Source organism: Castor canadensis, chromosome 2 (assembly GCF_047511655.1).
Source record: "Castor canadensis chromosome 2, mCasCan1.hap1v2, whole genome shotgun sequence".
Lineage (NCBI taxonomy): Eukaryota > Metazoa > Chordata > Mammalia > Rodentia > Castoridae > Castor > Castor canadensis.
In genome coordinates this window covers 6,735,602-6,807,690 of record NC_133387.1, presented here as the reverse complement: position 1 = coordinate 6,807,690, position 72,089 = coordinate 6,735,602, and the positions used below count along the sequence as shown (strand labels likewise).

At 39.1% G+C, this 72,089-nt stretch overlaps 2 protein-coding genes and 1 non-coding gene across 5 annotated transcripts; all 3 read left to right on the top strand.

The window, feature by feature from the left end:
• Positions 1–36,629: 36,629 nt before the first annotated feature.
• On the top strand, positions 36,630–44,701 carry LOC109696805 (GTPase IMAP family member 7). Its single transcript, XM_074060835.1, has 3 exons — positions 36,630–36,672; positions 36,865–36,961; positions 43,662–44,701. The coding sequence occupies exon 3, from the start codon at positions 43,683–43,685 to the stop codon at positions 44,559–44,561; it is 879 nt and encodes a 292-aa protein (XP_073916936.1). The 5' UTR covers positions 36,630–36,672; positions 36,865–36,961; positions 43,662–43,682; the 3' UTR covers positions 44,562–44,701.
• Positions 36,632–66,092, top strand: LOC109698796 (GTPase IMAP family member 4). 3 transcript variants are annotated; one of them, XM_074060826.1, is made up of 4 exons: positions 36,632–36,672; positions 36,865–36,961; positions 62,428–62,498; positions 64,339–66,092. In XM_074060826.1, exons 3-4 carry the CDS (start codon positions 62,441–62,443, stop codon positions 65,262–65,264), a joined length of 984 nt encoding a protein of 327 aa, XP_073916927.1. In that variant the 5' UTR covers positions 36,632–36,672; positions 36,865–36,961; positions 62,428–62,440; the 3' UTR covers positions 65,265–66,092. The 3 variants fall into 3 exon arrangements, with proteins under 3 accessions (XP_073916927.1, XP_020038785.1, XP_073916932.1); XM_074060831.1 differs by lacking the exons at positions 36,632–36,672; positions 36,865–36,961 and adding exons at positions 59,437–59,505; positions 59,981–60,140; XM_020183196.2 differs by lacking the exons at positions 36,632–36,672; positions 36,865–36,961 and adding an exon at positions 59,251–59,505.
• LOC141420941 (U2 spliceosomal RNA) lies at positions 60,412–60,601 on the top strand. Its single transcript, XR_012445664.1, has one exon. It is a non-coding gene; the product is annotated as a U2 spliceosomal RNA (small nuclear RNA).
• Positions 66,093–72,089: the final 5,997 nt, after the last annotated feature.

Sequence of the window (72,089 nt, the reverse complement as noted above, 5' to 3'; positions counted from 1 at the left end):
TATTCATTCTTGTATGGAGAGTATATCTACCAGGCTCAAGTTCTTAGTTTCCCTGCCTCTCCCATGCATGACCTCCCTTACTGGGACCAGTGCTTCATAACATTGCTGCATTGTATGAGGTCTACATGCCACATATGAGGGAGAACATGCAGCTTTTGGCCTTCTGAGCCTGGCTAACTTCACTTAAGATGTTCTCCAATTCCATCCATTTGCAGATGAATGACAAAATTTCATTCTCTTTGTGGCTGAGTAAAATTCCATTGTGTATAAATACCACATTTTCTTAATCCATTTGTCAGTAGTGGGGCATCTTGGCTGTTTCCATAGCTTGTCTATTGTGAATAGCGCTGCAATACACATGGGTGTGCAGGTGTCATTGTAGGCTAACTCACAATGCTTCAGGGATATCCCTAGGAGTGGTAATGCTGGATCATATGGCAGATCTATTTTTACTTTTTTAAGGAGCCTCCATGATGTTTTCCATAGTGGCTATACTAGCTTACATTCCCACCAGCAGTGTATGAGGGTTTCTTTTTCCCCACATCCTCGCCAACATTTGTTGTTTGTGTTCTTGATAGCAGCTATGCTAATAGGAATAAAGTAGAATCTTAATGTGGTTTTGTTTTGCATTTCCTTTATGGCCAAGGATGGTGAGCATTTTTTCATGTGTTTTTTTAGCCATTTGGACTTCTTTCCTTGAAAAAGATCTGTTCAGTTCATTTGCCCATTTCTTCATTGGGTCATTGAATTTTGGGGAGTGTAGTTTTTTGAGCTCCCTATGTATTCTGGTTGCCAGTCCTTTGTCTGAGGTAAAAAATAAATTTTTTTTCTCCCATTCTGTGGGTGGCCTCTGAAATTTAGAGACCATTTCTTTTGTTGTGCAGAAGCTTTCTAATTTCATGTAGTCCCATTTATCCATCATTTCTCTTAGCTGCTGAGCCTCTTGTGTTCTACTGAGGAAGTCTTTGCCTATGCCTATTGCCTCCAGTGTACTCCCTACTCTTTACTGTACTAGCTTCAAGTTTTCAGGTCTGATATTTAGGCCTGTAATTCACTTTTAGTTGATACTTGCACAGGCTGATAAACATGGATCTAGTTTCAGTTTTCTGCAGGCAGATATCCAGTTTTCCCAGCAACATTTGTTGAATAGGCTTTTTTCTCCATCGTACGTTTTTGGCACCTTTGTCAAAAATTAGGAGGGCATAGCTCTGTGAATTGACATTCGGGTCTTCTCTTCTGTTCTACTATTCATAAATGCTTTTGTGCCAGTACCATGCTGTTTTTATTGCTATGGCTCTGTAGTATAGTTTGAATTCAAGTATCATGATACCTCCAGCATTGCTTGTTTTGCTCAGTATTGCCTTGGCTATTCAGTCTTTTGTGCTTCCAGATGTACTTCAGGATTGATTTTTCAATCTCTGTGATGTGATTTTGAGGGGAATTGCATTGAACATATAGATTGCTTTTGGTAATATAGTCATTTTTATTATGTTGAGTCTACCAATCCATGAGCATGGGAGATCTTTCCATGTTCTGTAGTCTTCTTTGATTTCTTTCCTCAATGTTTTGTAGCTTTCCTTATAGAAGACACTCACATCCTTTGTTAAGTTTATCCCTAGCTATTTGATTTTTTTGAGACTATTGTAAATGGAATTGTTTCCCTATATTCTTTCTCAATCTGTTCATTTTTGGTGTAGAAAGGCTACTGATTTTTGTAAATTGATTTTCTACCCTGTTACTTTGCTGAAGCTGTTTATGGTGTCTAGCAGTTTTTTGGTGTATAAGATCATGTTGTCTGTGAATAGGGATAGTTTGACTTCTTCCTTTTGTTTCATCTTCCTACCTTATTGTTTTTGTTAGGAATTCCAAGACTATGTTGAATAGGGAATATGTCTCATTCCCGACTTCGGTTTTCAGTTTTCCCCCATTAAGTATGATGTTGGCTATATAGGTTGTCATATAGAGCCTTTATTATGTTGAGGTACATTCCTTCTATTCTTGGATTCATCAGAACTTTTATCATGAAATGGTGTAGAATTTTATCAAAGGCTTTTCCTGCATCTACTGAGATGATCAAGTGGTTTTTTTCTTTGCTTTGGTTAATGTGTTGTGTTACATTTATTGATTTGTGTATGTTGAACCACCCCTGCATCCCCAGGATGAAGCTGACTTGGTCATGATGAATGATATTTCTGATATGCTATTGTCTTTGGTTTTCCATTATTTTATTGAGGATTTTTGCATCAATGTTCATTAAGGAGATTGACCTATAGCTCTCCCTTTTGGATATGTCCTTGTCTGGTTTGGGGATAAGTATAGTACTGGCTTCATGAAATGAGTTATGCAGTGGTCCTTCCCTTTCTATTTCATGGAAAAGTTTAAGGAGTGTTGGTATTAGTTCTTCTTTAAAACTGTGGTAGAATTCAGCAGAGAATCTGTCAGGTCCTGGACTTTTATTTTTTGGGAGACTCTTTATTGCTGTTTTAATTTTATTACATGTTATATATCTGTTTAGGTAGTTAATATCCTCTTGGTTCAGTTTTGGATGGTCATATTACCTAGAAATTTGTTCATTTCTTCTAGATTTTCCAATTTATTGGAATATAGGTTCTCAAAATAGTCCCTGATGATTCCCTGGATTTCCTTGGTATTTGTTGTTATCTTCCCTTTTTTGTTTCTGTTTTTATTAATTTGGGGCTTTTCCCTCTTCATTTTAGTCAGGTTTGCCAGGGGTTTGTAAATCTTGTTTATTTTTTCAAAGAACCAGCTTTTTGTTTCATTAATTCTTTGTATGGTTTAAGTCTCTATATCATTGATTTCAGCCCTTATTTTTATTATTCCTCTCTTGCTTGTTTTTGGGTTCAGCTTGTTCTTTTTCTAGGAGTTTGAGATGCACCAATAAGTAGCTTCTTTGAGATCTTTCTGTGTTTTTAATATAGGCACTCATGGCTATAAACTTTCCTCTTAGAACTGTCTTTGCTGTGTCCCATAAGTTCTGATAGGTTGTGTTTTCATTTTCATTAAATTCCAGGAACTTTTTGACTTCCTCCCTTATTTTTTCTATGTCCCGCTGATCATTGAGCAATTGTTGTTCAGCCTCCAATTATTTGCATATGTTCTGCTGCTTCTTTTGTTTTTGAGTTCTGATTTTATTGCATTGTGATCACATAGTATGCAGGGGATTATTTCAATTTTCTTATATTTGTTGAGACTTGCTTTATGCCCAAAGATATGGTGAATTTTGGAGAAAGTTCCATGGGCTATTGAGAAGATGTATATTGTGCTGTTGTAGGATGGAATACTCTGTAGCCATCTGTCAGTTCCATTAGGTCTGGTGTCATTTAGTTCTAGGATTTCTTGTCTGGATGACCTATCTATTAGTGATAGAGGAGTATTAAAATCTCCCACTACTACTGTGAGGAGTCTATCTGTGATTTTAAGTCCTTTAGAGATGTTTAACAAAGTTGGGTTAAACCCACTGACATTGGGTGCATATAAGTTAATAATTGTTATTTCCACTTGATGTATTACTCATTTTATTAGTATGAAGTGACCTTCTTTATCTATTCTGACTAATTTAAGTTTGAAGTTCACATTATCTGATATAAATATTACTACTCCTGCCTGTTTTGGGGGGCCATTAGCTTGATAAATGTTCTTCCAACCTTTCACCCTAAGACAGTGTTTGCTTCTGTCAATGAGGTAGGTTTCTTATAAATAACAGATTTTCAGGTCTTCCTTTTTAATCTAGTTTGCCAAATGGTGTCTTTCGATGGGGAAGTTGAGTCCATTAACATTCAGTGTTAATATTGAAAGGTATGTGGTGATTCCTGGCATTTAGTTGTGTGATTTTTTTGTTTATTTTTGTTGCTTAGGGATTTGAGTGTGTGTAGCTGATTCAATGTTACTCTCTGAGTACTTGTCTCTTCTTCTCATGAGGTTTAATACTGTCCATCCTTTTGTGGTTATGTTTGTTTTCATCTTCTGTAGTGGTGGTTTGGTGGTCATATATTGTTTTAGTTTCTGTTTATCATGGAAGACTTTTATTCTTCCATCAATTTTGAAAGATAGTTTTTCTGGGAAGAGAATCCTAGGACTGAAATTGTTTTCTTTCAGTGATTGAAATACCTCACTCCATGCCCTTCTTGCTTTTAAGGTTTATGTTGAGAAATCAGCTGTTATTTTGATGGGGTTATCTTTATATGTTATTTGTTTTTTCTCTCTTAGCCTTCAATATTCTCTCTTTGTTCTTTGTGCTAATTGTTTTAATAATAGTATGCTGCAGAGAGGTTCTGTTTGGTCATGTCTGTTTGGTGTTTTGAATCACTAAACAGTGAAATCTCCCCAAACTAGTTTCTAGCTATTTTTTTTTCTGTTTATTTTATTTTATTTTTTATTTCCTTTACTCATATTCTAGCTATTTCTTTTGCAAATGCTTCATAGATCTTGTGGCATCCAGCTTGAATATGGAGATACTGAGGGTTATGGAAGCCTCGGCTGAAACAGAAGAACAAGTTTATGTTCATATTCTCCCGGATTCATCTGAGGTCTTGTGCATCACCTCCAGTGCAGTATTTCAAGTCAGTACAGGACATTTGCACCTGACCCTCCTTTCACACAATCAGAGCCTGTTGTTCTTAGGTCTAACCTTTGCCTGGCCACCCCTGCTTCTGAGAAGAAGCACGATCGTGTTACAGGCACCAAATTAACACCACCTGCTCATTCTTTCTAGTAAAGCCCAAATACTTCCTCAGCTCTTCTCTTATACATCCTCATTTCAAATTTCCCATTATGGATTGTCTGAGTCCATTTTGTGTTGTGTAACAGAATATATAACCTAGGTAACCTGTAAAGGAAAAAAGGTTTATTTTGACTGAAAGTCCAAAACTGGGTGGCCATGCCTAGTGGTCTCTGGTGAGGGCCACTTGGCGGCATTACAGCACAGTGGATGGTGTGATGTTGGGAGCAAGTATAAGAGGAAGAGAAAAATCACATGGTGAGACAGGAAGACAGAATGAGGAGGGACCAGTCCTGCTGATTTATAACAACCCACTCTCATGGAAACGAATCCACTCCTACCAGATAGGATCCACTCCTCCATCCCTCTTCACCCTCATTCCATTCCATCAGCCATGAGGCCCTCACCAAGCTGTGCAGGTGTTGGAGCTATGTACTTGAACTTCCAAAAGTGTGAGGCAATAAACCTCTTTTTCTTTAAAAATTATCCATCTCCAGGTATTTTTGTTACAGTAATATAAATCAGACTAAGCCAGTATCCAAAAAATTAAAGAGGGAAAATTAGAGAATCTATCAATTTCTAAATCTCCATAACTACAGAGTAATCTTGCTAGAGAACTATGATGCCTGACTAACAGATTACTGCCAATAAATGTGGAGTGAAATGATGCATGTTACCAGTGGCACTAACAGCACATGCACGATTTCTGCCTTGAGTTTTTCCTAAATTGAGCCTTTGTACTATATATAAGGGATTATTAGTTCATTACACCAGCTTAATAACTTCTTAATTTGTTGGTGTTTGTGATGGGAGGCAGTCAGGGTGGGTGTGGGGTGGATGGTAGGCAATGAGCTGGAAAGAAGTTTGGCTGTTCAGTTAGCTATCACTGTACACCAAGCTGCTCAAATTTTAGTGCTGGAAAGCAACAAGGCCAGGGGTGGTGATGCAATGGGCATCTGAGGAGCCATTATTATGTTGCCTAAGTCACACAGGAGGCAAGTTGCTGCTGGCTGTCAGAGGGAAACTCAGCCAGAGTGGTGGGCCAGGGACTTCAGGTTCTGTGGCATGACAAATACATTGAGTCTCTAGTCTTTGTTCACAGTTCCTGGCACAGAGCTCCTAAAATCTTTGGAATTTCCTGAGTGGTGACTTTTATTATTTATAATGAGCCTGTTTCAATCATACATGAGTTTATGCTAACAAAATAATCTCATTAAGGTGGGAACCCTGGATACCTCATGGTGTGGTTGGTCACCAGTGATTAGAAGGTTGGAACTTTCAGCCTCACCTACTAATCTCTGGGAGGAAACTGAGGCTGCAGATTTTATGTGCATAAAACTCTTGGGACAAGATTTCATGAATTTCTGAGTTAGTGAATGCACTAAGGTACTAGGGAGGCCATGCATGGAAGGTCAGCCCCAAACACATCTTGCCCTTTCCACCTAATCCACTCAGTATTCTTGCTATTGTACCTAGTGTAATAAACCAGTGAACCTAGATGAAGAGTTTCCCTGAATTCTTTGAGTGAGTCTACAAGTTATAGAATCCAATTGAAAGTCATCATAACAACCCTCAATTTATAGCCAGTTAGTAAAAATTACAATTGCACTTGACATCTGAAGTGGGAGCAGACTTGTGGGACTGAGCCCTTTAAGCTGTGGGATCTGACACAAACTTCAGGTCAGTAGTGTAAGAATTGGACTGACTTGTACAATCTGCGGTGGGGAAAACCCCATACATCTGGTGTCAGGGTGGCCTGGGTGGGTGTGGAGAGACACTGTTTCTCCAGGTCTTCCCATGCTGGCCTCTCCATGGGCAACTTGAGCGTTCCTATAATATGGTGGCCAGGTTCCTAGGGCTAGCGTCCCAGGAGAGCAAGAGACAGGCATGACATTTTTCTAAGCTAAGCTTGAAGTCACATGAATGACTTTAAGCATCCTCTATTTTCGAGATAGTCATAACAGTCCATCCAATTTCAAAGCAAGGGCCACAGACACTATCACTTGATGGAAGCAGGGGTAAGGTCAGATTTTTAGAAAGATATAAGATACTGAAACAGTTTGAATAGCTAAATGTTAATCAATTTTATTTCTGTTTTAAAATCAACTCTTGGTTTCATTGACCTTTTCCCCCTAGTCTATAATTTATTTCTGCTCTGATCCTTTTGTTTTCCTCCTTTTGTTAACTTTGGGCTTACTTTGTTCTTTTGTAATTCTTTTAGGTATAAATTAAGTTATTTAAAATCTTTCTTTTTTTCTTAATATGGTATTTATACACAATGGAATTTTATGCAGCCATGAAGAAGTACAAAGTGTTATCATTCGCTGGTAAATGGATGGAATTGGGGAACATCATTCTGAGTGAGGTTAGCCTGGCCCAAAAGACCAAAAATCATATGTTCTCCCTCATATGTGGACATTAGATCAAGGGCAAACACAACAAGGGGATTGGACTTTGATCACATGATAAAAGTGAGAGCACATGAGGGAGGGGTGAGGATAGGTAAGACACCTAAAAACTAGATAGCACTTGTTGCCCTTAACACAGAGAAACTAAAGCAGATACCTTAAAGCAACTGAGGCCAATAGGAGAAGGGGACCAGGAACTAGAGAAAAGTTTAGATAAAAAAGAATTAACCTAGAAGGTAACACACATGCACAGGAAATTAATGTGAGTCAATTCCCTGTATAGCTATCCTTATCTCAACTAGCAAAAACCCTTGGTCCTTCCTATTATTGCTTATACTCTCTCTACAACAAAATTAGAGATTAGGGCAAAATAGTTTCTGCCGGGTATCAAGGGGGTGGGGGGAGAGGGAGGGGGTGGAGTGGGTGGTAAGGGAGGGGGTGGGGGCAGGGGGGAGAAATGACCCAAGCATTGTATCATAGGAATAATAAATAAATAAATAAATAAAATCTTTTTTTCTTGATGTAGGTGTTCATTGTGTTATGTAGGTGTTACATTTTGTTGTATTCCAGGAGTTTTAGAATGTCATGTTTCCAATTTCATTTGCCTCGAGATATTTTCAGATTTCCCTTTTGACTTATTTGGACTATTGATGATTTAATTTCCAAATATTTGTGAATTTTCCAATTTTTCTCATGGTAATGATTTTAGTTTTGTGCCAATGTGATTGGAAGAGATATTGGATATGATTTCAATTTTCTTAAATGTTCTATAGCTTAGCACATGATCTATCATGGAGATTATTCCATATGCACTTGAAAAAAAGTGTCTTCTGCTTTTTCAGGAAGGAAAGTTCTGTACACATTTGCCCCACCCATTTGGTCTACAGTGTTGTTTAAGCACATTGTTTTTCCTTATTGCTTTTCTGTGTGAATAGCTGTCCCTTACTGGATGTTGGGGATGGAAATCCTCTTCCCTTGTTAGACTTCTATCTATATCTCCCTTTAATTATGATAAGAGTTGCTTTGCATATTTAGGTGCTAGGAAGTTGTTCTGATAACTTGATAATTATATCTACTTAATTATTATATTCTCTTAATGAATTGACATCTTAGCATTGCATAATGATCTTATCTCTTACAACAACTTTTGACTTAAAATCTATTTTGTCTGATATAATTATCACTACCCCTACTCTCCTTTGTTTTCCATTTGTATGAAGTATCTTTTTCATCTCCTTCACTTTTCAGCTTGAGTGTGTTGTTAAGGTTGAATAAGTCTTTCCTCAGCAGCTTATCATTTGATTTTGTCCCCCCCCAATTCTGACACTCCATGTCTTTCAACTGGACATTGAATACATTGACATTAAATGCCATTATTAATAGGTAAGGACCCATTGTTATGGTCTGAATATGAATTGTTCCCCCCAAAAGTCTCATGAATTGAAGGCTGGGTTTCTAGCTGTGGTGCTACTTTAGGAAGTTGTAGAAACATTAAGACCTACTTCTCCCAAGTCCTTGGGGGTGTATGTTATCCCAGACCTCTCTTTCTCAGCTTTCTTTCTGTCATGAGTTTAGTAGCTTCTACCATATGTTCCCACCATCATGATTTTCTGACTTACCAAGCACCCAGAATCAATGAAACCAAGAACTATGGAATGAAACCTCTAGCACTTACACTGACATGGATATTGCTATCTGTGTTTACCCAGGTTTACAGTGAGATTGTGCAAAATAATGGAAAAATTACCCAAGTCATTTCAGAGCTCATCGGTGCTGACTATGCATCATAAGCCCAGATGCTGGGACCTTGGGGGGAGAATGATTTCTAAAGAAGAGCCACAACTGCCCAGTGATGCCTCAAATTGGAGGCTGTGCTCCTCATATGTCACCATCACGCTCCCTGGCTTCCCCAGGTATGTTTATTGGAGCCTACCAAAGCTGCACATGGGGAACCAAGGAGCATGGTGGTGTGTTCTGTACCCTGTAGGGTGTGGGAGCAAGGCCTTCCAAATACGTGGGGCAGACAAATATTTGAACATAGTACATCTGCCAGTAAAAGTCCAAAGGTCAGGACCTCCATGCAAGTGGGCTTGAGGGGGCAGAACATAAAATCAGAGATTATTCTTGAGCCTTAAGGTTTTGGACTTGCTTAAGAACAGTTGTTCTCTTTGACTTTCCTGTTTTCCCCTTTTGGAATGGCAATGTCCATTGATTTTGGATGCACATAACCTATTGGACTCCACAGGTTCACAACTGGGAAGCAATCTGTCTCGTAATTGATTTTAACTTCTTACCCAAATCTGACTTAAATGCTAATTAGATGAGACTTTGGACTTAGATTTTAAAATTGGTGTTGGAACAAGTTAAGACTTTGGGGACCATTGGAGTGGAAGGCATGTATATTTTATGTGTTTAGACATGAATTTGGGGTGCTGGGGGATATCTAAGGTTTAAATATTTATGTTTTTCTAAATTTAATGTGTTAAAATTCTCCCTTCCAAGGAGATGGCATTAAAAGTTTGCACCTTGAGGGAAGATTAGGTCATGGGACCAGAGTCCTCATGAATGAGATTATGTCCCTTACAAGAGTCCCAAGAAATACAACTTGTTCCTTCTGCCATGTGACACTAGAGTGGAAAGATGGCTACCTGTGAAAAAAGCAGGACCTCACTAGACCTGAATCTTCCATACCCTGATCTTGGACTTCACAACATCTACAAGTGTGACAAGTAACTTTATGTTGTTTATAAGCTGCACAGTTTATAGAGTATTGTACTAAGACAATAGTAAAAGGAAATGAAATAGGTAGGTGATATCTGCCCTTCTATACTCATTTCAGCATTATTCACAACAGACAAGATATTGAAACTGTGCAAGTATACATGGATAATGAATGGTTAAAAGAAATATGTGGAGAGAGAGAGAGAGAGAGAGAGAGTGTGTAGGCATGTGTATATAATGGGATATTATTCAGCCTTAAAAAGGAAATCCTGGCCAGGCATATTGCTTCACAACTATAATCCCAGCTAATTGAGAAGCAGAGATTGGGAGGATTATGGATTGAGACCAGCCCAGAGAAAAAAGTTAGAAAGACCCCATCTCAATAAGCAAGCTGGGTATGGTGACACACACCTGTCATCCCAGCTATTTGAGAGGCTGATAGGAAGATAGCAGTCCTGGCCAGGCTGACCCAGGCAAAAAAACCCCACAAGATTGTACCCGAAAAATAGCTTAAAAAGGACTGTGGGTATGGATCAAGTGGTAGAGTACCTGCCTAGCAAGTGCAAGGTCCTGAGTTCAAACCCCAGTGTCACACACACACAAAAGGAAATCCTGCTGGATGAACCAAGAGAACATTCTGGTAAGTGAATTAGGCTGAGCACTGAAAGACAACTACTATGTGATCTTACTTGCACATGGAATTTAAAAAACTCAAACTCATAGAAACAAAGAGTAGAATGGTAATTTCCAGGGAGTCAGGGTTTGGGGCAAACAGAGAGGTGTCAATTATGCAGGAATAATCTGCATATCTGAGATATGCTATACGAATGGTGACTGCAGTCAGTGATACTGCATTGCATTTTTTTAAATCTGCAAATGAAATAAAACTTAAATTGCTCTTATTGTACCAAAAAAAGAAATACAATAATGTGAGATGATGAGAACATTGGCTGTGTTTATTTAATCATTTCACAGTGGACACATATAGCAAAACATCATGCTGGCCATTTAAAACACATCATTTTTATTTCTCAATTAGACCTAAACAAACCAGGTAATGGGAAGATATTTTTTGTAACTATTTTTAGAAAATACAATCCATTATATTAATAAATCATAGTATAAAGAAAGAATTTTATATAGACAGTTTTTAAAAGTTAAATACATTTAGATAACAGAGCATCCTCAAAGTGTCACTGACACCAGAACTGCCTAAATCCAGCACTCAGGAAGCTCAGATAGGACAATAGAGAGCTATTTGAAGACAGCCTGGACTATTTAATGAGGTAGAGGTCATGGGCTACACAGCAAAACTCTTCATGAAAGGAGGAGATGGGGGTAAGGAAAGGAAGGGAAAAGTAAAGGGGGAAAGGTAGGGAAGAGAAGGGGGAAGGAAAAAGGGAAAGTTAGAAAAGGGAGAAGGAGAAGGGTCAGAAGGAGGAGGAGGATGTATTGAGGATAAAGGATAACATAAGGCCACCTGAACTCTGTAAGGGAGCAGGCAGGCTTTCAGGACAGAATGACTTGAGTGATAAAACCACCTCTGCCTAAAAGCTGCCTCACTCTCACTAGCAAGAGCCCTTCTCGTTTTGTTTTACCATTTTAAAAAGTGGATGGCATTAATGCTTTGAAAATATGACAAAATAAGCTCAGTGCATCTAAATATACAGGATGCTTCTCCATAGGCTACACTGGCAGCACAGGTCACTATGGCCATCTGAGTCCTGTTAGCCCAGTGACACTTGCTCTGTTCCATGAGTTTCAGCAACAGATTCTTGGCTTAGCATATCAGCACTGGATATTTACCAACAAATATATGAACCGCCATGAAAATGTGTGTGCTCTCATTCTGCCAATAGGAATATCTATGGCTTTAGGGGAAATAACCTTTCTTAGCCCCAGTGTCTGTGCTGGCAAGAAGGTAGGGAAGTGCTGGTTGTTTAAGCTGATACCTACTCTGGTATTGTATGATGCGTGATGTTTATGCCTTTCTCTATGAACACAATTGCCCCAGACTCCCCTATTCTCACAAGTCATGAGCCTGGCAACTGATCCACAGTACTTCCCAGGTGCTGATTAGGCACGGTTATAGACATGTAGGGAGGGAGAGAGGACTGTGTTGCTTAAAGGAAGGCCACAGGGGAGGGACCAGTCCTGGGACTCTTGGCTGTACAAGCATGGTGAAGAAGCAATATGAGCACAAACCATTTCCTCTCAGTGCTACCAAGTCCCTGTCATCATCAGAGTAATGTTCAGTTACAGTTACAGAGACCAGGTTGATTTACCAGTTGGCAGAGGACAGCCAGAGAAGCAAGAAGGTGGACGTTTGTCTTTTATAGTTTTCTGATACTCTCAACACACCCAAGACCTCTTCCTTCCTTGTCTACACAGATTTTTTTTTTTAGTTTCACTCCTGTAAACTCACAATATGTTTGAATACTCCCCGAAGTTTTTGTGTGCCATGATATTAATGGTGAGAGAAAAGGTTGCTAAGGTTGCTTAGGAAAACAAAAATTACGGAAAGAGTTAGGCTTCCAAGACCATCAGAAACACTCAGTGACTTCTTCCCTGTAGGTTTTGCAATTTGCACAATTCCTGCTATTCTCTTCACTTCTTCCTCTTCTTTCAATTTCACTTCCTTCCTTTGCAATCCTCACTCCAATCCTCACATAAACAAAGTGATTGTTCTCGGCTGCTTCTTACAAATGATAAAAGCTATAAATCAAACCAAACCAAACCTTAACAGGGTTAAAGGAATAATTGCAATGTACGTCTTGGCATATCACCACATTAATATTTTTGGCTTCTCACAATCCCTTATATCTGCTAGAAATGAGCAACATGAGGATTTATTGTTAATTCACTTGTGCATAGAGAAAACATGCATACTGCCTCAGTCACCACCATTTCCTGCCGCACTGCAACTGAATTTAATTGGTTCACATCTTGCTGAGTGCAAAACCAAAAGCAAGCACAGACAAGCCATGAAAAGTTGAAGAAAGATTTATTACCTACAACAAGTAAGGAAACCATGGAAGTTACTTCCAAAATGATATTCTCCTCAAAGAAAGGAAGGGTGGGGATTTTATTCAGGGAGCCTACACACATATCTGCAGGAAAGCACCTCAGGGGCAGCTCCGTTTAAGGTCATAAGATGGTGGATACGTTTTGGGGACTGCTTAGCTCAAGGTTAAAATGGTGGACAGGAACACTTTTGGGCATCCTCGGCTTGTTTCCTAAAGATGGTGGACAGAATCACCTCTGGGCATGCTCAGTTTTTTCCAAAATGTTTTAGCTGGAAAAAAGGTAAGGATTCTTTGAAAGTGTGTTAATATAGAAGTTTACCTGTAACAAAAAGTTTAAGTCTGCCTTGCTCAACACCTCGCAGGTTTCCGCCTGGAGACATTTCCCTACTCTTTCTTGAGGGGTTCAAGGATGGAGGGGATTCCTCTGAAACTTCTTTTGGTTTAATGGGAGTGCTGTATCTTCCTAGTTGGAGGAATGAGGCTCTTTTGATACTAAAGACTTATCTATCGGTATAGGGTCACCAGGGGTAGTCTAACACTACAGCTTGAGTTCCTTTTGTAATTGTTTTCTTACACTTCAAGGCACAACTAATTACAACACAAGCCATATGTCATATTTAAATTGACATCCTTTAATTATTTGGACCAGAAAATACAGATCTAATAACCCAGAAAATCTAGGCCAAAGCACAGTTAGGCAAAAAGGTCAGAATTAGATAAAGGTCAGGTGCAGTGGCTCTCGCCTGCAGTCCCGGTCACTCCGAGCTACTGAGAGATAGAGATCAGGAAGATTGTGGTTCCAGGTAAGCCTGTGAAAATTTGTTCACTTAATGGTGCTAGAATTCCAACAGCATTAAGTGAACAAATGTTCAAATTATGAAACTTTTCAGGAGAAGAGATGGAGAAAGAGACAGAAAGATTATTTAATGAAACAAGTATTGAAAACTTTCCAAGTACTGAAAAAGATATGACATCTGGGTGCATGAAACTCAAAGTTGCCAAACAAGTTCCACCCAAAGAGGGCCTCACTGAGGCACAATGTAAACAAACTGTCAAAATACAAAGACAAAGAGAATTTCAAAAGTATTGAGAGAAAAGTGTCATGTAATATACAAGGGGATCTTCTTTAGACTATCCGTGGATTCTTCAACAGAAACATGGCAAGCCAGGAGATAATAGCATGATATAATCAAAGTGATGAAAGGAAAAACTGCCAATCAGGAATACTCCACCCAGATAACTGTCCTTCAGAAATGAAGGCGAGGCTGGGTACTGTGGCTCGTGCCTATAACCCCAGCCACTGGAGACACAGAGAGCAGGACTCCAACCGGAAACTGACAAAGAACAATAGCAAAAAAAAAAAATTGCTATCATGGAAATATATGAAAGTATAAAACTCACTGGTAGAAATAAATAAAAGTCAAGGTCAGAATACTCCATCACTGAAAGGGTGTGGTGTAAATCATACATATTTCTAGTATGAAAGATAGATGTCAAAATAGTAAAAAAAAACCCAAAAACGCTGTTTTTATCATAAGTTGTTGGGAAGTACACAATATCAAAATACGTATGTTGTGACTCCTTAAAATATAAATGGGGAAGAGAAAGGTAAAGTCTAGAACATTTGAACCCCATTGAAGTCAAACCAATAGCTTAAAATGGCCTATTATAACTTTAAGCTTTTTCATGTAAGCCTCATGGTAACCCCAAAACAAAAAGCTTCAGTAGATACCCAAAAAGAAAAATGAAGAAACCTAAGTTTAGCACTAACAAAAATCACCAAATCACAAAGGTAGGTAAGAGGAAGAGAAGGAATAGGGTCCACAAAACTGTTAGCAAAATGGCAATGTAAGTTCTCACCTGTGAATAATGATTTTTAATGTAAACAGACTAAAGTCTTCAATCAAAATGCATATAGTGACTGAGTTATTAATTTTTTAAACTAGATTTAACTGTTATACATCTTTTTAGGTGGCTAATAACTTCTTAGTTCAATTATGGCTGGTTATAGGCATCTAAAAACTTATCCATTTTTTCTAGATTTTCCAGTTTACTTGAATATAAGTTTCAAAGTACTAATGATTGAGGGATTTCACAGTTATATCCCATTTTCATCTTTGATTTTATTGATATGGGACTTTCCCTCCTCTATTTTGTCAGATTCCTAAAAGGTTGTCAATCTTATTGATCATTTTAAGGAATTAACTTTTTGTTTCTGTGATTCTTTGTATAGATTTTTTGGTCTCGAGCTTATTGATCTCAGTCCTGATCTTTATTATTCCTCTCTGTCTGCTGGTTTAGGTTTGGTTTGTTCTTGTTTTCCTAGGAGCTTAATGCATCATTAAGTTGTTTGTTTGAGAACTCTCTGTTTTTGTAATGCAGGCACTTATAGCTCTAAACTTCCCCTTAGCACAGCCACCTTTGCAGTGTCTCTCAGATTCTGGTAAGTTGTATTTTCATTTTTATTAGATTCTAGGAACTTACTCATTTCTTCACTTATTTCTTTGGTTACCTACGGTCATTCAGTAGTGTGTGGTTCAGTCTGCATGTGTTTGAATATTTTCTGTGGTTTCTTTTGTTGTTGATGTCTAGTTTTATTCTGTTATGATCTGATATGATACAGAGAGTTGTTTCAATATTCTTGATTTTGTTGAGACTTGCTTTGTGTCCTAAAATACAATTTCTTTTGGAGAAAGTTCCATGAGCCGCAGAAAAGAATGTGTATTGCATGGTTGTTGGGTGGAATACTCTGTAGATGTCAATTATGTCCATTTGAGTAGTAGTTCTGAAGGTTCTTGTTGTTCTTTTGCTTGGATGACCTTTGTATTGGTGACAATGATGTATTCAGATCTCCCACTATCACTGTGTTAGGGTCTGTCTGTGCTGTTAGGTCTATTAGTGTATTTTTAATGTAGTTTGGTGCATATATTAAGAGCTGATATTTCCTCTTGATTAATTTTTCCTTTAACTAATATGAAGTGAGTTTCATTGTCTCTTCTGACTGATTTTAGTCTGAAGTCTCCTTTGTCAGATATGAGTATAGGTACTCCTGCCTGTTTGTGTGGTTCATTTGCTTGGAAAATTTTTTCTACCCTTTGACTTTAAAGCAGTGTTTATTGTTTCAGTGAGATGAGTCTCTTGTAAGCAACATATGGTTGGGTCTTGTTTGTTAACCCAGTTTGTCATCTACTTGTTTTGATTGGGGCATTTAGGCCTTTGATATTCAGTGTTAATATTGAGAGTTGCCTCGTGCTTCCAGTCATTTTTATTCCCCTTTTGTTTACTTTCCACCTATTCCTTGTTTACTGGTCTGCTTCGCTAAAAGGGTTTATTCTTTCTTGAATCTTCCTGTCTCACTCTAGTTTATTCTTCTCTGTGTAAGCTTAGCTATTGAACTACAGTCTTGAAGTTACAGTAATTCCTGATGAAGATCAATTATTGCTACTGTTCTAGTGTGTTTGGTTTACAATTGGAACAAAGATGAATCTTTGTTGTCCTAGAAGACTAAAGGTAGTAGCAGTTGTGATGTTGCAGAGACACAAGAGTCTAGTGGGTAATAAAATTTGAAAAGTTTATGTAGTAGGAGGGAGTGGTGACTGAGGTAATATAAGGCATTAATCAGAAGGAAGACTAGGATGGGTCGAAGAGATAAGGTACATCATAAGGAAGGGGAGAAGTGGGGGAGAATATTAAAGAAAATTGAACACACAGAAAAAATACATAAACTCCACAGAACTGGAAAAAAAGAGAAAAAAAGAAAATCTGAGAATCCCTTTATCAGAATTACTGGTATTGAAGGAGGATTGAGGGAAGGCAAAATAATTGTAAACCATTAGGCAAATTATAAGCTCAGGAATATTGTGTTAACCTTTTCACTAGAAATAACATCATTCAATTATAAAGGATGTGCCTCAGAATTTTGAACCCTTCACGATCTGCTGCCTAAGACAATTTTGGCTCACAGACTTCTCCATAGCCATCAGTAGACAGTATTGGAAGTCCCTCCATGCCTGCATGCACAGGCCTTTTGAGTTTCATCCACTAGGCTACATGCTAGTGAAGAAGGCTTGCAGCCTCCTTCATCAGTTTCAAATTCCAGGATGTATCTATGAGCATCTAGATTGGGAGAGCTAACTTATACTGTGCTCGGTGTCCCCTGGTTAAGGAAACACAACTAAAAGATTGTCAAAATACATTACTTTGGTCTGGATGTGTGCCTTAAGTGTTCCCTGTTTCCTGGATTTGTGATTTGTTGTTTGACAATGAGGTATTCTCAGTCACTGTTTTTGTTTTTTAAGATTTCTTTGGTTCCTTTATCCTCTTCCTCCTTCTTCTTTGTTTACCTTCTATTCCCATTTTTACACCTTTTGTAGTTGTACCACAGTTGCTAGATATTCTGTACTGGCTTTTTTTTCTAGTCTTTGTTCTCTTTGTATTTCAGTTCTTAGGTTTCTATTAATATATTCTCAAGTTCAGAGATTCTTTACTCAGTCTTGTTCAATCTACCAGTAAGTCCATCAAAGGTCTTTTAATTTTTGTTGCAGTGTTTTAAGTCTTTTAAAACTGTCTCTTTGCTTCTTTCTCAGGATTTGCATTTCTCTGTTTCCATGCTTCCTCTGTTCTTGCATGCTGTGTACTTTACTCATCAGAGTCCTTAGCATATTCCAGTTGTTTTAAATTCTCTGATAGTTCCAACATCCCTGTCAAGTCAAGTTCTGATGCTTTCTCTCTCTTTGAATTGTGTGTCTGTGTGTGTGTGCTGTGTATGTGGGTAGCCTTTAGTATGCCTTGTAGCTTTTTTCTCAACAGTTAGAAATGATGTCCCCAGTAAAAGGAACTGCTGTAAGCAGTTGTTTAGTAGTGTGATGGCAAGGTGAGTGAGTGTGTGTGTCTACACACGTGTGTGTGGAGGAGGGAGTCCTACAACTAGGTCTCAGTCTTTTAGTGAGCCTCTGCCTCAGGACTGTAAGCTTCACAAGTGTTTCTCAGTGTTTTCCTCCCCTTAGTTGGGGCAGGGAGGCTAAACTGGTAGAGTGAAGTATTTCTCTTCCTCAAGTCCAGTTGGGCTCTAATAAAACCTGCTCAGGCTAGGCTCTGGTTACCTAGTTTTTACTGAGTGCGGATCTTATTAAGTGTACTGGCTCATTTAAAAATGTATCATTTTTTTTAACTCTCCTCTGCCAGAAGATAAGGAGACCCTTCCCATATTTATTGTGAGACTCTGGTTCAGCTCCTGGAACTAAAAGTCACAAATATATAAGAGTCTATATGACTGGATCCCTTGGAATTTTTAACTCTCAGATTTCTCCACACCTCTAGCTCTCAGGAATTTGTCAGTTACAATAAGTTCAGTTTTTCTCTGACCTAGTGCTGGTTTTCACAGAGGTTTCTGCTCCATTGTGATTCTCTGTTTCTCCAATTTTGGGGGTAGTAGTTTGCCCTGTGACCTCATGTCTTCCAAACTAAGAAGAGTTACTTCTCTACTTAGGTTCTTTTCATTTTACTTAGCTTTTTACTTATGCCAGGATGGAGTGACAACTTCCAAGTTTCTTAGATGTCAAAATAGACACTAGAAATTTGCTCTCCACTGGATTTTCAAACAGTGTTTTGGAAGATTGATTAGTGTAGCAGCTTACGTTGTCATGGTCCACTCAATCCTTTTGCTGGAGGAGGTTTTCCTGAGAGTAGTGACCAGAGATTAATTTAAAGAAGTCAGCTTCCTTGCCAACCAAGTGTGACAAATCTGAGATGTTTTCAAAGCCATTTCTAGAGGTTGGTAGCAAAACTGAGTCCTCATTACCCTCAGATAACTTGCTTACTAGTAATGATAGTACTCTGAGTTCCAATGCTTATAACCATGATTTTGAGAGCCTAGGAGTTGGGCTATCCAGAGGTGAACTCATCTAATTAAAGATATGACTCAGGCCCAGCTCAACTCTAAGAGGAAATAAAATTGCCAAATTCTCATTCCAATCATCACAGAGAAGGAAATTTCCTTCTATGCATATTTGTTGAAAGTTTTTATCATGAAAAGATCTTTATCAAATCTTTTTCTGCACCTATTGATGATTATGTCGTTTTTATCTTTCATTATTGAAGAAGGATACAATTATTAACCTGACTCCATTTTATCTCCCTCCCACCTGTCCTTTTTCTGGTTGCTCTTTTCTTCAGTTTATGTTAAATTCCAGGATCACAGGCCTGACAGGTAAACATCCTGCATGACAGATGGAGATTGCACTGTGAGCCATAGCAATTTCCTCAGCACAGAAGAGACTGTGTGCTATGCAAATCCTGTCATTTTTGCCTTTGTTTTTTTAATTCTCTATGCAACTTCAAGGCCATTGTCACTCAGAGGACACCCTTTAGACTTGTCCTGCCCATTTGGCCACACTAAAATTAAAGTTCTTTGTCCTGTTTCATCATCAACCTCTCTGCCCTTTGTTTCTGTGTGCCTTGGGATACTATGTGCTTTGGGATGAGTGGGTGAGCATAGTTCAATGGGACAATAGAGTCAGGCTTCTGCCTGCAATGTGTTGTATCACATGGATTGATTTACATGTTAAGCCAGACTTGACTGCTAGGAATTCATACAACTTGATCATGATGCATTTATTATCTTTTTGATGTGTTGTTTAATTTGGTTTGCTAAATATTTTGAGGATTTTTTGCATCAACATTGCAAAAATTGGCTTGTTTTCTTAATTTGTGATGCCTTTGACTTAGGTATCAAGTGATGCTGATCTTTAAAAAATGTGTTTGAAAATATTACCTCTAGCTAGACTTTTGGAAGAGTTTAAGTTCTGTATACTAATCCTTTTGTGAATGTTTGATAAGATTTAGCCACAAAGTCACCTGGGCTTTTCTTTTTTGGAAGATTTTAAATTACTACTTCTATCTCTATTATTGATTTGTTCTAATCTTTTCTTCCTGATTAAATATTTATATGTAGGTTATATTTTTATCCATGTCTCTGGGTTATTAAGCTTATTGGCATATAAGTTTTCATTATAATCCATTTTTTTGTTTCTGAAGCATCTGTTCTAATATCTCAACTTTCATTTCTGATTTTATCTGAGTCTTCTCACTGTTTTTCTTTGTCTAACTAAACTGTTTTGATTGACATTTTCCCTATGGGCTTCATATTTGCTCTTTGGCTTACTTCTGCTCTGTATGTATTACTTCTTTGCTTCTCCTAACTTTGGGTTTAGTTCTTTTTCTGCCTTCTCAGAACATAATGCTTCACCATTTATTTGGTGTCTTTATTCCTCTTTAATATAGATACTGGTTGCTATAAATTTCCCTCTTACATCTGCTTTTGCTGTATCTCATAGGTTTTGGTATATTGTGTTTCCACAGTAGTTTCTCTCAAGAGTTTTAGACTTATTTAAGTGCTTTTTTCTTGTCTTCTATTTTATTAATCAATTTAAATAGGGTTTGCCTATGCAGCCCAGGCTGGCCTGGAATTCACAATCTTTTTGCCTTAGCTTCCCAAGGGTGGGGATTATAGGAACGAACCACCATGCCTGGTCTTAAACTTACATTTTTATTTCTTCTTTGGCCCATTGTTTGTTCAGGTGCATATTGTTTAATTTCCACAAATTTGCAAACTTTCCAGAATTCCTCCTGTTAATGATTTCTAGTTTTCTATAATTATGATTAGAAATACTAGATATAATTTCAATTTTCTTAACTTTTTAAGACTTATTTTGTTGTCTAATATATGGTCTGTCCTACAGAATATCCCATATGTGATATAATAAAGTATTTGTATTCAGCTGCACTGGATTCAAAATTCTATATATGACTGTTAAGTCCATTTGGTTTGTAGTATAGTTCAAGTCCAACAACTCCTTCTTAGTTTTCTGTCTGGATTACGGCAAGTACTGAAGTGAGTGTTGAAGTCAAGGCATTATTGTATTACTGTCTGTTTCATCCTTCATGCCCATCAACATTTGCTTTTTATATAAAAGTGCTCCAATTTATAATTGGTACACTACTCATCCCAACTTCATTATATAATGAACTTTTCTGCCTTGTGAGAGATTCTGACTTGAAATATATTTTATCTAATATAAACATACCAACTTTTCTCCTCCTTTTTTACTATTTGCATGGAATATTTTCTTTCATCCTTTCACTTTCAGACTATGTACGTGCTTAGTATTAAAATGAGTCTCTGATTGATAGCACATAGTTAAAACTTTTTATAAAATTAATAATTCAGTCGCTATATGATTTTGATTGAAGACTTTAGTCCATTCCCATTAAAACTCATTATTCACAGGTGAGAACTTAAATTGCCATTTTGTTAACAGTTTTGTGGACCCTACTTCTTCTCTTCCTCTTTTGTTACCTACCTTTGTGATTTGGTGATTTTTGTTAGTACTAAACTTAGGTTTCTTCATTTTTCTTTTTGGGTATCTGCTGAAGCTTTTTGTTTTGTGGTTACCATGAGGCTTACATGAAAAAGCTTAAAGTTATAATAGGCCATTTTAAGCTAGTAGTTTGACTTCAATGGGGTTCAAATGTTCTAGACTTTACCTTTCTCTTCCCCATTTATATTTTAAGGAGTCACAACATATGTATTTTGATATTGAATACTTATTGACAACTTATAACAAATACAGTTGTTTTTACTATTTTGACATCTATCTTTCATACTAGAAATATGTATGATTTACACCACACCCTTTCAGTGATGGAGTATTCTGACCTTGACTTTTATTTATTTCTACCAGTGAGTTTTATACTTTCATATATTTCCATGATAGCAATTTTTTTTTTTTGCTATTGTTCTTTGTCAGTTTCCGGTTGGAGTCCTGCTCTCTGTGTCTCCAGTGGCTGGGGTTATAGGCACGAGCCACAGTACCCAGCCTCGCCTTCATTTCTGAAGGACAGTTATCTGGGTGGAGTATTCCTGATTGGCAGTTTTTCCTTTCATCACTTTGATTATATCATGCTATTATCTCCTGGCTTGCCATGTTTCTGTTGAAGAATCCACGGATAGTCTAAAGAAGATCCCCTTGTATATTACATGACACTTTTCTCTCAATACTTTTGAAATTCTCTTTGTCTTTGTATTTTGACAGTTTGTTTACATTGTGCCTCAGTGAGGCCCTCTTTGGGTGGAACTTGTTTGGCAACTTTGAGTTTCATGCACCCAGATGTCATATCTTTTTCAGTACTTGGAAAGTTTTCAATACTTGTTTCATTAAATAATCTTTCTGTCTCTTTCTCCATCTCTTCTCCTGAAAAGTTTCATAATTTGAACATTTGTTCACTTAATGCTGTTGGAATTCTAGCACCATTAAGTGAACAAATTTTCACAGGCTTACCTGGAACCACAATCTTCCTGATCTCTATCTCTCAGTAGCTCGGAGTGACCGGGACTGCAGGCGAGAGCCACTGCACCTGACCTTTATCTAATTCTGACCTTTTTGCCTAACTGTGCTTTGGCCTAGATTTTCTGGGTTATTAGATCTGTATTTTCTGGTCCAAATAATTAAAGGATGTCAATTTTAAATATGACATATGGCTTGTGTTGTAATTAGTTGTGCCTTGAAGTGTAAGAAAACAATTACAAAAGGAACTCAAGCTGTAGTGTTAGACTACCCCTGGTGACCCTATACCGATAGATAAGTCTTTAGTATCAAAAGAGCCTCACTCCTCCAACTAGGAAGATACAGCACTCCCATTAAACCAAAAGAAGTTTCAGAGGAATCCCCTCCATCCTTGAACCCCTCAAGAAAGAGTAGGGAAATGTCTCCAGGCGGAAACCTGCGAGGTGTTGAGCAAGGCAGACTTAAACTTTTTGTTACAGGTAAACTTCTATATTAACACACTTTCAAAGAATCCTTACCTTTTTTCCAGCTAAAACATTTTGGAAAAAACTGAGCATGCCCAGAGGTGATTCTGTCCACCATCTTTAGGAAACAAGCCGAGGATGCCCAAAAGTGTTCCTGTCCACCATTTTAACCTTGAGCTAAGCAGTCCCCAAAACGTATCCACCATCTTATGACCTTAAACGGAGCTGCCCCTGAGGTGCTTTCCTGCAGATATGTGTGTAGGCTCCCTGAATAAAATCCCCACCCTTCCTTTCTTTGAGGAGAATATCATTTTGGAAGTAACTTCCATGGTTTCCTTACTTGTTGTAGGTAATAAATCTTTCTTCAACTTTTCATGGCTTGTCTGTGCTTGCTTTTGGTTTTGCACTCAGCAAGATGTGAACCAATTAAATTCAGTTGCAGTGCGGCAGGAAATGGTGGTGACTGAGGCAGTATGCATGTTTTCTCTATGCACAAGTGAATTAACAATAAATCCTCATGTTGCTCATTTCTAGCAGATATAAGGGATTGTGAGAAGTCAAAAATATTAATGTGGTGATATGCCAAGACGTACATTGCAATTATTCCTTTAACCCTGTTAAGGTTTGGTTTGGTTTGATTTATAGCTTTTATCATTTGTAAGAAGCAGCCGAGAACAATCACTTTGTTTATGTGAGGATTGGAGTGAGGATTGCAAAGGAAGGAAGTGAAATTGAAAGAAGAGGAAGAAGTGAAGAGAATAGCAGGAATTGTGCAAATTGCAAAACCTACAGGGAAGAAGTCACTGAGTGTTTCTGATGGTCTTGGAAGCCTAACTCTTTCCGTAATTTTTGTTTTCCTAAGCAACCTTAGCAACCTTTTCTCTCACCATTAATATCATGGCACACAAAAACTTCGGGGAGTATTCAGACATATTGTGAGTTTACAGGAGTGAAACTAAAAAAAAAATCTGTGTAGACAAGGAAGGAAGAGGTCTTGGGTGTGTTGAGAGTATCAGAAAACTATAAAAGACAAACGTCCACCTTCTTGCTTCTCTGGCTGTCCTCTGCCAACTGGTAAATCAACCTGGTCTCTGTAACTGTAACTGAACATTACTCTGATGATGACAGGGACTTGGTAGCACTGAGAGGAAATGGTTTGTGCTCATATTGCTTCTTCACCATGCTTGTACAACCAAGAGTCCCAGGACTGGTCCCTCCCCTGTGGCCTTCCTTTAAGCAACACAGTCCTCTCTCCCTCCCTACATGTCTATAACCGTGCCTAATCAGCACCTGGGAAGTACTGTGGATCAGTTGCCAGGCTCATGACTTGTGAGAATAGGGGAGTCTGGGGCAATTGTGTTCATAGAGAAAGGCATAAACATCACGCATCATACAATACCAGAGTAGGTATCAGCTTAAACAACCAGCACTTCCCTACCTTCTTGCCAGCACAGACACTGGGGCTAAGAAAGGTTATTTCCCCTAAAGCCATAGATATTCCTATTGGCAGAATGAGAGCACACACATTTTCATGGCGGTTCATATATTTGTTGGTAAATATCCAGTGCTGATATGCTAAGCCAAGAATCTGTTGCTGAAACTCATGGAACAGAGCAAGTGTCACTGGGCTAACAGGACTCAGATGGCCATAGTGACCTGTGCTGCCAGTGTAGCCTATGGAGAAGCATCCTGTATATTTAGATGCACTGAGCTTATTTTGTCATATTTTCAAAGCATTAATGCCATCCACTTTTTAAAATGGTAAAACAAAACGAGAAGGGCTCTTGCTAGTGAGAGTGAGGCAGCTTTTAGGCAGAGGTGGTTTTATCACTCAAGTCATTCTGTCCTGAAAGCCTGCCTGCTCCCTTACAGAGTTCAGGTGGCCTTATGTTATCCTTTATCCTCAATACATCCTCCTCCTCCTTCTGACCCTCCTCCTTCTCCCTTTTCTAACTTTCCCTTTTTCCTTCCCCCTTCTCTTCCCTACCTTTCCCCCTTTACTTTTCCCTTCCTTTCCTTACCCCCATCTCCTCCTTTCATGAAGAGTTTTGCTGTGTAGCCCATGACCTCTACCTCATTAAATAGTCCAGGCTGTCTTCAAATAGCTCTCTATTGTCCTATCTGAGCTTCCTGAGTGCTGGATTTACAGGCATGCCCCACCTTACCTGGGTCCTCTCTCTTTCTTTAAGGGAAATATTTTTTAGTTACTTTTGTTTCTGTAGAAGGATCTAGATCCAGAGCTGAGTGAAGGAGAGTAGGTGGAGGCAGCTACAGAAGCAGAAAGCCTAAGAATGAAATGTCCCTGAGGAATAGTCTCAGGCAGTTCTAAAATGGCCTCCTGAGAAGACACAGCTGCTTCTCTCATCACTGAGACTTTCGTTTCATGGTCTCTCTGGGCCAGGCATTTGGTTTAACAATGAGCAAGAATTGTGGTGTTTAATTTTAAATGTCATCTTGTCTAGATAAAGTAATACCCAGAGAACTGGTACAGCTGTATTTCTGGATGTGTCCATGAGAATGTTTCCAGAGGACACTGGTATGTGAATTGGTGGACTGTGTGGGGAAGATCAGCCCTCATTGAGGGTGGGGGAGATTCAATTAGGGGCCCAGATAGATCTGTTTTGGGGCAGAGGAAATATGAATTCCACACCCCCCTACCACAGCAGTGATACCTTATTCCTTCCTTCCTTCCTTCCTTCCTTCCTTCCTTCCTTCCTTCCTTCCTTCCTTCTTTCTCTCTCTCTCTTCTCTCTCTCTCTCTCTCTCTCTCTCTCTCTCTCTCTCTCTCTCTCTCTCTCTCTCTCTCTCTTCTCTTTGTTCCATCTTCCTTCTCTTCCTCCTCCTCCTTCTTCTTTCTCTTCCTCCCTGTCCTTCCCCTCCCCTCTTCCTCCTCCAGGAATCACACCAGCACCGGGGTTCTCAGACTCTTACACTGAGTTACGTCATCAGCTCCCTTGGTTCTGAAGCCTTTGAATGTGGATTAAGCCATGCTTCAGGCTTTCCAGGGTCTCCAGCCTGCAGACAGTCTGTCATGGGCCTTCTCAGCCTTGTAATTGCATGAGCCAATTCTCCTAATAAATTCCTTCTCCTTCTCTCTCCTCTCCTCCCCTCCCCTCCCCCCTTCCCTTCCCCCCACCGCAGCTCTGCCCTCCCCTTTCCTCTCTTCTCTCACTCTGGTTGATTCTGTCTCTCTGGAGAACCCTGACTAATACAAGTGTATTCTAATAAGGTTCCACTGCTCAGATTGCCTAATGCAGAGATTCATTAGGTTGTTAAAGAGGATGGAATAACAAGCAGGCAGAAGAAAAGATGGTGGTAAAAAGAAACCTAGTGTATTAGATTCCTGGGGCTGCTGCAACAAATTGCAACAAACTGGGTAGTTTCAAACCACAGACATTTATTATCTCACAATTGTTGAGGTCAAAAGTCCAAAATCAGGGAGTCAGTAGGAGCCCATTCTGGAAAGAGATCCTTCCTTTCTTCTTCCTGGATTCTGGTGGCTTCTGGAAGTTCTTGGCACTCTTGTGTGTGTAGAGTATCATTTCAATCTCTGCCTCCATTGTCCCATGGTTTTCTCCTCTGTGTGTTTGTCTAAATTGCACTCATTTTACAATGATAAGCATCAATGAATTAGGGCCCAAAATCTGATTTTATATCACAAAGACTGTTTGCAAGTATGGTCACATTCTTAGAACTAGGCATTAGGACTTGAATATTTTTGGGGGTGCACAAGTCAAGTGGTAAGAAAGCAACAGGCTACATATTTGAGGGTGAAGCAACCCTGATTTCTTCCTTCCCATCTCGGTTGCAGTCAGTAGGTTAAGTGTTTGTAAACCAGTTTCTGTTGTCACGGGTGCTCGGAAGACTTCCACAGCACAGGGTTTTGAGTCCACATCCTTCGTTTGGGATTCAGATGCTGTTACGTTCTGTCTCAATCTATTCCCTTCCTTGAGAAGCAACTTAATACATTATCTCAATAGAGTTCTGTCTCCCCAAAATTTTAGTCAGAGAACCTCTTCACATGTATTTTGCACTGTTGCAGAGAAAGAAGAAGATCATGATATAAATATGGCTGTCGGAACAGAGTGGGCCTTCAATAAATGCTAGTAACCATCCTAGCATGGTCTGTCCTGGCAGCTATAACAAAATGCCAGAAACTGGTTAGTTTATAAATAACAGAAATTTATTACTCACTGTTCTAGAGGCTGGGAAGCCCATGATCAAGGTGTTGGCAGATTTGGTGTCTGGCAAGGGACTGTGTCCTGGTTCATACCGTGACCTCACATTGATGCAAAGGTGAAGAGTCTTTCTCATCTCCATAATGTCACTAATCCCCCTCATGAAGACTCTACTCTCATGACCTTGATACCTCTCAGAGGTCCCCCAGCTTGACACCATCACATTGGGGAGTAGGTTTCAGCATGTAAACTCTGGGGGGACACAAACATGCAGACCGCAGCAGATCCTTCTGCTCTAAAGAATTTACTGATCTCTGCCCATGCCTCATATTTCTTCTCCTGAGGCTTGGTTCACCCTATTCCTCTATCACTAACAGTGATATGATTGCTACTCAAACTGTTGTTGTTACTACTGATAACTGGAACTTACTGATCTGTAGGCACCGAATCTCCCTTTTCATGAAGATACTGTTTGGGTGAGAAAACAGGAGGGGAAAATGCCAGAAAGCCTGAGCAATGCTCAAAAGCCATGTAGTTAACCTGATTAAGAAATAAAGGTAGTTTCTTAGGTGACAGGGAAGCTATCCCTGTCACTACCCCCTTGCTCCTTTCCTAAGCTATGATCTTTCTGGCAGTTCTGCTAAAAGACAAACTGGGTCAGGCTTATTGTCTGGCCCTGCACTTATACTTGGTTGAAGAAAGGAGTGTTCATGGCAGAAGTTGCTAATTACTGCCTTTTTCTTTGAAGACTTGGGAGGAAAGGATTTTCAGATGCAGGGGCAGAGGAAAAGCCACTGCACCAGGAGCCAACAGTGTCCTAGAACTCTCATATCTTCTGACAAGATAGAGTCTTTTCTAGGAGTTGTATGACAAGTCTCTGCAGTGGATAGACCAAAACAGAAATCGTTTCCAAGATTCCACCTCTGTTGAGATCTTCAGCTCTATTGAGAGGTGACATTACACACTAAGTGAATTTCGGGAGCATAAACTGTGACCCTGGGACTGACAAAGCCCTGGGATTGCTCTTGGTACCACCGATGCTACTAGCTGACGTGTAGGGATCACTCACTGTATTTAAGCATGCTCGTAACCACTTTATACACGCGACTTTATTCAGTTCCCACAGCCTTTTAACGACATTTTAAAGATTAGGGAAATGAGTTGCAGAGAGGTTAGCTGACCTGATGGTGTTTGATGAGTAGTGCTCTTAAGATATCCACATCCTGATCATGGAAACCTTGACTGTTTCCTTACATGGCAAAGGGATCTCTGCAGATGTAATTAGAGTAAGGACTGTGAGATGGGGGAGACCATTCTACATACATGCGTAGAACTAAATATCATCACAGAAACCCTTATAAGAGGGAGGCCAGAAAAGCAAAGGAAGAAGGCAATGTGAAGATGGCAGCAGAAATTGCTGGGATGTGGCTACAAGCCAATGAACAGTGGTAGCATGAAGAAGCTGGAAGAGGCAGGAAACAGCCTCCTCTGAAGCTCCCAGAAGGAACCAGCTCTGGTAACACCTTGATTTTCATCCTCATAGATTAATTTTGGATTCACACTTACCTCTAGTCATACAAGATAGTAAATTTGCTTTGATTTTACCCATGCAAGTTCTGCTGTTTTTTGCAGAAGAGATAGAAATTAATATAGGTTGATATAGGAAATAAATATAGATTTTGGCAGTTGTCAGTGGGCTGCTACTGTAACAAATACATAAAAACATATAAGCAGCTTTGGAATTGGGTGGTGAAAAAGTTTGAAGAAATTTCAGATACACAGTAGAGCCGGTGAGTATGATTCATCAATCCCTTGACTTCAGCAGAGGTGAAGGGTAGAGATTATGCAGGAAATCAATATGGAGGAGCCTCATTCTAACGGGATGAATTCACATAATATGCACAGGAGACTGACAAGATTTTTGAAACACTACCAAATTGAACTGAAAGCAATGGAGACAAAACAAAAGGGACAAAGGCTATTATATTTCCAAAATTCTTTAGGCTGGTAACAGGTTGATAAAACCAATTTGCTACATACACATGCTACCCTTTCACAAGAATGGCAGGATTACTCAGAGGACAGAGTCTGGCATGGGGGTGGAGGTATGAGCCACAGAGTGTTATTCCCAACCCTTGACACCTAAAGGAGCTTCTTGATTGGAATGTGACATTGCTTGAAAAGGCACCTTTATTTCTTCCAATTTCTCCCTTTTTGAATGGGAACATTTATATTTGTTATCCTAAAACTGTCCCATTGCTATATTTGGGGAGCTCAATAACTTGCTTTCTAATTTCACAATTCCTCAAAGAGAAAGAAGTTTTTCCCCCTGAATATGAGAGTCCATCCATACCTAATTTAGATAATTTAAGTGGTGAGATTTGGAGCTTTTGAGCTGATGCTGCTCAGATGAGATATTGGATTTGAGATAATTCCAGAATGAGTTGAAACCTTTGGGCATGTTAGAATGGAGTGAATGCATTTTGCATGGGGGATGGACATACATCTTTGGGGTCCAGAAGGAAGTCTATGGTAGACTGAATAATGGCCCCTTCCAAGAAAACTATGTCCAAATTCCCCAGAACCTGGGTTGTTATCTGATGCAGCAAAATGGATTTTGCACATGGGATTGAATCAAGAATGTTGAAATAGGGAAATTAGCCTGAATTATTTGAGTAGGTCCTAACCATAACCACAAAGGTCCTAACAAGAGAGAGGGAAGAAGGTGAAAAGAGGAAAGCAATGGGATGAAACAGCACAGCCACAGCAAAGGAAGCTGGCAGCTTCTAGAATGAAGGGGTGAAAGGGACTGACTCCCCTCCATGCTCTCCAGGAGGAGCCAGCCCTTCAACATCTTAGTTTTGTTTCCATAAGATTCATTTAGAACTTCTGGCTTCCAGAACCATAAGAGAGTAGATTGTATTAAGCTACTACATTTTTGGTAATTTGTTATAACAGCAATAGGAAATTGATGACACCTATTACATGGTTGTATAGGAGTTCTTTTTTAAATGAGCCAGGACTGTATGAGGAACTATTCCTTTAATTTCCAGACATTATTTCTTTAATGTCTTAATAAGTTAAGGTTTGCATTTATCTTGCATTATAGCAACAGAAAAGCCCAATTTTACATATACGGATGCTTCTGAACTTACAATTTGACCATGTCTGCTAAATCTGCCTTAAGTTGAAAATAGTACACACAAAATCAAGAACATACATTCTCATGATGATGCAAAAGCCAATTAGAGCATCTGGTCTAATTGGGAAACTGCCTGTCATTTTAAAAAACTGACAGACAGGATAGAAGCAACCACTGAGGAAATCCAGGAAAATCTATCTCTGCACCCACCTAGGGGACAAAAAATGTTGGGAGGGGAACTGGGACCTGCTTTCCCTGAATGTATCTTTACTGATCAGGTCATGAATATTTTGAACCTTGTCTTGCTCTCATGGTAATATTTGGGCCACTTAAGAAGGCAAATGGAGGGATGGATTGGATCAAAGTACATCATATAAGGTGTATGTAATATCACAATTTTTACAATTAATTTATGCTAGTAAATTTTTTAAAAAGACTTTTAAGAACCCGCTACTACAACCCTGTGCTAGATATAGCTGAAAGTTGTGGTGTGAGAACAGGCACATGGACCAAAGCTTTCAACTTGTCAAAGCACAACATGCACTGAATTACAGAGCAGCACTTCCGTTTCTTTACAAGCAAACAGGTTTTTGTTGGTTTTGTTTTTTTTTTTTTACTAGCTCCACCCAATCAGACTTCCTGACTCAGAGATTTTCGGGTGCAAGCACTTTTGCTTCGCAGTTGAAGCAGAAGCACCAGCTCAAACTGCTTCCTTGGAGAGACGCTGACACTCATCAATTCATTCAAAAGAAGGTAAATGTGGATGAAGAGGACCCGGAGCCATGGCTGTGAGGGGCCGTGGGGAACAGGGCACCTTTGTGGGGAGGGTCTGCAGAGGGAGGAGGCATGGTGCTAACGCAGAGTGTGCTGCCAGGGTGGTGGTGTGGGGTGGGACGGGGCACAAGGAGATCTATTGGCACCATGTTCCTGTGTCTCACACTTCACAGGAGGAACTCTTGCTGCACAGTGCCCCTGCAGTCAGCAGCTAGTGGGAAAGGCACGGAGCATCACCTGATCCCTCCATAGGAAATCACCTGTCCTCAGGTAGGTTTTAGACCTCGATGCAATTGAGAGATATCTAAGTCCCTGTTTTTACTGAAAAAATCAGAAGTTTGGTGACTCTCCTGGTTGCTCAATCATGACAACAGAGGAAAGCTAGACTTTTGAGTTCTGCTGAGGAAGTCATCCTTCAGCTTCTCTGTTCCAGTGTGTTTCCCACTACTTCCTGGAGTAGTCTTTGGTCCATTTTGAGTTGATTTAGGTGCAGTGTGAGTGACAGAAATCTATTTTAGCTTTCTACATATGGATATTCAGTTTTCCAAGCAGCATTTGTTGAAGAGTCTGTCTTTTCTCCATCATGTGCTTTGGGCTCAGCTGGCTGTAGATGCATGGGTGTATGTCTGGGTCTTCTAGTCTAATCATTGGTGTTCATGTCTGTTTTGTGCCAGTTCCATGCTGTTTTTATTGTTATGGCTCTGTAGGATAGTATACCTCCAGCATTGGACTTTTGCTCAAAGTTGTTCTTGCTATTTGAGGTTTTATGTGCTTCTGTATGTATTTTATATTGATTTTTTCTATCTCTGTGAAGAATGTCATTGGAATTTTGGTAGGGATTGCATTGAACATGTAGATTCTACCAACCCATGAGCATGGAAGATATTTCCATCTTCTGATGTCTTCTTCAATATCTCTCTTCAGTGGTTTATAGTTCTCATTGAAAAGGTCTCAGTTTCCTTCATTAAATTTCTTGCAAGGTACTTTATTCTTTTTGAGGCTATTGTAAATGGGATTGTTTCCCTGATTTCTTTCTCAGTCTGTGCGTTGTTGGTACATAGAAAAGCTACTGATTTCTGTATGTTAATTTTGTATCCTGCTACTTTGCTGAAAGAGTTTATGATTTCTAGTAGTTCTCTGGTAGAGTTTTTGGGATCTCTTAGATATAAGATCATGTCAAGTATATAGGATCATGTCAAGGTATAGGATCATCTGCAAGTAGGGGTAGTTTAATTTCTTCTTCACTTACTTGAATCCCCTTTATTTCTTGTTCCTGTCTTATTGCTCTGGCTCAGAATTCCAAAGTTATATTAAATAGGAGTGGGGAAAGTGGACATCCCTGTCTCAGGATTCCTGAGTTTAAAGGGAACAGTTTCAGTTGTTCTCCATTTAGTATGATGTTGGCTCTAAATTTGTCATAGCCTTTATTATGTTGAGGAACATTCCTTCTATTCCTAGTCTTCAGAGTTTTTATCATGAAAGGGTGTTGAAATTTGTCAAAGGCTTTTTATGCATCTATTGAGAGGATCATGTGGTTTTTGTTCTTGCTTCTGTTTATGGGCTGTATTTATAGATTTACATGTGTTGAACCATCCTTGTATCCCTGGAATCAAACCGACTTGGTCATGGTGCATGATCTTTTTGATGTGTTGCTGAATTCTGTTTGCCAGTATTTTGCTGAGAATCTTTGCGTCTATATTCATTAAAGATATTGGTCTATAATTCTCCTTTTTGGTTGCATCTTTATTGGGTTTTGGAATGAGTGTAATGCTGGCTTCATGGAATGAGTTTGGTAGTGTTCTTTCCCTTTTTATTTCCTGGAAAAGTTTGAGGTGTAATGGTATTAGTTCTTCATTAAATGTTTGGTAAATTTTGGTTGTAAATCCATCACATCCTGGACTCTTTGTTGTAGGGAAGCTCTTTATTACTGCTTCAATCTCATTGCTTGTTATAGGTCTGTTTAGGTGGTTAACATCTTTTTGGTTCAATTTTGGTTGGTTATGTACATCTAGAAATTTATTCATTTTATCTAGACTTTTCAGTTTACTTGAATATAAGTTTTGAATGTCTTCTCTGAACAGCCTCTAGATTTCATTAGTATTTTTGGTTATGCCCCCTTTTTCCTCTTTGATTTTTATTGATTTGGATCTTTTCTCTTCTCAGTTTTGTCATTGTGGCTAAGGGTTTGTTAATCTTTTTAATCTTTTCAAAGAACCAACTTTTTGTTTCATTGATTCATTGTATAGATTTTGTTGTAGATCTCATTGATAATGGTCCTGATGTTTATTATTTAACTCTGTTAGTTTGGGGTTTGGTTTGTTCTTATGTTTTTAGAAGCTTAAGGAGCATCATTAGGTTGTTTATTTTTTTATGTCTCTGGTTTTGTAACGTAGGCATTGATAGCTCTAAACTTTCCCCTTAGCGTGGCCTTTGCTGTGTCCCATAGATTCTACTAGGTTGTACATTAATTTTCATTAGATTCTAGGAACTTGTTGATTTTTTCCCTTAGTTCTTTGGTCACTCACCAGTCATTCAGCAGTGTGTTGTTCAGTGTGCATGTGTCTGAATATTTTTTGTGTTTTTTTTGGTTGTTGAGGTCTAGTTTTATTCTACTGTGATCTGATATGATACAGGGGGTTATTCTCACTTTCCTTTAATTTGTTGAGACTTGCTTTGTGTCCTAAAATATGATCTATTTGGGAGAAAGTTCCATGAGCTATAGAATAGAATGTTTATTGTGTGGTTTTGGGGTGAAATACTCTGTAGCTGTCTATCATGTCTATTTGGTCTAATGTGTGGAATAGTTCTGAAGTTTCTTTGTTGATCCATGGCCTGGATGACCTATCTTTTGATGACAGTGAGATATTCAGGTGTCCCACTATCACTGGGTTAGAGTCTATCCATGCTTATAGGACAGTTAAGAGATTTTTTTAAAAGTAGTTGTTTGGCCCTATGTTTGGTGCATATATGTTAAGGATTGATATTTTTTCTCTTGATGAATTGCTCCCTTAATTGAAGAGAACTTCATTGTCTCTTCTGACTGATTTTAATCTGAAGTTTACTTTGTCAGATATGAGTATAGCTATTCCTGCTTATTTTTGGGGTCCATTTGCTTAGAAAACCCTTTTCACTCTTTGACTCTAAGCAGTAATTATTTTTTTCAGTGAGATGAGTCTCTTGTAAGCAACATTTGGTTGGGTCTTGTTTTTTAACCCAGTTTGCTATTTTTTATGTCTTTTGATTGGGGCATTGAGGTCATTGACATTCAGTGTTAGTATTGAGGGGTGTGTGTTCTTTCCAGTCATTTTTATTCCTGTTGTTTACTTTTTACATATTCCTTGTTTACTGGTCTGCTTGGTCAAAAGGGTTTATTCTTTCTTTCATCCTCCTGTCTCACTCTAGTTTCTTCTGTGTATAAGAGTCCTTTAAGTATTTTCTGAAGTGCTGGCTTGATAGTTGTGAATTCCTTTAGTTTTTACTTGTTGTGAAAGGTTTTAATTTCTTCTTCAATTAGGAAGGTTAGTTTTGCTGGATAGACTAATTTAGGTTGATAATTGTTTTCTTTCAGGACATGAAATATGTCTTTCTACAACCTTGTTTTTTTGCATTTAGAGTTCGTGTTGAGAAATCTGCTGTTATTCTGATGGGTTTGCCTTTATACGTGACCTGTCCTTTCTCTTCTGAAGCTTTCAGAATTCTTTCTTTGTTCTCTGTGTTGATTATGATGTGGCTGGGGCTGTTTCTTTTTTAGTCCTGACAGTTTGGTGTTTTGTAAACTTCCTTCACCTGAAGGACCCTCTTTCTCAAGGTTGGAGAAGTTTTTGGTAATTATTTTATTGAGTAGGTTATCCATGCCTTAATTTGTAATTCTTCTCCTTCTTCTATACCCACAAGTAGTAGGTTTGGTCTTTTCATGGTGTTCCAGATGTCTTGCATGTTCCATTCGTATTTTCTTAGCATTTTTTCATGATTTTTTACTGTTTGATTTAATTCCTCTATTTTGTCTTCTGTTCCTGATACTCTGTTTTCAGCTTGCTCCACTCTGTTCACCAAGCTTTCAGTGGATACTTCTATTTGTGATGTTGGGCTGTTTATTTCACATTGATTATTTTTCAGGATTTCCATATCTTTAATGATCTCCTCTTTCATGTCCTTCGAGGACTTCATAATATCACTGATCTGTTTGCTTGTGTTCTCTTTGAGCTCATTTAGTTGTTTACTTGCATCCTCTTTGAGATCAGACACTAGCATTTGTGTCTCTTCTTAATCATTCTTACTATTATTTTTTGTAATTCAATATTTGAAATTTCATCCTCTTTGCTGTTGTTTATATTCTTAGTGGTGGAGTTGGCTTTTGAGGGGGAGCCGTTGCCCTCCTGGTTCACATTTCTACATTGAAAATTATGCATCTGGGGCTTTTGGTTCAGGGTTTTATTCCTTTGTGCCCAGTGGCTGAGGTTTTATGAAGTATTGTGTATGACTAGACAGTGGATGAACTCTGACATGTACTTGTGACTCTTGACAGTGGGGTTGAGGCTTAATAGTATTCCCTTCTGTTTCTTATTCTTGAGGTGGTGGATTCTACCCCCTGTTCCACTTAAGGGAGGGAGGCTTAACTTTTAAAGCTGCTACAGTTGTTAAATTGCAGCCTTAAAATTACAGTAATCCCTCATGAAGATCAGTTATCAGTACTGTTTCAGTAACTTGGTTGTCTCTTTGTGGTCCTGAAAAGTGCGGAATGCGGAGAACCATGGAGACTTCAGGGGCAAGACTGGGAATGCTGACATGTGAGTGGTTTTTTTCACATAGTTAGCTGCTTCTTTCATTGTGGGTTTGAAGACAGCTCTGTTTTTACTGGTTATGGAACCTTTTGAATATCCTTTAAGGTCCCCAGTGTCTTCCTTTCTTGGGGTTGTTAGGTGCCATGATTTGGAATGTCAACAATGAGTCACCTTGCTGCTTCTCCCTCTCTTTAGTTAAGGTTTAGTTAACCTAATAAGTTAAGGTTTGCATTTATCTTGCATTATAGCAACAGAAAAGCCCAATTTTACATATCTGGATGCTTCTCTACTTACAATATGGCCTTTTCTACTAAATCTGTCTTAAGTTGAAAATAGTACACACAAAATCAAAAACATACATTCTCATAATGATACAAAAGCCAATTAGAGCATCTGGTCAACCCTAAAAATTTGAGAAACTACCTATCACTTTAAAAAACTAACAGACAAAATGACCCAAGCCTTGTATGCACATATGAATAAAAAAAAACTAACAGACAGGATAGAAGCAATCACTGAGGAAATCCAGGAAAATCTATCTCTGTACATGCATAGGGGACAAAAAATGAAGGGAGGGAAAGTAGGACCTGCTTTTCTTGAATGCATCTTTACTGATCAGGTCATGAATATTTTGAACTATGTCTTGCTTTCTTGGTAATATTTGGTCCATTTAAGAAGACAAATAGAGGGGATGAATTTGATGAAAGTATATTATATGTGTGTATGTAATATTACAATGAAACCCTTTTTTACAATTAATTTATGTCAGTAAATTAAAAAAAAGACTTTTAAGAACCCACGACTACAACCCTGTGCTAGAATATAGCTGAAAGTTGTGGTGTGAGAACAGGCACATGGACCAAAGCTTTCAACTTGTCAAAGCACAACATGCACTGAGTTACAGGGCAGCACATCTGTTTCTTTACAAGCAAACAGGTTTTTGTTGGTTTTTTTTTTTTTACTAGCTCCACCCAATCAGACTTCCTGACTCAGAGATTGGGGTGCAAGCACTTTTGCTTCACAGTTGAAGCAGAAGCAGCAGCTCAAACTGCTTCCTTGGAGAGACGCTGACACTCATCAATTCATTCAAAAGAAGGTAAATGTGGATGAAGAGGACCCGGAGCCATGGCTGTGAGGGGCAGTGGGGAACAGGGCACCTTTGTGGGGAGGGTCTGCAGAGGGAGGAGGCATGGTGCTAACAGAGTGTGCTGCCAGGGTGGTGGTGTGGGGTAGGACGGGGCACAAGGAGATCTATTGGCACCATGTTCCTATGTCTCACACTTCACAGGAGGAACTCTTGCTGCACAGTGCCCCTGCAGTCAGCAGCTAGTGGGAAAGGCACGGAGCATCACCTGATCCCTCCATAGGAAATTACCTGTCCTCAGGTAGGTTTTAGACCTCGATGCAATTGAGAGATATCTGTCTAAGTCCCTCTTTCCTGAAAAAATATCAGAAGTTTGGTGACTCTCCTGGTTGCTCATGATGACAGAGGAAAGCCAGGATCCAGTGTGCTGGCAGGACTCTGATAGGCTGTTTGCCTTTCACTATTATTAACACTGATCCACCAGTAGCCTGTGCATCCTTCTTTCTGTATTTTTGTCAGCGTAGCTTGGACCAAATCCTAGAATTGGATTGGTGAGCAGAGCAATGCATATGTAATTTTGGAACTACTTCTCTGTATGGCACTGCCTTCCCACTCCCAGTAATAATGTAAGGGATGACTCATTTCCCCTGTACCTTCACCACTGAATTATCCTGGTAAATTTTTAAACTTTTACTAAATCAATAACTGATTTACTTAAATCAATAACTGAGATGTTAAATCAATAACATCTCAAGGTAATTTTAATTTATTTTGTTTTTTCAATGTATTTAATTTTTCTCTAGTATGAGTGGATTTGATATTTTTTATATATGTCCAGGAGACATTTGCTTTTCTTTTTCTTAGAATTTAGGTGTTTTCTTGACCAATTTTCTATCAAGTTGTTGGTCTTTTGTTTCTCTACTCTTAGATGCTTTTTGCATAGTAGAAAGAATGAACTCTTTGATATAAATTCAGAAATATTTTCCCTGGTTTCACATTTGTGTTCAAACTTGTCTGATTTTTACCAAACATCCTCACCATCATCATTATTACTGCTTTATTGTTATTTTGTCATGACACAGTTGCACTCAGGCCACTTGCAGAAAGAGGTCTAACTGCGGTTTGACATTCATTTTCCTTCCTCCCTTTTCCTCTATGTCCCTCAACCTCATCAGCTCTAGTAATCAGTAGTCTGTGTTCAAAGTTGATGATTGTTACCGTCCATGAGAGAGAACATGCAATATTTGTCTTTTTTGGTCTGACTTATTTCACTGAAATGATGACCTCCAGTGCCGTCCATTTTTTTTTTCTGCATATGGCAGGATTTCATTCTTTTTTTGTGGCTGAATGTATTCCACTATGCAAATACTCCACATTTTCTTTATTCAATTATCCATTCATGGGACCTAGGTTGATTTCCTCTCCTGGGTGTTGGGAATAATGCTGCCTAAAACTCAGTAGTGCAGGCATCTCTTCGGCATATTCATTTAATTTCATTTAGTTATACACCCAAAATTGGATTAGTGAAACATATGGTAGAAATATTTTTACTTTTGAGGACTCTCCATGACATTCTCTGTAATGGCTGACTTAATTCATATTCCCACCAGCAGTGGCTGAGAGGGCTTGTTTCTCCACACCCTCCCCAGCACTCCTTACTCATTATCTCTGATAATGGCCCTTCCGACTGGAGCAAGATGAGGCTTCATCCTTGTTTTCATTTGCATTTCCTGGATGACTAATGACAGTGAGACTTTCACATGTATAGGTCCCCATTTTTATTGTTTTTTGAGCGGTGTCTGTGTGGGCCACTTCCCCATTTAAATTGGATTGCTCAATTTGGGGTTGCTTTTTAGTTCATTATGTATTCTGGATCACTTGTCAGGTGAATAATTTGAAAATGTTTCCTCCTAACTCTAGGTTATCTCTTTATACCGTTGACTGTTTGCTTTGCTGTACAGGACCATCTTAATTTAATGCAATCCCACTAGTCTATTTTTGCTTTTGTTACCTGTACATTTTTGGTATTTGTCCAAATAAATCATTGCTATGCTTTTTTTGTGACCAAACACACATTCTTTCAAAACATTTTCAGTTGTCATATTATTCTTGTACTGAGGGTACATTGTGACATTTACTGAAGTGCTTCCAATATATCTTAATTAAAGTCACCCCATCCATCATTCTCCTTTTCCCCTCCCCCCTACTTAGAACAGTTTCAACAGGTCTCATTTTCCACATTCACCCTCCTCACCTTCCATGTATCCTCTCCCCGCACTGCTACCTGCCCCCAGACAGGACCTGTTTTACATTCCTGTGTTTTTTCTAGTAGTTTTAGAGCTTCAGGTGTTACATTTAGGTCTTTGATCCATTTTGAGTTGCTTTTGTATAGAGTGAAAGGTAAGGGGTCAAATTTCAATATTCTACCTGTGAATATCCAGTTTCGCAGCACCGTTTTGAACAGACTGTCCTTTCTACAAGGTTTGCTCTGAGACCTTTGTTGAGAGTAAGTTGGTTCTAGATGCTTAGATTTATTTATGGGCTATCCTATTCCACTGGTCTATGTGTTTGTTTTCATGCCAGCATTATGGTTCTGTAGAATGCACTGGAATCAGGATTATCTTTTTTTTCAAGATTGATTTGGCGACTTGGAGTCTTTTTTTGCTTCCGTATGCGTTTTAGGATTTTTTTTTTTTTGGTATGTGAATAATGCTTTGGCATTTTGATAGAGTTTCCATTAAATCTCTAAATTGCTTTGGGCAGAATGCACATTTTAATGTTATTAGTTCTTCTAATCCATGAGCACAGGATTTAATTGTGTCTTCTCCAATTTCCTTCATTAATGTTTTATTATTTTCATCATCACGTTCTTTTACTTCCTTCGTTGAATTTATCTCTATGGTTTTTTATTTGAGAGCAGCTACTGTAAATGGAATTGCTTTCATGACTTCTTTCTCAGCAAGTTCATTGTTTTATATAAAGATGCTGATTTTTATATATTGATCTTTAATCCTGCAGTCTTACTAAACTCATTTATCAATTCCATTAATCTCTAAGTCTGAGTGTTAGGGTTTTTAAACATAAGGAATAGTATCGTCTGTAAACAGAGATAACTTGGCTTTCTCCCTTCCCACTCATTTGCTTTTATTTTTTCTCTTACGATTGCTCTGGCCAAGCATTCAGTGTTACAATGAACAATAACAGTGGGAGTGGACATCCATGGGTAGTTCCAGATCTCAAAGCATGTGCTTTCACCCATTAGGGATACTGTTGGTTGTGTGTGTGTGTGACATGTAGCTGCTGTTATGTTGGGGTTGGTTTCTTCTATATCTAGTCTGTTCATGGTTTTTATCTTGAAGGAATATTTACTTTTACTGAGGGGTTTTCTGTATTTATTCAGTTGATCATATGATTTTTGTCCTTCATTTTGTGGATGTGATTTATTGGATTTATTGATTTCTGTATGCTGAATCATCCTTCCATCCCTGAGATAAATCCCACCTGATCATGGCAAATCACCTTTTTTGATGCCGTTGTACTCTATTTGCTAATATTTCGGTGAGGTTGTTTTTGCATCTATGTTCATCAGAGATACTGGTCTTCAGTATTGCCTGTTTTGGTCCTTGTCTGGTTTTAGTGTTGTGATAATGTTGTCCTCATAGAATGACTTTTTAAAAATTCCCATGTTTCAATACTTTGAAATAGTTTGAGAAGCATTGGTATTTGTTCTTCCTTACACGTTTGGTAGAATTTAGCTGTGAATCCATTTTTTCCTGTGCTTTTTTTTAAATTGGGAGGTTTTTTAATGTTGACTCAATGGCGTTAGTCTCTACTGGTCTATTCAGGGTTTCTCTGTCTTCATGGTTCAATTTTGGTAGCCTATACATGATCAGAAATTTGTCCATTTCTTCTAGGCTCTACAACTTGTTGGCATATAGTTGTTTTAGTAGTTCCAACGATCTTTTATTTCTGTATCAGTTGTAATGTCTCCTTTTCACTCCAATTCTATTTATTTGTGTATTCTCTTTTTCTTGGCTAATCTAGCTAGAAGTTCCTTGATTTTGTTTATCTTTTCAAAAAAACTGTTTTGTTTTTCTTTTATATTAGTCTCCATTTCACTCATTTATGTTCTGATATTTGTTATTTCTTTCCTTCTACTAACTTTGGGCTTGGTTCATTCTTGCTTTTCCACAACTTGAGATGCACCAGTAGGTTGCTTATATGAAATCTTTTAATTTTTTGATGCAATCATTTATTACTATAAATCCCTCTTACTGCTGCTTTTGCTGTATCCTATAAATTCTGTCAGGTTGTATTTCCATTTTTCATAATTTGAAGAAATTTAAAATTTTCCTTTTGATTTCTTAAAATAAAACTTATTGCCCATCCAATACGCTGTTCAGTGTCCATGTATTTTTGTAGTATCTAAGGCTTCATTTGCTGTTTGTGACTAGTTTTATTCCATTGTGGTCAGAAAAGATGCATGATATGATTTTGGTTTTTAGAACTTGCCAGGCATTTTATTGATCAGTAGCCAGGGTGTTCTTTAAAAAATGTTTCATGGTTTGATGAAAAGAATTTGCATTCTGCAGCTGATGAATGAAACATTCTGTAAGTGTCAGTTAGATCCTTTTGGTCTACAGTATAGTTTAACGCTGATGTTTCCTTGTTGATTTTGTCTGGATGATATATCCTTTGATATAAATAGGACATTGAGGTCTTCCAATATTATAGTCAAACTCACTTCTACCGTTAGGTCTAATTTTGCTTATTCTTATAAAACTGGGTGTCCCAGCCTTAGGTGAGAATACATTTACAATTGTTATATGATCTTCTTGAATGAATCTTTTAATCATTATTTAGTAAACTTTGCCTCTTTTTATAGCTTTTGTATTTAATTCTATTTTTTCTGATAGAAGAATAGCTACTTTTCGCTCACTTTTTGGTTTCCATTTGTTTGGAATATCTTTTTCTACCCTTTCACTTTCAGTCTGAGTGTGTCTTTACTGGTGGAAGTGAGTTTCCTATAGGCAGCATATCACCAGGTCTTGTTTTTTAAATCCCTTTAACCAGTATCTCCATCTTTTAATTGGAGATTTGATCCATTTAAGGTTATTATTGATAAGTAAGGACTTACACCTGTCCAGTTGTAAAGTGCATCTGTTTATTTTGAATATTCTTTGTTCAACTCCTCCTCCCTTATGTTCATCTTTGTGGTCTATTATATTGATGGTGGTTGGTTTTTTTCTCCTTCTATTTTAGGCATTTGATCTTCCAGTGAGTTTTGTAATTTAATATGTCTTCATATGAGTAGCTATCTTTGTTTTTGCTTCTGAATATAAGACTCTCTTACACATCTTTTGGTAAAGCTGGTTTGGTGGTGATAAATTGCCTTAGGTTTTACTGTCTTGAAAAGTCTTTATTTCTTCTTCATTTCTGAAGGATGGTGTTTTGAATATAGTACTCTTGGTTGACAGTTACTTTCTTTTAGTACTTGGAATATGTCATTCCATTCCCTCCTGTGCTTGTAAAATATCTCTAAGAATTCAGCTGTTAGCATAATGGATATTCTCTTCAGTGTGACTTGGTGCTTTTGCCTTGTGGTTCTTAGAACTCTGCTTTGTACTTTTGACAACTTGACTGTAATATGCCATACTGAAGATCTTTTTCTGGCCATGTCTGTTTGGAGTCCCATGGGCCTCCTGAATTCGTGTGCCCATATCTTCCCAAGAGTAGGAAAGTTGGCAGCTATTATCTTATTGAATAGATTTTCTATGTCTTTCCCCTTTTCTTCCCATCCAAATATTTGCAAGGTACATTTAGTGATGTCCCAAAGGTTATTTATTTTTTGACTGAATGGACTATTTCAATATAGTTGCCTTCACATTCAGATATTCTTTCTTCTGCTTGATGTACTGTGCTGTTGATGGTTCTTCTGTATTTTTTTTTTTACTTAATGAGCTCTTCATTACCAAGATTTCTGTTTGGTTCTTTTCAAGCTATCTCATTACTGGCTTTCTTATACATTTAATGAATTGTTTTCCTAATTTTGTCCAATTATTTGCTTATATTCGTCAAGTTTCTTAATAATCATAATTTTGAATTTTTTTGGCTGTGCTGGGGGTTGAACTCAAGGCTTCCCATTGTAGTTGAATGTGACAGGTACACACCACAATATCCAGACGTGGGTTAAATGGGGATCTCATGAACTCTTTGTCCAGACTAGCCTCAAATCACAATCCTCCTGATCTCAGCCTCCCAAGTGAGTAGGATTATAGGTTTGAGCTACCACACCTGGCTATCCTTTGAATTTGTTATCAGGTATTTCATCGATAGCCTTTTGTTTAGTGTCTGTTGCTAAGCCTCCTTTGGATGTATCATGTTTTCTTACTTCTTGTGTCTCTATTAACATATTTGAACACTCAGCATATCGTTGTCACTATCACTTTTAAAAGATGACTTTCATAGTAAAAGGCTTTTCCCCGTTTTTGGGTGTCAGTTTGATAGACTACTTTGATTTTGATTATTGTTGGAAATCATTTCTATTTCCCTATAGCTTCTTTGACAGTGTGGTGGGAGGTCAAAACTTGGGAGTACTCACCTTCGGTCCTGACTTGCCACTTAGGCAGAACAAGAGCACTTGTCTCATTGTTGGTACATGCATTAGTAGCAGAAGAGGGGGAAATCCTTCTTTTTATTTAGGAAGGAACAGTTTAAGTAGCATTGTGAATATCAGAGTTTTACAAATTAAATAAGAATCCCCCCTGAGAAATCATCTGGTCCAGTACTCTTATTTGTGGAGAAACTCCTTAATTTCGCTATTATTTCTTTCATAGTGATTAGGTCATTTCATGCTCCCATCTGCAGTGAGATGGTAACAATAATAGAATATTACAAATTTTCAGAGAGAGGGAGAAGAAACAAGGTTTGGGAATCGTTCCCATTTACCTACATTGGCATTTATTTCTCTTTTCCTTCCTTCGGATCTGTATGTGCCTAAGCTCCAGTCTGCTTGCACAAACATGGCTGGCAATGAAAACATCACTCTGAGGATTGTTCTGGTAGGGAAAACCGGAAGTGGGAAAAGTGCCACCGCAAACACCATCCTTGGGGAACAGAAATTTCCTTCAAAGATTTCTGCCCATGCTGTTACCAAGACCTGTCAGAAAGCATCCCGGAAATGGAAGGGGAGAGACCTTCTCGTTGTTGACACCCCAGGGCTCTTCGACACCAAGGAGAGGTTGGAAAACACCTGCGTGGAAATCAGCAAGTGTGTGCTGTCCTCCTGCCCGGGACCTCATGCCATCGTCATAGTTATACAGCTGGGCCGTTTCACAGAAGAGGAGCTGAGGACTTTGGCTTTGATCAAGGCGGTCTTTGGGAAGCCTGCCATGAAGCATATGATTGTCTTATTCACTCGCAAAGAAGAGTTAAAGAATGAAAGCCTTGAGAACTTTATAAAAGAGGCAGATGTGAATCTAAAAAGCATCATAAACGAGTGTGGGAACCGCTACTGTGCCATCAGCAACAGTGCAGACAGGGCCGAGAGGGAAAGTCACGTGCAGGAGCTGGTGGAGCTGATAGAGAAGATGGTACAGGACAATGGAGGGACTTACTTTTCTGATGACATTTACAAGGACACAGAGGAAAGGCTGAAACAACGTGCTGAGGTTTTAAAGAAAATTTACACCGAGCAATTACATAATGAAATCAAACTAATAGAAAAGGAATTTGCTAATAAGTCAAGTCAACAAAAGGAGGAAAAAATTAAAATTGCAAGGAGGAAGTATGAGGACAACATAAGAAATATAAGGGAAGAGGCTGAGAGAAACATATTTTCAGATGTTTTAAACAGGATTTTGAAGACACTTTCAAAAATATGGAATATGTTTTGGAATTAATGTAGAGTTCATCATTTCTTTTTAATTTACTATGATTCGTTGATGTAGTGAGTTGTGTTTTCCAAAGATAGTTGCAACAATATCTTCCCACCACTTAATTTACTTAAGTATAATTGAAAAATAAAAATCATGTGCTGTAATGTGGACAATGTGATGTTTTGATTAGGTATACATTGCAAAATGATTAAGTGAAGACAATTAATGTACTAATCATCTCATACTGTCTTTTGTTGGGTGTACTGAGAACAATTTAAGGTCTATTTTCTTTGCAAATTTCAAAAATGCAATCCGGTGTCACTACCTACACTCTCAGCAGCTTGTTGGTCTTGCATATTAAACCCCTGCACCCTGTTGAAATGGGGTCTTTCTAACTTTCTTGCCTGGGCTGGCATCAAACCGTATCCTCCCAATCTCTGACTTGCAAATAGCTGGATTACAGTTGTAAGGCAAAACAACTGGCCAGGATTTCATTTTTAAGGCTGAATAATATTCCATTATACACACATGCTAACACACACACACACATTCCACATTTCTTTTAACTTTTCATGTGTTCATGTATACTTGCACTGTTTCAATATCTTGTCTATTGTGAAAATGCTGAAATGAATATAGAAGTGTGGATTTCACCTACCTATTACATTTCCTTTTACTATTGTCTTAGTACAATACTCTATAAACTGTGCAGCTTATAAACAACATAAAGTTACTTGTCACACTTGTAGATGTTATGAAGTCCAAGATCAGGGCATGGAAGATCCAGGCCTAGTGAGGTCCTGCTTTTTTCACAGGTAGCCATCTTTCCACTCTAGTGTCACATGGCAGAAAGAACAAGGAGTATTTCTTGGGACTCTTGTAAGGGACATAATCTTATTCATGAGGACTCTGGTCCCATAACCTAATCATCCCTCAAGGTGCAAACTTTTAATGCCATCTCCTTGGAAGGGAGAATTTTAACACATTAAATTTAGGAAAACATAACTACTTAAATCTCAGATATCCCCCAACACCTCCAAATTCATGTCTTTCTCAAATTAAAAATACATGCCTTCCACTCCAATGGTCCCCAAAGTCTTAACTTGTTCCAACACCAATTTTAAAATCTAAGTCCAAAGTCTCATCTAATTAGCATTTAAGTCAGATTTGGGTAAGAAGTTATAATTAATTACGAGACAGATTGCTTCCCAGTTGTGAACCTGTGGAGTCCAATAGGTTATGTGCATCCAAAATCAATGGACATTGCCATTCCAAAAGGGGAAAGCAGGAAAGTCAAAGAGAATAACTGTTTCTAAGCAAGTCCAAAACCTTAAGGCTCAAGAATAATCTCTGATTTTACGCTCTGCTCTCTCAAACCCACTTGCATGGAGGTCCTGACCATTGGACTTTTAATGGCAGATGTACTATATTCAAATATTTGTCTGCCCCACATATTTGGAAGGCCTTGTTCCTACATCCCACAGGGTACAGAACACACCACCGTGCTCCTTGGTTCCCCATGTGCAGCTTTGGTAGGTGCCAATAAACATACCTGGGAAGCCAGGGAGCATGATGGTGGCATATGAGGAGCACAGCCTCCAATTTGAGGCATCACTGGGCAGTTGTGGCTCTTCTTTAGAAATCATTCTCCCCCCAAGGTCCCAGCATCTGGGCTTATGATGCATAGTCAGCACCGATGAGCTCTGAAATGACTTGGATCATTTTTCCATTATATTGCACAGTCTCACTGTAAACCTGAGTAAAAACAGCCAGCAATAACAATGCCAGGCTAAATTCTAGCGGTTTCATTCCATAGTCCTTAGCTATGTTGATTCTGGGTGCTTGGTAAGACAGAACATTATGGTGGTGGGAAAATGTGGTAGAGGCTATTCAATTCATGGCAGACAATAAGCAGAGAAGGAGAGACCTGGGACAATATACAGCCCCAGGGACATGTCCCCAGTGACTCATTCCCTCCACCTAGGCCCCATCCCCTAAAGTTTCCAAATTTCCTAAAGTAGCACCACCAGCTAGACACCCAGCCTTCAATACATGAGAGTTTTGGGGGTACAATTCCATAATAGTGGGTCCTTACTGATTAATAATTACCTTTAATGTGAATGTACTCAAACCCCAATCAAAAGACATAGAGTGTCAGAATTGGGCAGGGGAACAAAATCAAATTATATGCTACTTAGAAAAGACTTAACAGAAAAGACTTAACTTTAACTTTAACTGAATCTGAAAAGTGAAGGGATTCAAAAAGTTACTGCATACAAATGGTAAACAAAGTAGAGTAGGATTGGTGCTAGTAATATCACACAAAATAGATTTAAAACAAAAACTGTCATAAGAGATAAGATCATTATGTAATGATAAGGGTCCATTCAAGAAGAGGTTATAATTATTCAGTTAAGTGTGACCAACTTTGGAACACCTAAATATGTAAAGCAAATATTAACAGAATTAATGTGAGACATAGAAAGAAGTACAACAATAGTAGTGGATTTCCATACCAAACTACAAGAAGGGACAGACATCCAGGCAGAAAACCAGTAAGGAAAAACAACATAAACAACATGATAAACAAAATGGACCCAAGAGATGTGTACAGAACATTTCTTCCTACAACAGCAGAAGGCACATTTTTTTTCAAGTGCATATGGAACAATCTCCCAGATAGATCATGTTAGGCCACAGAACATTTCAGAAAACTGAAATCATATCCAATAGCTCTTCCAATCACAGTGGCACAAAACTAGAATCAATAACTTGAGAAAAATTAGGAAGTTTACAAAAATTAGAAATGAAATCACCAATGGGTCAAATAAGAAGTCAAAAGGGAAATCTGAAAGTATCTTGAAACAAATGAAAATGCAAACACAACATTCTAAAACTCATTGGTTGCATCAAAGTTTATACCACCATAACACAACAAATACCTACATCAAAAAAGGGAAAGATTTAAAGTAATATGATTTACACCTCAAGGAACTAGCCAAAGAGCAAGCTAAGCCTAGTTAACAGAAGGAGGAAAATAAAAAGATCAGAGCAAAAAAAAAAAAAATTAGAGACTAGGGGGAAAAAAGCCAATGAAACCAAGAGTTGATTTTTAAAAAGGAAACAAAATTGACGAGCATTTACTTAGACAAATTACAACAGCGTGTTCTGTCCTTCTTAAAATCTGACCTTGCCCCTGCTTCCATCAAGTTAGTGTCTGTGGCCCTTGCTTTGAAATTGGATGGACTGTTATGACTATCTCGAAAATAGAGGATGCTTAAAGTCATTCATGTGACTTCAAACTTAGCTTAGAAAAATGTCATGCCTGTCTCTTGCTCTCCTGGGACGCTAGCCCTAGGAACCTGGCCACCATATTATAGGAACGCTCAAGTTGCCCATGGAGAGGCCAGCATGGGAAGACCTGGAGAAACAGTGTCTCTCCACACCCACCCAGGCCACCCTGACACCAGATGTATGGGGTTTTCCCCACCGCAGATTGTACAAGTCAGTCCAATTCTTACACTACTGACCTGAAGTTTGTGTCAGATCCCACAGCTTAAAGGGCTCAGTCCCACAAGTCTGCTCCCACTTCAGATGTCAAGTGCAATTGTAATTTTTACTAACTGGCTATAAATTGAGGGTTGTTATGATGACTTTCAATTGGATTCTATAACTTGTAGACTGACTCAAAGAATTCAGGGAAACTCTTCATCTAGGTTCACTGGTTTATTACACTAGATACAATAGCAAGAATACTGAGTGGATTAGGTGGAAAGGACAAGACGTGTTTGGGGCTGACCTTCCATGCATGGCCTCCCTAGCGCCTTAGTGCATTCACTAACTCAGAAATTCATGAAATCTTGTCCCAAGAGTTTTATGCACATAAAATCTGCAGCCTCAGTTTCTTCCCAGAGATTAGTAGGTGAGGCTGAAAGTTCCAACCTTCTAATCACTGGTGACCAACCACACCATGAGGTATCCAGGGTTCCCACCTTAATGAGATTATTTTGTTAGCATAAACTCATGTATGATTGAAACAGGCTCATTATAAATAATAAAAGTCACCACTCAGGAAATTCCAAAGATTTTAGGAGCTCTGTGCCAGGAACTGTGAACAAAGACTAGAGACTCAATGTATTTGTCATGCCACAGAACCTGAAGTCCCTGGCCCACCACTCTGGCTGAGTTTCCCTCTGACAGCCAGCAGCAACTTGCCTCCTGTGTGACTTAGGCAACATAATAATGGCTCCTCAGATGCCCATTGCATCACCACCCCTGGCCTTGTTGCTTTCCAGCACTAAAATTTGAGCAGCTTGGTGTACAGTGATAGCTAACTGAACAGCCAAACTTCTTTCCAGCTCATTGCCTACCATCCACCCCACACCCACCCTGACTGCCTCCCATCACAAACACCAACAAATTAAGAAGTTATTAAGCTGGTGTAATGAACTAATAATCCCTTATATATAGTACAAAGGCTCAATTTAGGAAAAACTCAAGGCAGAAATCGTGCATGTGCTGTTAGTGCCACTGGTAACATGCATCATTTCACTCCACATTTATTGGCAGTAATCTGTTAGTCAGGCATCATAGTTCTCTAGCAAGATTACTCTGTAGTTATGGAGATTTAGAAATTGGTAGATTCTCTAATTTTCCCTCTTTACTTTTTTGGGTACTGGCTTAGTCTGATTTATATTACTGTAACAAAAATACCTGGAGATGGATAATTTTTAAAGAAAAAAAGGTTTATTGCCTCACACTTTTGGAAGTTCAAGTACATAGCTCCAACACCTGCACAGCTTGGTGAGGGCCTCATGGCTGATGGAATGGAATGAGGGTGAAGAGGGATGGAGGAGTGGATCCTATCTGGTAGGAGTGGATTCGTTTCCATGAGAGTGGGTTGTTATAAATCAGCAGGACTGGTCCCTCCTCATTCTGTCTTCCTGTCTCACCATGTGATTTTTCTCTTCCTCTTATACTTGCTCCCAACATCACACCATCCACTGTGCTGTAATGCCGCCAAGTGGCCCTCACCAGAGACCACTAGACATGGCCACCCAGTTTTGGACTTTCAGTCAAAATAAACTTTTTTTCCTTTACAGGTTACCTAGGTTATATATTCTGTTACACAACACAAAATGGACTCAGACAATCCATAATGGGAAATTTGAAATGAGGATGTATAAGAGAAGAGCTGAGGAAGTATTTGGGCTTTACTAGAAAGAATGAGTAGGTGGTGTTAATTTGGTGCCTGTAACACGATCGTGCTTCTTCTCAGAAGCAGGGGTGGCCAGGCAAAGGTTAGACCTAAGAACAGCAGGCTCTGATTGTGTGAAAGGAGGGTCAGGTGCAAATGTCCTGCACTGACTTGAAATACTGCACTGGAGGTGATGCACAAGACCTCAGATGAATCCGGGAGAATATGAACATAAACTTGTTCTTCTGTTTCAGCCGAGGCTTCCATAACCCTCAGTATCTCCATATTCAAGCTGGATGCCACAAGATCTATGAAGCATTTGTAAAAGAAATAGCTAGAAACTCGTTTGGGGAGGTTTCACTGTTCAAGTAATTCAATGGGTATTTGGCGAGAACAAGGACCTTTTAAAAGGAGGATGTCTCAATTATAGGGACATTGGTCCTTAGGACTGGCAACTTGGGTTCATCTCTAGAGTAATTCCTCCTCAGTTATTTATAACCATGTGGCTAAATGAGACTGTTTTGTGTTCCATACCCAATAGGGCTATGTCCTGCCCATCTCTGTGCCAACCAGGTATCCCCTTGCCCTCTTATGTTGCCTGAAGACAGGGGTGATAAATGGTAAGAGATTTCTGGGATGATGTCATTCATGTCCTCTGGAGTTGAGCTTTGGTGCTTAGTACCTCCCCTGGGAGATAAAATCTAAAATGTTGTCCCTATGTCAAAAGTAGTAGAATAAAGAGAGGAGGTTATATTAGAAGCAGTCATAATTTTCACTGACTGTGGGGCCAACGTACATGTTCCTTACAAATCCAGTGCAGGCCACAGAGGAGCACAAGGCCAGAAGCCAGCATGCTTTTTTTTTTTTTTAATGAGCTTTCATACTGATTTCCATAGTGGCCTCACCGATTTACATTCCTGCCAACAGTGAATACGGGTTACTTTTTTCTCTGCATTCTCACAGCATTTGTTGTTTGTTTTCTTGATCATGACCATTCTGAACGGGAAGCAGGAAGCGAGGGAATCTCAGTGTGGTTTGGATTTGCATTTCCTAGCATTTCTTCAGCATTTGTTAGCCTGGTTTTGTTACGATGGCTCTGTAGCATAACTAATGGTGCAATGTAGTGATATTTCGAGCATTACTCTTGTTTCTCAGAATTATTTTTGCTATTTGGAGCCTTTTATGTTTCTATGTGAATTTTAGGATTTATTTTCCTATTTCTGTGAAGAATGACAATTGGGGTTTTGATGGGAATTGCATTGAATTTGTAGATTGCTTTCAGCACTACAGCTGTCTTCACAATATTAATTTTACAGAGCCATGATCATGGGAGGACTGTCTGTCTTCTGATGTCTCCAATTTCTGTCTTTGGTGGTTTGTAGTTTTTATCGTAGAAGTCTTTCACTTCCTTGGTTGGTTTATTCTAGTATTTTTGAGGCTATTGTGAATGGGATTTTTCTCCTGATTTTATTCTCTGTTATTGTTTCTAGAAAAGAAAAAGATTTTTTAATGTTCATTTTGTATGCTGCTAGTTTGCTGGAAGTGTTAATCACATCTAAGAATTTTCTGGTTGAGTCTTTAGAGTCTTTGATGTATTGGATCAGGTCATATGCAAATAGAGATAATTTGATTTCTCTCTTTTATACTCACTCCAGAGGTCCTTTAGTCTTGAACATAGAGATGGGAGACATCCAAGTCAAGCAGTGTCCCCTAAGTATACTGGAGAATAAGGGAAGTAAGCACAGCACTGACCTCTGCACTGGAGAGGGACAACTGAGGGAACCCACTGTGGTCTCCTCACTTTCAGAGCTTGCCCAGCAGTCAGCCTCCCTGTGGAAGGGATGAAGCTGCTGATATCAAGTGACCACCCACCTGGGCTCAGAGCTCCTAGTCCTGCCACAGCAGATAGGCAGTTCCAACAATCTGCCAACAATGGGCTTGTAGCTCTCAAGCCCCTTTGGTAATCCATGCTTAGTGGGGTTCACTACCAAAGACAAGGCTACTGACCAGCACACCCTCCAGCCTGAGCTCCCCACTCAAATTTCTCAGCAGGCCATGTACAGCCCTCTCCGTCTCACACGTGCCTTTTGTGGCATCTCCCCCTCAGACACTGTGGTATGGTGTCCCCAGGCTCCTTGATTAGTGATAGCTCCTTGTTTTCAAGTCCCCAGAATAGCTCACTCTCAAAACAATAGGGCCCCTCTCAGGAGGGTGATGTGGTGAATGATGCAATTGAGTTCTTCACCAATGCTGATCTGCCATACAGGGAGAGTCACTGTCACACCAAATCCCTGCACTGGGTTCAAAGCTTATGAGAACTGCAGCAAGGACTGCCGGTCTGTTATCCACAGGGGCTCCCTGACTTACCTTGTGGCCGCAGCTTTGGCCTCCCCTCCACCTTCACCCCCAGGGAGCAATGAACTATTTCCCTCTTCTCTACACTGGTCACCTCTCTGGCTGCTCACGATTTCTAGCCATCCTGTCACCTCTTTCTTGGCTCCTGATGCTTTTCCTCCATTCTCTCCCAGAAATATAGTCTCTCCTTTCTTACCCTGACTCTTATCATTCCTAGAATCACATGGAGGAAATTTCTATTTTACCCCAGAAGTTCACGTGTCCAAGTTTTAATTGGAGAGGTGATTAAAAAAATATTACTTCAGTTATGGAGAGTTTTGTTGGGAAATTGGAGAAAAACTAAATATTTAATTTTTTACAAAACATGAAAGTTCTTTCATCAAATTATAAAACAATTGACCATAAAATAAAAGCTTTTAATGTAATACCATATGTTAATTGATTGAAAATTGTCCAGGAGCTTTTCTTTAGTGCTAGGCGATAGGAGACAGTGCCCAGAGGGTGATGAAGTCTAGGGTGAAACTTCATAAATCATCTCCTTCTCAGGAATGGCAGGGTGAGAGATTGGTTTTGAAGTGTGGGAGAGGGCAGGGGTAACCACTGCACTACTTTCTGCTAGTGTTGTTACTTTTCAAAAACAGGAAACAGATTGTTCTCTCTCCCTTTGGGCCCATGATGACCAGATATGACCTACACTTTTGCGTCCTCGTTCTACTCTATAGCACCAAGCAAGGTCTCCTTCCTGCAGGTCCAGAGGGTTTTCTTTTGTTGGTTTCATTAGGTAGTATTTTTTTTATATTCCCCATTTTTTTTTAATCTCTCAGTTAACTTGGGTCTTTTCCTTCCTTCTTTTGGTTAGTTTGACTAAGGATTTTTCAATTCTATCTTTTCAAATCACCAAGTTTTTGTCTCATTGATTCTTTTTATTATTTTTTAGGCTCTATTTCATTGATTTGTACCCTAATCTTTATTTTTTTTCACCTAGTTATTTGGTTTGTTCTTGTTTTTCTAAGAGCTTGAAGTACAGCATTAGGTCATTATTTGAGATATCTTTTCCTAATGTAGGTGCTCATAGCTATACACTTTCCTCTGAGCACTGACTTGCTGTATTCCAAAGGTACTGGTAAGGGTGTTATCATTTTCATTTGATTCTAGGAATTTAAAAAAATTCCCTAACACCTTTACTTCTTCAGCATCCCACTGGTCATTCAATGGTGTGTTGTTCAGTTTCTGTGTTTGAACATTTCCTGTAGCTGCTTTTTCTGTTGATTTCTAGTTTTATTCCATTGTGCCTTCAAAAAACGCAGGAAGCTATTTCAATTTTCTTGAGTTTGCTAAAACTTGATTTATGTCCTAAAATATCATCTACTTTGGAGAAAGTTCCATGAGCTGCTGAGAAGAATGTGTATTGTGTAGCTTCCAGATAAAATGTTCTGTGGATGTCTGTTAAGTCCACTTGGTGTACAGTTTGCTTAATTCTGAATTTTCTTTGTTGACTGTTTTGTCTGTGTTACCTATCTGTTAGAGACATGGATGCTAAAGTCACCTATTATTTTTGTGCTGAGGTCTATCTGCACTTTGTGTTCAGTGGGTGCACCAATGTTTAGTACATCTATGTTTACATTTTATAGCTCTTGATGAATTGTTTCCTTTATTTATATGAAGTAGCATTCTTTATCTCTCTAATTTTTGTTTGAAGGTTGTTTTGTCAGGTCTGAATATACCTACTTCTGCCTGTTTTCAAAGTTCATTTGCTTAGAAAATCTTTTTCATCCTTCACTCTGAGTCAATGCTTGCTTTGTCAGTAAGATGCATTTCTTCTAGGCAACAAATGTTTGGAGTTTTTTTAATCCAATCCACCAGTCCATGCCTTTTGACTTGTTGCTTTGCTCTTGAAGATTTCAATATTCTTTCTTGTTTTGTATATTTAGTGTTTTATCTACCATATGTCTAGGGGTATTTGTTTTCTGATATCACCTGTTTGGTATTCTATAAGACTCTTGCACCTGGATAAGCCTCTTTTTCTCAATATTGGTGATATTTTCTGCTATTATTTCCTTATACATGTTATCTCTGCTTCTAGCTTGCATGTCTTCTCCTTCTTTTATACCCATATTCATAGGTTTAGTCCTACATGTCTTGCACTTTCCATTCATACTTTCTTTGTATTCTTCTTTGTCTTTATCTGAGGGTTCTGATTCCTCTACTTTTATCTTCAGTCCCTGATGCTCTGTTCTCAGGTGTTCTACTAGGTTAACTGAAGTTTTCATTTGGGTTATTGCATTTTTTATTTTTAGAATTTTAATTTTACTTTTTTCATGATTATGAATCTTCATTGACTTTCTCTTTCATATCCTACGTTTTCTTTATTTCATTCAATTATTTATTTGAATTCTCTTTGAGTTCATTCTCTATATTTTCATTGATCATTCCTGTCATCTTTCTTTTGAGGTCATCCACTTCACTGTTGCTCCAGCCCTTTATTGTGGAATTGTTGACTTTTGAAGAAGACATTGTGCCTTGCTTTTAATATTACTTGTATTTCTACATTAGGATTTATGCATCTAAGGCCATTTTCAGTTGAAAGTTTTAACCTCCTGTGTCCTTTAGGTTGAAGTATGTATAATGTTCAGGCAAGATGAGAAAACATCACTGGGCTGAGACTTATGACTCTGTAGTCAAACATTTACCCACAGAGCTCAAGACACTGGGTCTGGTCCCCTACTCAATTCTGGGGAAAAGCATTTAACTGTAGAAGCAACCACAATTGATAGACATGACTACTATGAAACTACAATAATCCCTAATTAAGAATGATCACTGCCACTATTCCAGTACCTTTAGAGGAATAAAGGAGCAATGATAATAATTCATAAACTAGAAAGACATTAATTAATAAAGGTAGCAATGGGAAAAGATGGGAGGAATCATGCTAAAGAATGGTACAACGTATATACTGTAATGAGGATGGAAAAGAAGGTGGCTAAATTTAATAGAGGGAGGTAATTAGTTGTTTTTCAAATAAGGTCCTGCATTCATGTTGGGCCAGCCTGAACTCTGATCCTCCCATTTATGCTTTCTGTGTAGCTGGGATAACAGGCACGTGTCACCATGACAAGCTTTTTAATGGCTGAGATGGGATCTTGTGAATTTTTGCCCAGGTTGGTCTTGATCTGTGATCCTCCCAATCTCCACCTCCTGAACAGCTAGTATTACAGGCATGAGCCACCATGCCTTGCTCCTATACTGAATTTTGGACCAATCCCTGCTTTGATTCCTTTGCCCCTTGTAGCTGACATTTCTGAGCTTAAACCTCTCTGGTTCAAGCCTCTAGCCATCTCAGCTCCAGCCTCTCTGGGCTCATGTTGGATGTAGATGTCCCACCCATTGTATTTTCATCTCTTTCTGCCTTCCAACATTTCGTTAAATATTTTTTCACTGATGCTCATACACCCAAGTTCCTCTGATGTCATGATTTTATAACCTTGGTGCCACTATACTCACTTTAATAGAGTTTGCAGAAAGGCCGTCTATTGTCTACAATATATGCTAATCTACATGGTTAACATGTAACCAACTTGTCTTAACTACAAAATCCCTGCTCTCTTATTAAGTGGAAATAAAATATAGCGGAAGTAAATGTGTAAAGCACTTTTACATAATTATATTTATACAAAACCACTTGTGGCCATTCACACACTCTCACACAAACTTCAAGTTTTCTATTAGCAGCTTAGGCTGTAAATACTTTCTTGTCAGGACTCTAAAAGACAGAGACAGACAGCATGATTTGCATCCACTTACACATCTTCCATATTACTCAGCTCAAGACAGAGTTGTGAGTGTCCACAACCAAGGCTCCTCTCCAGGTGGAGGATGGAGGAATATTCTCTCTTGAGGGGAAACCAGTCCAAAGAGATACCAAGGAGCATCTTGAGCACAGTTCACAATCCTGAGATCTCCCTGGGATACTTCTCAATTCCTAGCCTCTCCTTCCAGTCTATTCTGAGCACCAATCCCCAAATATGGAAGACAATATGACCCTCTATCCTGGCCTTCCTATCCTGTGAAGTGACCACAATTATATGTGAAGGTGAGGCAGTATAACTAAGATAAGGTGTCAGGGAACTTAGAAAACGTATTTTAAAACGATAATAATAAGCTGGATACAGGAACCAGGAAATGAGGCTAAAAAATCCATATAACAGCAAAAATTTGAATCAACTATTTGAGAATATACAGACCAGTTAGGGGATGTGAATACCCTTCAGTTGAAGACTACCCTACTGAGCCTCAGCTCCCACCTTCTGACTTCAGAAGATGCTGGCCTTCTCTCTCTCTCTTTTTTAACCCCTACTTTGTCTTCCTACAGTAAGTCTCTACTTGCCTGCTACCTTGTGTGCCTCTTTCATGGATTACTTTAAAATTAATTTCATCTTTGTTCTAAATTACTGGAGGTCTTAGAAGACTTGAAAAATTCAGTAGAAAGTTCCCCTCTTCTATTTGGGAAATCTGTCCTATGAATACCCTCCTGGTAACAATGGGTAAGACAAAGGTGAAGGAAGTGAAACAGGAAATGGTTGTGGCTGAGACAGGGAGGAGGAAGTGCTGCTGTACACAGATATATTCATAACCAACAGTGTTATTCTCATAATGTGAGCAGGTTATGGGAAATGGGCTGACATCCGTTGTAAACTATATACTTGCTGCAGAAGTACTGTGAAAAAAATCATCTTCTGGTCTCTTTCTTTGTCATATAATTTCTAAGGAAGTGGTACAGATATTTGTATATGGGTGTGAGAAGGGAGTCTGTGAGTTGAAAAAATCAAATTGTGTAGCAGAAAGAGAAAATGAATGAAGGAATAGAAATTATTGAAAACCAAATTGCAGTGCTCTTGGGGGCTGGATGATGTTATATGATGATGGTGCTAAAATGATAATAATAAGCTGGGTATAGGAGCCAATATAGAACCAGGAAATGAGGCTAAAAAATCAGTATAACAGCAAGAAGTTGAATCAACTATTTGAGAATATATAGACCAGTTAGGGGGTGTGAATACCCTTGAGTTGAAGACTGTCCTACTGATCCTCAGCTCCCACCTTCTGACTTCAGAAGATGCTGGCCTTCTCTATCTCTCTTTTTTACCCCTACTTTGTTTACTTTCTAACAGGGGTCTTTTAAAATATCTGTCTTGATTTTGACCATATTTGTAAGTTTCTGTTCCCATCATCTCAATTATTGAATGCCTGCAAATTTGTAGAATCCTATGACATATACACTGTTGAACATGGCAAGGTGGGGTGGTTTGGAAGATCCATAATGGAGAAGTGTGGTTTGTGTGTCTCAGTACCACCTGGTTCCTTGGTGATTCTGTGCTAGGTGGGGAATAAGGCTATCAAATTTATTCATAAAGGTCTCCAACTCAACATTTTGCTAATTAAACTAGGGAATCAAGATCATGGAAGAAATAGTTTTTCCAGGGGTCCTGCCCAGTCTCATCCACTAAAACTCCCTGCACAGCAGGCTTGTTGCCCTCTATGTCAGGGCTCTGAAAATCAAGCCCTTCATACTGTCTGTCAGTGTTACTCCCCAGAGATGATCTCTCGGGTGTATAGAATGTGTCGATGTCAGACATATGGCAGCAATAATGCAGAGCTCTGGAGGGAGAACTGGACATCTACAATGGTGAGATTCTTCCACTTTATATGTGGAGTGATTTAATAATACTTGAATGAAGATTATGGTAAATTGAAGAGGTATACTACAAATCTCAAAGCAACCACTAAAAAGTGAACAAAGCAGAGTTATCACTCATAAGCCAACAAAAGAGATAAAAATAAAAATAAAAATTCAACCTAGAAGAAGGAAGGAAAATAGGGAACAGGAGCAAATTACAGATTGGACAAATAGAAAACCAATAGCAAGATGATAGACTTGAACCTAACTGTATCACTAATCACATGAAGAAAGATAGAACGAAAGAGCAAAGAAATAAAGAAGAGAGAAAACAAATCTGGAACTGTTATTCTAATATCAGACCAAGTAGATTTCAAAGTAACCAATATTATTGGGATGTAATGACAAAGAAATCAATTATTCACAAGGACATAACAACCCTAATCTGTTTTTGTTTTATTTCAAAAATAGAAATCAAAAGACCTGCAAGAAGAAATAGAGAAATCCACATTTACAGTCAGAGATTTCAATACTCCTCTCTCAAACAAATGCAATAAGTATGCAGGCAACTTATCACACTGTCACCCCCATCAATCTAATTGATATTTATAGAACGTTCTATTCACAATAGCAGACTACCCACTATTTTCCAGTGTCCATGAAATATTTACTGAGCTAGACCACACTATAGGCAACAAAAAATTCTCAATAAAAACATTCAAGTAATACAAAGTATGTGCTTTGATAACAAGTAAGTTAGACATCAATAATAGAAATATATCTGGAAATCTCCAGTTCATATATTAGGAATCTGAATAACCTGTGGTATAAAGAAAAAATGAAAAAGGAAATTAAAGAAATATTCTCAGAGAAATGTCTACCTTGTCTCTTATGTTTCTTTAGACTTAGAGGCAGTCCTAAAATAGTAAAAGTAAGCTTGCAACTCTAAAGTCTGTATTCCAGCGAATAATGGTACATTTGGAGCCCTGTTCTAAGGGAGAGTAATGAGTATATTGGATATATGGATCTCATTGCATGTCATGTCAGGTGTCAATGGTAGACTGTGTGCAATGGTTCTAGCACCATGTCACAGATGACCTTGAGCCCATTTTGTCAGTCAAGTGAATGACTTTACCCTATTATGCTTCTGGTAGATGACTCAGAGGACTCACCTTAAAAATAACATCTCTTTCCCCCAACACACACTCACTACATCATTGGGAGGATGGAGTGGAGGAACTTCCTGCACTAATACAGGTATGAGGCACTAGGTGCAAATGTCCTCTGTGCTGGGAGTCCTGCTGTGCTCAGCAGTGAACACATGGACCCAAGAGTACTCCCATATAACTGGTAACTCTCTGCTTTTGACCTAGTCACTTTTTTCCCCAGAACTGTGAGTGTGATGTGTGCAGAGTCTCTACATGGTCCAGCCCATAGCCACAAGGCAAATGTGGCTATTCAACTTTACCTTTAAAATAAACAAAATGAAATAAAGTTAAAAATCCAGTTCTGCAATCCATGCACTCAACAGCTACAAGTGGATCATGGTTCCTATAATGGAGAGCACAGATAAAGCCCATCACTGCAGAAAGTTCTGCAAAGCAGCTGGATGAATGGTGGGCAGGTCCCTTGCACAAGCAGACTTAGACAGTCCCTCCCTCACTTCCTCTCTGCTTCTCAGCCTGCTGGCTTAGCATTGCCTGAAAAATTAAAGAAAGGTGAGGGTCCAGATTTTCCAGGTAAGGGGATAGGGGTTCATGGCGGGTATGTTCAATTTGATCTGGAAGGGACCCCTCTGTTGGTTGTTTCCTAAACCTCCCGACAAACTCGCTCGCAGAATACATTTCATGTTGGTTTCTGTTTCCTGTCTTTTGCTGACTTTAGGCTGTAATCCGTTTTGGATGCTGAGTCCTACAAATTAGTGTCTTTTTCAATGATGGCTACTTAGAAAATACTTACTTTACAAATGGGTGATTCCTGCACTGGCTGCAGAATTTAAAACTTGACTGTTGCAGGAGTAGCATGGGGCAAGTGGGCAGAATTGGCCCTGGGGGAATTGCAGGGGAACATTGGGATCCATAAGGGTCACAGCTCAGCATACAGCCCCGAAGGTGGGACATGGGTCTGGATCAGAGGCTGTGCCAGCTGCCAGCTGAGGCCTTGTTACTGGATGATCTGCTCAGAGCTGCCTGCCCAGGACAACTTCCTCCTTAGGGACAGTCCCTGCCCTGAGGGTTCATTTGGAGTTGAGCTGCCTGTGAGGAGGAAGGAGAAGAGAAATGGTGCCCTTTGCAACTCTGCAGTCCAAGAGAAGCTGGGACTAAGACCAATGGATAATCAATTAAGGCAGAGAGAGGAGGACTTAGCCATGGAGGTCAGTACCTGTCAGAAAAAAGTCTCTTATCTTGCATCTAAATTATCATCGACAGCACAGCATTAAAGAGCCCATGAGCTGAAGGAGGGTCTTAAGAAATGCCCACAACCCTCTGTCTTCCTGTTGCTGGTATCCCATCTTCTCTCCTAACATCATCAACAGCAGCATGCAGCCAAAGCTGATTTTCTAAAAAATCCTAGGATCTCTCTTCCTGGTTTACAGAAGTTGTTTCCTAACTCCCTGTTCTAAAGAATGAAGAAATAACCCTTCTATTGCTTCTCAGTCTTTTAGCTAAGATCAAGTATAGCATCTGTTCTTATCAGTTTAATATCTGATACATCCTCTTTCTGAGGACAATATATTAATGGATTTTTGGAACAGGGAGATGGAATAAGAGTTTGCTGCATCCACTCCACACATCGACCTGGTTTTGCAATACCTCCAGGAATTGTGTCTCCCTCCTTAAAATTAGGGTTGCTACCAAGCACCGAACGCCTATGCTTATAATCCTAGCCACTCAGGAGACAGAGAACAGGAGGATCATGTTTTACAGCCAGCTGGGGCAAAATAGTTCATAAGACCCTATCTTTTAATAGCCAACACAAAAATGTCTCAAGTGGTAGAGCATGAGGCCCTGAGTTCAAACCTCAGTATTGCCCAAAAATAGTAAGCCTTGTTTCAAAAGAAGTGTCTGCCTTTCTCTTGAAATCTGTAACGGATAGCGCGTAGTCTGCTGGCCTTGTCCTTATTAGGAGCCCTCACGACCTCCAGCACAGTCCTGTGAAAGTTCTTCTAAACGTTTGTGGGCAAGGCATGACAGTGTACACCTGTAGTCCCAGAATTCTGGAGGCTGAGACAAAAGGATCATGAGTTTGAAGCCAAATGAGCTACATAGCAATTTCCAGGCCAACCTGAACTGCACAGTGAGTGCATGTCTTAAAGGAAATGCGGGTAACAGTGAAAACAAATATGTTGAAAATGAGTGGTGCCATGTTTCTGTGTCACTACATGTTGGTTAATAAAGAAAGGATTGTCATTTCCTCAGATCAGACATGGGCTGGACGTAATGATCAACCAGAGAGAGGCAAGAAGGGGAAGATTATTTGTCACTTTCTTTAACAAGTATTTTTTGAGAACCATCCTCTGTCAGGTATGGCACTTGTCCTCAGGGGATAAAGGGAGCCACAAGACACATATGGTCCTCCCATCACAAAGCTTATCATCTATGGGAGACTGTAAATAATCTGACAAAGGAGCTTTCTATCCTACCTCGTGTCCTGGGGGAAATCATTGGAGTGCAATCAGAGTGAGTGTCAGTGAGCACAGGAGAGCCTGCACCATAGGTCAGAGTGGGTGGTAGGGCAGAGCAGGACGGGGAGAGGGGGAGTTGGAGACCTCTCTAGAGAGTGGAGGCCTGAGCAGAAATGAGCTGGGCACAGGACTGGAGTGGAACTGCTCCAGGGACAGCTGACAGATTCCTAAAGGCCTCAGAGTTGGAAGGAACTCAGAGGATTCTGGGAAAATCAAGGAAGCCAGTGTTAGTAAAGCCATAAGAGAGAGAAGCTCATATAGGGCCTTCTGGACCATTCCAAGGATTTTAATTATTTTCTACAGGCAAGATGAAATCACTAGGGAATTTAAACGAGAAAAAATGAAATAGAATTTTGTTTTTTAAATTATGTCTGATGGTAGAGTAGGAAAGAAATTGAATTACAAATCTGTCACATTGCAAACAAATGGCAGTGAATTGCATCAGCATGAAGATGGAGAGAAATGGATAATTTTGAGGTTTTTGAAAGTGGAGATGATAGGGATTGGTGATGGGCTGATGCAAGTGAGGAAAGAAGAGGTATAGACGACTCCAAGACTGGCAATGCTATTCACTGAGACAGGAATCATGGCTGGGGACACAGGTCAATGTTCCGTTATGGCCAGCCTCTGTTTCAGATGCCCATGAAGTGCCCAAATGAGAAGCTGAGAGCAACGAAACGTCGGGAAATCTGAGCTAGGTGTAGAGCACAGAGGACGGGTGCACTACATGACAGTGAGGCCCTCTAGGTGGAGGAGGGGAAGGAACCAGAACGAGTGCATTGGATGCACTGGAAGCATTTATGTTTGTGTAAAGGAAAAGAAGCAACCTGAAGATGAAGAGTTGGTGCAGTTTTGGGAAATGGAGCAGAGGAAACAAAGTAGCAAGTTTATGGCAGAAAAATAAATGTTGGCTACAGGAGTTTGGAATTCTAGTTACTGTCCTGTCCATGATACAGTTATGTTTCTTTATCTACAGGAATTCAACCAGAATGGCAGCCCAGTACGAAGGTGTGAGTTCCTGCCCTGGCAAAGCAGGAACCAGCCATGGTGAGAGGTCCTGGCTTGAGGGGGGAGGCAGGCAGAGAGGAGTCCGGGTCCCCACTGTTCTGACAGCTGGTTCCTATCTGAACAGGAGCGAACTATTCCCAGACCCACCTCGTTTCTATTCATTTATCCTGCTCTTTCTCTTCTCTTGACCTTCTACACTTCCTCAAGATGTGGCCATAAAACTGAGCCAGGGAGATTAAAGGCCCTCTGATTGGTCCATTGGGCTCAGCACAGTTTCTTACTTCCTGCTTCCTGCAACTGCACACAGCATAACTGCTGGTTGTGATTCCGTTGTTGCTTTTCTGCCGCTTTCTAAAGCCAGGAGGAGGACTGGAGAGAAGGCAGGTGGGAGGAACTGATACCTCATCCAAGTCCTTAATTTTTCTGTTCCTGGTGGCCTCACTCTAACCACATCAGGAGGACCACTCAGTGTATTACATAACCTTCCCTTTACTCCTTTGCCCATAGGAATTGACTATGTCAGTTAGTACCTTAAGATCAACCATTTGGTTAGCTCCAGATTCCATCGTCAGTGGGGAAGTCCTTGGGCCTGGGCCACGTCTGCTAATCTCAGGTGCTCAGTCATGCATCTGTGCTAAGCTAGTGTTTCAGTACTCTTGATAGGCTTACAGACACGTGTGTAGTTAACAGGCTCTTGGGTAGGCCAGTGTGGCTGGAATACCTGGCCTGGTTGCCATCACCATGCCAGCTGGTCCAGGAGTCTTCATTCGGCTGTTGCAGGAAGAGCAGGAAGAGGAAGCAAGCCACAGTTCCGAAGCGCTTTTGAAGCCTTGCTTGCCTTGCGCTTTCTACTGTGCTGTCATCTAAAGCCTGGCACACAGTCCTGCCAAATTCAAGGGCTGCATTTTGATAGGAGGACCTACAAATCCACATCCCAAAGAAGCATGCCCAAGGGATAGAAATGTATACATTTGCAATCTTCCTCATTGCTTGCCATCCATACAGTGTGAACATTGGATAATTGTGTTAGGATTGCAACTGGCCTTTGGTGACTTTTCAATATACCTGACATGAATTTCCTAGTCCCTTCCCTATGGCCAAGGAGCCAAAGCCCCCAAGAGCTCCTTGGGATAAATTCTTTCACTGTGATGCTGAGTAAAGAATGTTGTGAGTTCTAACCCACATTGTTCTAGCTGATCTTAGTCTTTCTGTGTCTGGTGCACTTAGTCACAGAACTTTTGGAAATATACTTTCATCCCAGAATTCTGGTTCTCAGACATGTGAAAACTATGCCTTAAGGATAGCGATAGCTTCTATAACATCGATCCTGGCTTATTAATGGGAAAAAGAGAAGCTTCTTTTTTTTTATTATCATGTCATTGTAGTGCTGGAGTACACCGTGACATTTACAAAAGTTCTTACATTATATCATAGTTTGGTTCCCCCCTCCATCATTCTCCTGAAAACCTCCTTTTTGAATATAAATTGGTAAAGTAAATCTCTCCCTGCAGATGCCCCAAAGTCAGATTTTGTGTTACTTCCTGGAGTACCTTATTGGATATCTATAGGTCCTCTGAAACCATTTTATTTCCTGCTCTGGGGGCTATCAAGTTACCAAAGTGTCAGAGTAAGGAGATTAAAGAAATCCTGAAAAGAGAGAGAGAGTGAAGGCAGAAGACCAAGGGACGTACAGTTGACTTTGTACCGCAAGAGGGACCTTAGGTCCAGAGGCTGACTAGACAGCCTGTGAGTGCATAGGCAACCCCAGCAGGGAAGCCCAGCAGCAGCGAGAGAGTAGGGTTTGGGGTGGAGGGACTGCATGGGAAACCATCGGAGGCAGACTCTTAACACAGTGGCTTTTGTTTCCTTGATGTCCCAGGGCTTGGAAACCAAGATACCAGAAATTCCCAACTGAGAATTGTCTTGGTGGGTAAAACTGGAGCAGGAAAAAGTGCGACAGGGAACAGCGTCCTCGGAGAGAAAGTATTTCCCTCTGGCATTAGTGCACAATCCATTACCAAGTGCTGTGACAAAAAGATGAGCGTGTGGAACGGAATAGAAATTGTTGTTGTCGACACACCTGGTGTTTTTGACACTGATCTACAGGATGCTGTCACACGCAAAGAGATTGCTCGCTGTGTCCTCCTGACCTCCCCAGGCCCTCACGCTCTGGTCTTGGTGGTCCCCCTGGGCCGCTTCACCAAGGAAGAGCATAAGGCCACAGAGATGATCCTGAATATGTTTGGAGACAGGGCTAGAAGATTCATGATTCTCTTATTCACCAGGAAAGATGACTTGGGCGACACTGATTTCCATGATTACGTAGGGGAAGATCCAGAAGGCATTCAAGAGCTGGTGGGCAAGTTCAGAGGTCGCTACTGTGTGTTCAACAACAGGGCAACAGGAGCTGAGCAGGAGGACCAGAGGGCACAGCTGCTCACCCTGGTGCAGTGCATCGTGAGGGAGAATGGTGGAAGATGCTACACCGACAAGATGTACCAAAAAGCTGAGGAGGAGATTCAGAAACAAATTCAGGTGATACAAGAAAATTACCAAGCCCAGCTAGAGAGAGAGAAAGCACAGATAAGAAAGAAGTATGAAGAGAAAATCAGAAAGCTGGAAGATGAGCTGGATCGGGAAAAGAGAAGGGCACAAATGGAGAGGGAATGCTCAGAAAGGGAGGCTCACTTTACTCAGAAGCAGCGAGACGCCAGAATGGAAGTTGAGGAGCAATATGGGATCCTTGAGTTAATCTTAAAAGCATGGGAAATTGCACGCTTTTTCATACAGCTGTTTAAAGAGTAACAAAATGTTTTTCTATACTTTCTGCATTTTCTGTGATGACTGTGCCCTAGAGGACACATTCATCAAAGTCTGAGTGCTATACCTTCTGTCTTTCAGGACTGGGGAGTACAGTTCCCATTGGCAGTCAATAGATAGCCTATTGATTTAGCAAAAGAGTGACAATTTCTCAATCTGTGAAACTGTGAAATCAAAAGTATTGATGCTTGCTACCTGTAAAGTCTTCCTCAGAGACACAGGAAAGGAATGCAGAGCAGAGCAGAGTCGTCCAGGCTTTACTCAGCAGTTGTCCTCTATTTTCCTGGCAGATAGTCTCTGTCTGAAGCTTCTGCTCACTTATTTTTGCTCTAAGGCAATAGCATATAGTTTGTTGGAAAGCTCAGTTATTTGAATAGGGAAATCTTATAGACAGACATGGCTTAGAATTCTTTCTGAATGAATGTCAAGTTGTTTACTTCATTTTCACAGAAGGACTCAAATAGTTCCTTATGTAACCCTTTGAAAAGCAGAAAGTTATCTGACAAACAGATCTCAGAACTCAACTAAGTAATAATCCCCAAAACCCAGGAGTGAAAGACAGCAATTCAGCAGATAAGACAGCAGTGTGTGGCATATTCAGGTGTCTCTGTGGAAACTCTCCGGCCAGCCTTAACTTACCCAGTTTGATGAGCAATCAGTCCTCTCATTTTCTTGAGAAATGAACTGCAGCTCCACCTTCATCACCTCACCCCTCACCTACCTAATGTTTGGTGGGTTTTCCTCACACTTCTGCTCCAACCCAACTGAATGGTTTGCTTGTTGCTACTGCAATAAAACTTTTAAATTCTTTCATGTTTGTGTAAAATTGGGAGTCCCTTTTGTTTATAATAATACAGTGTTGAACTTCACTTTTTTGGCATTTTGAAGATGATTTTAGATCTAGATTTAGTGTACCCCATGATACCTCCCTTTTTCTTTTTTCCTGAAAGGTCTCAGCCACATTCTCAATACTTCATGGACCAAGGACACACCCTCTTTGTCTCTTCATTATGTGCTGATGGTAATTGCTTGTGACCAAACTTTCTGAGACCTGTAAGGATTTTTTGGTGCAAATATACCCTTTAACACAGAATAACAATAGTTGAAGTCTACTCCTTTCCTACTTTTATCCCAGATTCTCCTCGACTATCCCAAAGCATGTTCCCATACTTTACCAAAACATCCTGGTGGTCACCTGTGCCAATCCTTGCTCTGCCATTCTGAATTGGCTTCTCCATGTCCTGAACTATTTTGTCTAAAATAGGACAGATGACTCGCCATTATTTCCTCCAAACACAAAGGAGTTAGTGGTGCATGTTTAATAAAAGTTAGCAAAGGCTCAATGGTAAGAGAAATACCGCATGAAAGAGCACACAGGGGAAGACAACTTCCGTCTCGCTCTGCAGACTGTGGGTGTATTTCATGTGTATTTTTATCATTCAAGTTTCCACAAAAATTCTGATACAACACCCTTTTGTATTACCACCTCTCTGTAAGCAAATATTTGAGCAAAAAGTCACACATACCTCCCAAAGAAAAATAAATGTAGGTTTAGTAAGAAAAGAGGACTTTAACTTCAGTGGTTATGGTTGGTAAAATGTACAATACATTCTACTGGTGCTTGCATTCAGGTTAGTGCTGTAGAGGAGGCAAGGAGGCGTCACATCACACAAATGTTACAGTTTACTTGTATAGTTTCTTCTTAACTTAACCCTATGCATCTAATTGATTTATTGTGTCTGATTGCATTGGTTAATATCTTCATTGTAAGGAATGGTGGATAGTAGTGGGGACAGTAGAGATTCTTGCCTTATTTCTAGCAATGCCCCCAGTATTTCCCAATTAAGGAAGGTCTTGGGCTACAGTAATACAAACTGCTGTGCTCTTTTCCATTTTAAGCTATCAACTCAGATCTACAATTTTAGAACTTCAGTTTTATCTAACATGAGTATACAAAGCTATAAAATTTCTTTCTACAAATGTTTGTCCAAAATTTTTCCTTTTTATTAGCATATATTAATTGTAAAAACAGGTTTCATTATGCAATTTCATGCATGAATATCAGCACTTTTATCATATTCACGCCCTCACTGCTTTTTCTTGTCCCTCCATCCCCTATCCTGGTCCTCCACTGCTTCCCAGATAGTCTCCCTTCTATTTTCATGTCTTTTTTTAAAGGCATGGAAGACAGGTTTAAAAGATATGTTTTCTCTGTGCATAGGAGAAGACATGCCATAACTGTCTTTCTGAGTCTGGCTTATTTTGCTTAACACGATCATCTCCAGCTATATCCATTTTCCTGCAAATGACATGATTTCATTCTTTTTTATGGTCAAATAATAAGCCCTTGTGTATATAAGTCACATTTATCTTATCCATTCATTCACTGAGGACACATAAGTTGATTCCAAAATTTGGCCATTATGAAGAGTCACAATAAACATTGGGTAGGCAGTTATCTCTATTGTATGTTAACTTCAAATTCTTTGTGTATATATACTCAGCAGTGGTATAGTTAGACTTATTTCAGGAACCTCAATACTGATTGCCATAGTGATGCAGTAATTTACATTCTCACCAACAAGGTAAAAAGGTTCCTTTTCTCCAAATCCTCTCCAACATTTCTTGTTGGTTTTTTTGGGGGGAGGTTGGGTTTTTTTTCTTGATGATAGCCATTCTGACTGGAGAGAAGTGAAATCTCAATGCTGTTATAATTTTTATTTCCTTTATGCTTAAAGATGTTGAACATTTTTATGTATTTATTGGCCATGTTTCTTTTACGAATTATCTGTTCAATTCATTTGCCCATTTATTGATTCTATTATTTGTTCTTTGGGTGTTTAATTTTTTGAGTTCTTTATATATTCTGGATAATAATCTCCTGTCAAATAGCTTGCAAATATCTACTCCCATTCTGTAGTGTTTCTTCACTCTGTTTGTTGTTTTCATTGATTCTGAGAAGCCTTTCATTTGACGTAATCCCATTTGTTTATTCTTGCTATAGTATCCTAAGTGATTGGAGCCCATACCTATAATCTTGAAGTGTTTTTTAATGCCTTCCTCTAGTAGTTTCAAAGTTTCAGGGCTTACACTAAAGTCTTTGGTCCATTTTCAATTGATTTGCATACATTTTGAGAGATGGGGATCTAGTTTTAGTCTTCCACGTGTGCACAACTGTCTTCAGACCATTTGTTAAAGAGATTGCATCTTTTTCCAATGTAAGTTTTTGGCACCTTTGCTGAGAATCAGATGACTGTAGCTGCATGGGTTCTTTCTGAGTCTTCTGTTACAGTCCACTGGTCTATAGGTCTGTTTTGTGACAGCACCATGTTGCTTTTTATTCCTATGGCTCTATAATATAATTTGAATTCAAGTATTATGATATCTTCAACATTACTCTTTTTTTTGGCAGTACTGAAGTTTGAATTCAGGGTCTCATTCTTTCTAAGCAGGTGCTCTACCACTTGAGCCACTCCACAAGCTCTTTTTTTGTGTGTTGGGTATTTTTGAGAAAGGGTCTCATGAACTCTTTGACTGGACTGGACTTGAACCACAATCTTCCTGATCTCTGTCTTCCATGTAGCTAGGATTACAGGTGTGAGCCACCAGTGCCTGGCTAGCATTGCTCTTTTTGCTCAAGATTGCTTTGGTTATTTGAGATCATTGACCAGGAGTTGTAGAACTGTTTTCTTCTATTTCTATGAAATAGAAACAGTGATGAGGAAATAGTGGTGAAGATTGCATTGAATCTGTAGATAGCTTTTGGTAATGTGCCCATTTTCACAATATGAACATGGGAATTCTTTCCATCCTCTAGTGTTTTCTTCAGTATTTATACTTTTTATTGTAGAGGTCTTTCACTTCCTCAGTTGGTTTATTCTTAGGATTTTTTTTTGAGGCTATTGTGAATGGGAGTGTTCTCCTGGTTCCATTCTGTTAGTTATTGGTTTATAGAAAAGCTACAGATTTTTTAATATTGACTTTGTATCCTGCTACTTTCCTGAAAGTGTTAACCAGATCTAAGAATTTTTGGATGGAGTATTTAGATTCTTTTGTGTATTGGATCATGTTATCTGCAAATAGAGATAATTTGACCTCTTTCTTTCCTGTTTGTCTCCCTTTAATTTCTTTCTCTTGCTTTATTGTTCTCCCTATGCATTCAAGAATTATATTGAATAAGAGTGGTGGTAGTGGACACCCTTGTCTCATTCCTGATTTTAGAAGAAATACTTCCAGTCTTCTTCCATTTAATATAATGTTGGCTATCGATTTGTCACAGATAGCCTTTATTATGTTGAAATATTATAGTCCTATTCCTAGTTTTTTCAAGGGCTTTATCATGAATTGCTATTGAATTTTATCAAAGGCTTTTCCTGCATCTATTGAGATAATCATGTGATATTTTGTCCTTGATTCTCCTTATGTGCTGAATTATGTTTATTGATTTGTGTATGTTGAACCATCCTTGTGTCCCTGGGGTGAAAACAATTTCATCATGAGGTATGATCATTGTTGTTGAATTCAGATTGAAAATGTCTTTTTGAGGATTTTTGCATCTGTGTTTATCAAGAAAATTGGTGTATACTTTGCTTTTCCTGTATCCTTTTTCAGTTTTGGTATAAGTATATTACTGGCTTTGTAGAATGAAATTGGAAATGTTCCTTCTTGTTCTAGTATAAGGAAAACTTCAGGAGCATTGGTGTTAGTTCATCTTTAAAGGTCTCATACAATTCATCAGTGAATTCATCTAATCCTGGGCTCTTCATCTTTGGAAGACTCTTCACTACTATTTCAATTTCATTGTTTGTCATTGATCTGCTTGGGTTGTTCATATCCTCTTTTTATTTTTAAAATTAACTGCATTAGTTCTAATATTCATCCCCTCTATTACTCTTTCTTAACCACCCTTGCTCTTCCCCTCCTTTTTAATGTTTTTAAGGGCTTCACTTTGCTACTTCTATACATATATAAGGTACTTTAATAACATTCACCTACCACTACCCTCACCTCACCCCTCCCCTACTCTTCCCACTGGTTCACCCAAACAGTCCCCTATTACAATCATATCATTTTATTTATTTTCTTTTTTTTACTTTACTGTTGTGCTTAGTGGGGTACATTGTGGCATTCACACAGATTCTTACAATGTAGCAAATATATCATACTTGAATTCTCCCCCTCTATACTCCCTCCACCCCAGATTCCTGGAATAGTTTCAACAGGTATCATTTCTGCATTTACATACATGCGTACACGTTTTTTGCACCATATTCACCCTCCTACTCCTCTTCCCCATCACCTCCCCTCCTTCCACTGGTGCCAGCCATCCCCCCTGGGCAGGACCTGTTCCATCCTCCTGTTCTCTGATTTCGTAGAAGAAAAAAGAGAAAAGATAAAAAGAAAAACATGACATTTTAGCTTATTTGAGATAAAGGTAGCTACACAGGGAGATTCCTTGTGGTATTTTCATGTATATATGTATTATAACCCCAATTGGTTTGTCTCCTCTAATTTTCTTCATTCTACCTTAGACCCTTCTTATGGTAGTTTCAGTTGGTTTAAACTTTCTATATTCATTCTTGTATAGTGAATATATCAACCACACTCAATTTCTTAGTTTCCCTGCTTCTCCCATGCATGACCTCCCTTACTGTGACCAGTGCTTCATAACATTGCTGCATTGTATGAGGTTTGCATGCCATATATGAGGGAGAACAGGCAGCTTTTGGCCTTCTGAGCCTGGCTAACTTCACTTAAGATGTTCTCCAATTCCATCCATTTGCAGGCGAATGACAAATATTTCATTCTCTTTGTGGCTGAGTAAAATTCCATTGTGTATAAATACCACATTTTCTTGATCCATTTGTCAGTAGTGGGGCATCTTGGCTGTTTCCATAGCTTAGCTGTTGTGAATAGTGCTGCAATACACATGGGTGTGCAAGTGCCTTTGTTGTAACCTGAGTCACATTCCTGCAAGTATATCCCTAGGAATGGGATTGCTGGATCGTACAGCAGGTTTATTTTTAGGATTTTTATTGTTATAAATTTTTATTAGGATATATTCATTATGCAAGGGGGTTTCATAGTGACAATGCTGATTAGACTTATATTGTACATTATTTACGTTACCCCATCAGGTCTCCCCCTCAGGCCCCTCTGCATCCCACTTAAAGCAATTGCAATAGGTTATTTAGTTCTGTTTCATATAGGTATTTGAAGTTCATCAACCATATACTGTCACCTTACTCTCCTTCCTTTGCCCTCCCCCTCCCACTAGTACCCCACAGACATTGTGCCTATTTTTCCAGTCCTGATTTTCATTATTAATAGTTAAGTTGACATTCAAAGGGATGTCTCAATGTATGCTCTTTGTAGGTGCACTTTACTTTGGTCTGTTCAATCCTTTCAGACATTCCCCCTTACCCCTTTACCCTCCTCTCCCCATTTTTCAACAGTTTTCAATACACATCCTTATTTCCTCTACCTTTACATCTTATGGTATGCAATATTACCGATGTTCTATCATTCTCTTTTCTTTTCCCTCTTTCCCCGAATTCCACAGAGTAGTTTATGTGTTTATCTTTGGATATATCTTCCCTGTATGACTCTTTTGTGTTTCTGATCCTGGCTAACTTCATTTAGCATGATGTTCTCCAATTGCATCCATTTACCTTCAAACCCCACATCATTGTTCCTTGTGGCTGAGTAATACTCCATTGTGTATATGTACCACAATTTCATGATCCATTCATTAGTTGTAGGACATCTGGTGGTTTCCAGAGTTTGGCTATTGTGAATAGTGCTGTGATG

Coding starts and splice junctions, on each gene's coding strand:
- LOC109696805 (XM_074060835.1), top strand. CDS start 43,683: ATGGCTGGCAATGAAAACATCACTCTGAGGATTGTTCTGGTAGGGAAA.
- LOC109698796 (XM_074060826.1), top strand. CDS start 62,441: ATGGCAGCCCAGTACGAAGGTGTGAGTTCCTGCCCTGGCAAAGCAGGA. Junction 62,499..64,338: donor CAAAGCAGGAACCAGCCATG/GTGAGAGGTCCT, acceptor TTGATGTCCCAG/GGCTTGGAAACCAAGATACC.